Source organism: Astatotilapia calliptera, chromosome 4 (genome assembly GCF_964374335.1).
Source record: "Astatotilapia calliptera chromosome 4, fAstCal68.1, whole genome shotgun sequence".
Lineage (NCBI taxonomy): Eukaryota > Metazoa > Chordata > Actinopteri > Cichliformes > Cichlidae > Astatotilapia > Astatotilapia calliptera.
Window position 1 is genome coordinate 23,168,804 of NC_137425.1, and position 72,089 is coordinate 23,240,892.

The following is a 72,089-nucleotide window of genomic DNA, read 5'->3' on the forward strand; positions in this document are numbered from 1 at the left end:
TTTAATTCCTCAGCCTTTAATAGAGTCAGAGAATCAGTCAGTGAGCTGTGGCACCTAAACACTTAAGTGGATGGATGGGCTCCAGAAAAGAAGCCACGTTTCCATTCCTTGGGTTTAGGCAGGCTACAGCAAGCTTTAAACCCCCCTCTGATTTCCATATGTACACATGTTACTCAGGTATACACCTATGATACTTGCACCCACGGTCACGCGCACTCCGGTGTGTTAAGTGAAGCATGAAGAGCAGACCGCCTCGTGTGGAATCCTCGCTGAAGTGGAGTCATTAAAAACGGTCCGTGGCTCTTTAAGTGGCGTCTGTGCTTCTCTCCCGAGCGCGATTCTCCATGCATCGCTTGCCAATCTCTCTCCCGCTCTCTCTTTTCTAACTAATCAGTGCGGCGCAGGAGCTACTGGCGCCGCGGCTAGCGGAGGAGAGAGGAGAAAACAGAAAAACAGAGAGGGGAGGAGGAGGAGGGGGATGACGCTGCGTTTCAAATGAGCACCAAGGACAGCGCCGCACTCAGCACCAGGGACAGCAAGCTACAAAACTACACGCAACCCTGCCTTTGAACACATGCAGTTCGTTTTATTGTGCTATCACAACTTATTCCCTTTTATTCTTCGTGTGTGTGTGTGTGTGTGTGTGTGTGTGTGTGTGTGTGTGTGTGTGTGTGTGTGTGTGTGTGTGTGTGTGTGTGTGTGTAGACAGCTCAATATCTACTCACAGTGAAACGTGGTCAAATCAAAGTCCAGCGTGCTCTGATCTGTCCTGATCACCGCTGTATGTGTGGCACTAATGACCTGCCATACATACCCTCTGTTAACTCTCTACTGCGGGGTCTATTCTGCTACCCAGCCGGGTCGCGCAGACGTGGGAATACTTTTCAACCAGTGTGTGTTTGTGTTTCAAGTGAAACTGGCTTGGCTTTATAGAGAAGGTGGTGGGCGGGACTTGCAGCAGTGAAGGCACACTATTAGCTCCCGAAGGGCTCTTTCACCGGGGAACCCAATCCCAGCCGACTGCCTCTGCCTCGGGCGGAGTTTGAGGAGACCCGCGGTTAATTTTAGTTTGTGTTGGTTGGACGGAGAGGAGGAGGAGGAGGAAGAAGAAGAGGACGACGAAGTGGAGGAGGCGACGGCTGTCTTCTTCTTGTTGTTGTTTTTATTTTTTATTATTTGTCGCCTACCAGCAGGCACGTTTCTTGGGAGCAAACGCAAGCGGGTGTAACTGTCGTCGGCCGGTGTGTCCCGGTTGCGGTTCTACACTGACTTCTATGGAGGATAAATCTGATTAATCCTTTCTTGTTGTGCTTATTGGACCAATTTAACTTGTATAGAGCATTTCACCGGATACGGTTTGGACTAGTGTCTAAAGCCCGGACATTGGTCATCCAGGGAGATAAAACATGTCACTGTGTCAACAGCTGGAGCGGAAAACACGCGATGGATGTCGGTCAGTCTCCGCTTTGTAGATAACACATGGTCTTTATTCACCATTCTTGTATTCATTCATTCATTCACTGGACGGGGAGGTGAACAGACGCTGGCCTGCTGTCAGAGACACTGTGGGAAGAGGAGAACCGGTCACAGCGGTGAGTGATGCTTTAGTACAGATTCACGCTGCGGGGGTGACATCGCTACAGACAAAATGATCCCCTGTTTTGCTGTTTTAAAGATGGAGTCCCCCTACACAGACCCTGGCTGTTAATGCTTCACAGATTAATAAGTTAAGAAGGAAAGCAGGAGAGGCGAAGAAAAGAAGCTCTCCCCTAACCCCGGGACGAATAACACGGCAGGATGCGTTACCGCCGTTAACTTCCACTCTGAGTGAGTGTGGGCAGTGCCAGCAGTTGGGGACGACCGTTGGCCGTTAATCCTACGCTGTGTGGGTGCGTGCACGCGCCTCTGTATGTGGATGGTGATGGTGAGAACCGGTTTTTGATGCGCGAGAAAGTGACGTGCCGCTCTCCTACCTTCCCGCCCTTTGCCACGAGCCTCAAGTCAACTCAGCGAACCAGGCAGCCGGGTCCAGCTTCATTTCTCTCTCCATAGCCTCCTCACAAACTCGCCACCTTTACCTACCTTCCCCGTGTTGTTGTTGTTATTGCTCTTATTATTTATTTGAGCGCGTGTCCCTCACTCTGACTCTCCAAGTCTCGCGGGATATAAAGGAAATAAAAGGGGTGAATCTAAAAGAGCGGAGGGGAAAAGGAAAGGAAACACACACACACACACGAAAACAGATTAAGACGAACAGGAGCCGCATATATGAAGATGCTGATGTGTGACCGCGGCGTCCAGATGCTCGTGACGACGGTGGGCGCGTTCGCCGCCTTCAGCCTCATGACCATCGCCGTCGGTACCGACTACTGGCTGTACTCGCGCGGGGTGTGCCGCGTGAAGAGCAGCGGCGACAACGACACGAGCCGCAAGAACGAGGAGGTGATGACGCACTCCGGCCTCTGGCGAACCTGCTGTCTGGAAGGTACGTGATCAGTCTGACTGGCTGCCTGTCTGTCTCTCCTCTCTCTGCTTCTGGCCGGCGCGTGTGTGTGTTTGTGTGTGTGAGTGCTCGTGCGTGTAGCTGTTTCCACACGCACACGCCCTGTCTCCCCTACTGTCTGCCTTTTAATACCAGAGGAGGTTTGTGTGTTTGCCTATGAGAGTGTGACAGCAGCCTATAATCCCTGTAACTCACTTCTTAAGCTGCTCTTCTCGACTTCACCCTCCACCGCAGAATAGATCGCAACTGAGTAGATGTGGCTGTCATCACGCTGCATAGCTCTGGGTAGAAATAAAGCACTAACAGGGCAAACAGAGCGTTATTAGCCAGGCATCTGCACCACTACCATGAACCAGGCATGTGCACCCTGGCACCACCACAGTAATGATGGGAAAGGTTTTTCCTTTGAAGGTGGATTGCACTGTTGTTCCAGGTTGGAGGAAAAAAAGAAGAAGCTTGTTTTGGCCTGAATGGCGCTGGAACTGGGTGTGAATTTCGCAAGCACCTGTTGATTATGGAACCAAAGGCAATGGTGGTTCACTGAATTCTTGCCAGAGAGTTTAGGCATAGGCTCTCAGTCATCCAGGTCATTCGGGAGTATTGAAAGAAAGTGATTGGATTTCTAAATTTCATGAAAATGTTTCACCTTTCAGTTCTGGTTCAGCCCAGAGCCCTTGAGTAAGTCAGAGTCCTATCAGCCGGGTGTTGTAGCATTGAAATAGTTTCTGCAAGTGCTTAGCTGGCAGTTGGACTGTGTGCTAATAACATACAGCATTGTTTTTAACTCCTCAAACTGTGCTTCTGTAACTCTGTGACGAAGCTAGCGTGGAGATGACGCCACTCTTCCATTCAATGGCTCTGGATCATTCCAAGTACAAGTTAAGTAACATGAAATATGCTGTGCAGTGGGGAGTGCTCAGATCTCTACACTGCAGAAACCAAAGAGCCACTCCATAAACTCACCACAAAACATAGAAGAGCCACCCTGACAGGACAAGACTCAGCTGTACATCTGCATCTAAAGGACAAAGGTCACTCTTTTGAGGATGCCAATATTCACATTATGGACAGAGAAGACAGATTGTTTAAAAGAGGAGTGAGACAGGCCATCTATGTCTACTGTGAACAACCATCCTTGAACAGAGGGGCACACCAAGCATTGAAGAGAAGTTGGTCTTTCCACTGAATCCAGACTTCTTGACTCTTATATGTAGAGCAGGGTGGTCCAACTCCAGTCCTCGAGAGCTACCGTCCTGCAGCTTTTAGACACATCCTTGTTCCGACACACCTGAATCAAATGAATGGCTTGTTATCAGGCCTTTGCCAAATTTGATGGCATGCTGAAGAGGTAATCCAACCATTTGATTCAGCTGTGTTGGAGTAGGGATGCATCAAAACTTCATGGCGGTGCAGTGAACTTTACAATTCACAAGCAATCTACATTTAGATAATGGGGAACTCCCAACACTCCAAAAGCCAGATAAACATATTTCCCATTCGACAAAACACAGGAGGAGTAATGTCAGTGACGATCAGCTACTACATCACTGAAACAGAAGTCAGATGACTCTTCTTTGTGTGACACTGACCAACATTTGACTGATGTAACAGTATCACACAAATTCATATTGAACATTTAGATATCAGCGGTTTAAATAGGCTGTTTTTTTTCCTTGTGCGAGTAAAGTGCACAGAATACGGGACGGCAAGCAAGGCTAACAGCTGTTGTGTTCACTGTAGCTGGTTTACATGAGTGCCAACATGGTAATGGTAATAAGTGCAGAGTGTTTGTTTGTGTGTGTTATCTTACATGTTTCCCTCACTTGTCCAAGGTAAATTTCCCCAGAGACAACAATGGCTAATCTAATCTAACATCTGATCTAACTTCGTTATCAGCTGGAAGAATTGACAATGTCTTGAAAAAGTTTTGGTTCCAAGAATGTGACTCAGACCTTGTTATTACCCAAAATCAGATGAAGTCAGCTAGGCCTTTAACATCTAGTCTATCATATTTGATGTATGGGTTTTTGAGACTTCTACATCAGTGTGACTGTTTTTTCTCACTGAAAAAAACATAATAAATTGTACAATACGTTTAAGGAAATTAATTGCCCAAAAAATGTAAAAAGCCAGATGTAGTAAATATGATTCAAATTAAAATTCATATACATCACCCCCGCTGCTTCTTACTTTTTCAAGTCCTTATTTGCAGCATTTCTCCCTTTAAAAACTGAGTGATTTTCTTGTTAATTTGGACTTTTTCTAGAAACTCTCAAGGCATTTGGCTGCACATCCATCGTATTTAGCACCACACAGAAGAGTGTGCCTTGATCACAGGGTTTGATTGGCTCTCTAAAGCCTTTTGGCTGTATGGATTGGCTCTTACATAGTTATTTTCTACTGAATTTGAGCACTCAAAGCTTTTTTTAATAAAGCCTCATTCACCCATTCATGCAAGTGCTTTTTCTATGCCTAAGCAGTTTTAACCTAACGTTCACATAGGCCAACAGTCTGATGGATGCATCAGAGGCAACTCGGGGTTCAGCATCTTGCCCAACGATACTTCTGACATGCAGGTTGGAGCAGCCTGGGATTGACCCACCAGTGTTCCAATTAATAGACAACTGAAGTGAACATAAAAAGGAAAAATCTAAAACTTGAACAAGATAGAGGACTTTGACACTGTCAACACGTCAAAGTGTGTGTGTGGGCGGGGGGGTGTTACAGCGCCAGATGGTGCAGGTATGCTGCTGTACGTTTATGCACACAGCAACACGCACATGTTATTGAATGAATAAACAGACAAATTCCAGGATATTCCCAATCCTCCACATAGGCACAGCTGTGGGAGCAGGATGCCAAGTTAACACAATGTCAGTGCATTCACACACACAGGCTCAGACAACGAAACATCATTTGCACATATACTCCTTCGTGCACGCCTTTAACAACTGCTTTACTTAAGTGAAGAAGCTCTCTTATCTCTTTTGTCATTCTGTCCATCTTATATCCACTTAGCACAGTGGTAACACACTGGTAGCCATGCTTTTATAATTCATAGCTGCCCCATAAGCTGACAGGAAGCGGATGTGTGTATTAGCAACCTGTACTGTGTCCGACAACAGGGAGGGTGTGAGTGACTTAGACAGTAACTACAGACAAGTAGTGAAGCCTCATATATGCAGTGTTCTTACAGTGGAGGTGAACACACAGAGCAGTTACACATGCATGATGTGCAGCATTTACAGTTTTATTTAGCAGTGAAAATGGGCACCAAGGCAAAAAGAGACCTTAATTGAAAGAAATATTTACTTTAAGGCAATAATTAGCATATAAGTAGTAGCGAGCAGGTGGTCTTATTCTAAAGTTTTCACTGATTTTTAAATACAACTAACTAGGCGTAAAAGCGCCTGCACATGCACGTATTCTCTGCTTCTAAATGGAACCTGTTTTGCTTTTATTTTGTGTCACATACATTATTACAGTGATGGATGCTCATTTTAAACCTGTCCAGTGGTTCAAATAATGAGGTCAGCATGTGTATAATTAATCCCCATCTTAAGCTGCCTGAAAAAAAGTTAAAAGACTAGGCCTTTTTCTGCATATAGCAAGAATTCTTGAATGGTATAGTTTTGTTTGCTTTGATTTCAGATGCACTGTATTTGTTAAAAATAATATCCCAGCTCTTCATTGCTAAATTATAAATTAAGATTCAGGACAGTGCTTCGGTAATGCGGCCTCAATGCAAGGCATCAGCAAACTGCAATTTTAGATAAGCAAACAACTAAAAGGAAAGCCCAAAAGAAAAGAGCAGGGAAATAGCATAATAAGCATTAACATTTAACAACAACAGAGTTCATAAAGTGAGTTCTAGAGGAATTTTTAATGGGCTGCTTGTAATTTAGCACACAGGAATGTAGAGTTCTTATAGAATTTAAATAACAGGGATGTTTTCCAGATTCTGGCATAAATACTAAGGCCTGTAATAGGATGAATATTTACGTGCACTTGCTAATACCAGATGTTAACAGGGACCAGCAGTGTGTGGTGACGTTGGGATTTCTCTAAAGAGGTGCTGCGATAGAATAAATGAGCACAAGAAAAACTCCTTTAGAGAACAGACAAAACATGAATGAAGAGAAACCACAGTGCACATGAATGAAGCGGGGGAGAGGGGTGGAGAAGAGCAGCAAGTGAAAAGTGATGGATGAGCTGCGCGTGCCCTCAGTTTCAGGTGAATCTCTCGGGAGTTTGTGGGACCACAACGTGGATTTAGATGATCACTCGGTTACAGAATGAAGGAATAGGGTTTTAAACAGAGACAGAGGTAGCAGTGATCGCTCAGGTGGCTGCAGGAAGGAGGAGAGAAGGTTTAAAGATGCAGGTGGGGGTTGAGAATTGAAGGACAGAGTGAAAAGGAGGTCACAGTATAGGGAGATAAGCATTAATTAAATATGTGGGGTGTTTGACCATGTCTAGGATAAAAGCAATCACCTGACTGAGAGGGACAGCGGTAAAGACAGAGGAGGTAAGAGGAATCGTTAAGGAGGGTAACACTGAGAGAAGGGGACAGGTATATAAAAGAGAAAGAAGCAAGATTTCTCTTGAGAGGACATGACCAAAAAAGACAAAGGAAAAGGGGAGGTGTATATTTTATGATTTATACTTTAATATCTATCCAGACATTTTTAGAGTTTGTATTTTTAAACCAAAAAAACCTTCATATGTGTCCTTTATAAGAAAAGTCAACTACTTTTGCATGTTCCCATTATTTGCTTACGTCCTGGAAGCTCCATTTACAGGGGGAGGGGAGTGGGTATGCAAGATCATCAGGCTCTTGTGCAGTGCTCTGCAGCTTAATGCAGATGGTTTTACATGTAAATTGGTGCTGCACAAGAACTTGAAATGTATTTTGGATTGAATAACTGGTTTGCATAGTTGTGGAGAAAGTATTTTTGTTCGTTACGAACAGTAATATATACTAATACTCGTACTAAACAGCAGTATTAGCATCAAAATATTAAATACAAAGAATAGCCCAACTGATCGGTCAACAGGACGATATTATTGCGAGAAATATAACTCTTTGCCCAAAAAATGCGCATCAAGAAAATAACTTTCATTTATCCTCCAATAAATGAAAATTTAAAAAGTATAGAAGAAAAGGGAGAACGACACTTAAGCCATGTTATGAATGTTGACATTGCATACTTTGTCCACTAGAGCGCACTGTGCAACCTCCCTGTTTGCAACATACATGTTACAACGAACGTCACAAACACAACAACCAGCTGATCAAGCAAAGTCGGGTGTATACACATAATCTATGACTTGCCACAATAGAAGATTCTTTTTAAACTGCACTCTTATGTTATCTTAGGAAGGACTCATAAATGCATGACAATTATTAGGGAAATCGTTTTTCTTCTTTTTTTATCTGCTCGAAAGAAAAAAATATCAGTCGATATATCAGATTTTTAAATGACCAAATATCTGTATGGTATTGGTCTTAGAAATCCAACTCTCGGGCTCTCCTTTAAAGTTTAATTCATGGTCTCACAAATGTTTCTGTCTGCCTACACATTTCAGTTTGGAGAGGGGTTTTCACCCACTGCAAATGTGCTCCCATGCAATCTGAAAAAATCCTAACTAATAAATTTAAATTGACAAAATAATAATTACCTTATGCTGACTGTTAGTAATTAAATGTAGAAGAGAAGTTGCTCAATATCTCAGGGGCTGATGTCACCATGTTCCCCCTTTTAGACACACCCCTGTGTATAGGAAAACTGTAGCGTGTGGTCAAAATTTTCTCCTTTTATTCACAATGTTGCTGTTAAAACTGCAGTCCTTGATCCATAAAGAGACCCACATGCAGGAGGAAATTTACAGTTTCCTCCTGCATGTGGGAATTTTAAAAGATGGTAGAAGAAAGAGCTGGAAAGAGAAGAAAGCCAGATGTGGCGATGTGCAGGATAAAAGCAACATCTTAGAGAGACAGACATCATCGGGAAACAGATATTTAATCACAGCTGTGATGGAATTAATAGCACAAAAGGAGAGTTTGTACACAGCTGAAAAGCTTGGAAGAGAATGTAAAATAAAGGCTCCAGGGCTTAAAAGGAAGGAGGGTTTCAGACAGACCCGCAGGACATTTTGCTGTGTTTCTAAAGAAGGTATCAAGGGAGGGGGATAATAAGGGTAGGTAGGCTAAAGGATGAAGGGAGGAGATTTAGTAGAAGATGAAAAGTTTTACTGCATCTGGAAAGTAAAAATGATAAATCAGAGAATGTCGGGAGAGATGGACTGAAGGAAGATAGCAATTGTGCCAGTAGCTACAGGGAAGGAGGTGTAATAGAGATGCAGTTAGAAGGGGAAAAAAAACAAAACAGATTTTTGCCAAATTCCCAAGGTCAGACCTTGCAATGCTTAAGAAAAGCAAAATCTGAGATTCTACAGACCTCAGTTAGTATGTTAAATTTCAAACCAAACACAGCATATCAGCACGAACGCCTACCACTAAATGTAAGCATGGTGGTGAAGACATGGTGATTCAAGCTTTTTTTGCAGCCACAGGACACTTCGAAGTCATCGATTGGACCATGAACTCTTCTGTATACCAAAGTATTTTAGAGTCAAATGTGAGGCGACCTGTCTGACAGCTAAAGCTTGGGCAAAACTGGGTCATGCAACAAGACAGTGAGCCAAAGCACGGCAACAAATCTGCAACAGAATGGCTGAAAAAGAGAAGAATCAAGGTGTTGCAGGAGGCCAGTCAAAGTCCGGACCTCAACCTATTTGAAATGCAATCGTGAGACTTTAAGAGAACTGTGCATAAACGAATGCCTGCAAATCTCACTGAACTGAAGCAACGCGATAAAACAGAGCGGGCCAAAAGTCTTCCACAGAGATGTGAGAGAATGATGAAGTCATACAGAAAATCCTTACGCTGAATAACTTACTTCTGCTAAAAGCTATTGAATTATAGAGTCTTAGTTTTTACACCCACTGCTTTTGTATTTTGCCGCATTTTTAGGAGTAGGAGCTTCAAATTGATACATTTGGTGTATCGACTATTTTGAATCTCAGTGACCTAAACCTTAAGGTCAAAGTTCAAGTTTTCTGAAAATCTTGCGAATGCAATAATTTGAGAACAAGGCGACATGGGATTTGTAAATTGTAAAATACTATAGGTGTGTCGACTTGGAAGCTGAGTGTTTTTCATTGAGTCACGATATGTAAATCCTTAGAATTGACAGGGGATGGGTCTTTTTTGGTCTTTAACCATGACTCTAAGTCTAGCATGCATATATTTTTCTTTCATTACATGTCATACGTATAGAAAAATCTTCTTTTTAATGTTTATACTTAACCAAGCCTTCTTATTTTCATATCAGAACTGATGTGTGTAATTGCATGACACTGTTTTAATAATAATAATAATAATGTATAATTTATTGATCCTTTATTGATTCCCCCGTGGGGAAATTCCTCTCTGCATTTAACCCATTCACTCTGTGAAGCAGTTGGCAGCCATTGGGCACCCGGGGAGCAGTTTTAGACCACACGGTCTCTCCAGCCTCATGGCAGCAGTTTGTTTCAGGGCAGCTGAACAACAACCTCTGAAAGGACTCAAGCCAGGCTCCAAAATCTCGAGGAAAGTCTTCACAGAAGAGCAGAAGCTGTTGTGGCAGCACATTAATGGTCCTGGATTTAAAATGAGACATAACAATAACATGTGAGTGTAATGTTTGCTAGCTGCGTGGAGGGAATCCTGAAACAGCCATGTATGAAAGCGATAACAGATAAGAGGGAAAACTGGAATGGGATGAATTAATGTTTTGTGAATGTGAGAGAAAACTAGGTAGAGTGAAGGAGGAGCGGTGAGAAGATTTGAAACATGAACAGAGAGATGTTTTCGGGGGGGGGGGGGGGGGGGGCTTTGCTGTTTGAGTAGGGACAGACTGAGAGAAGGGGGGAAGAAGAGAGAGATAGAGAAGAGGTGTGCAACCGAGCAGAACCTGCCTCGTTCTCTTTCATCAGCCATCACCGTGGAAACTAGCCTCCTCCTCCTCCTCTTTCCCTCCCAGCTTCTCTTTCCTTCGCCTGCAAAAAGGTAATCAGAGAGAGCGAGAGAGGCAGAGGCACAGAGAGAAGGAGGAAGAGAGAGAGAAAGAAAGCGGCACAGTCACCCAGACTGAGCTGTCAGAGGCGCTCCGAGGAAACAAGCAGTCCAATTTGCTCTGCTTTTCAACTTTCTTTCCTGTCCGTTGCTCACTCCCTCCTCCTCTGTTATCTAGTTGACAAAACCATTTAAATTGTGAGTGCGTGTGTTCGTGGACACGTGTGGCCAGGTTTACACAGACCACTTACATGCAGATTTTGGATCACATGCCAACTCATTGGGGTCAGCTTGCTTGGGACAAAGGCTGTCCTCCCCATAGAAACTACAAAAATGGTTATCTGTCAGATGTCTAACAAAAAAAAGACCTATGTTTGCATTTTAAAATGTTTTATGATCGTAGAGAATCAAAGGGATAAGAGCTTTCCTATTGTGAAATACAAATCTAGGTATGAGGTTAGCCAGTAGTCATTCACGTATTCTGTTCAAACTACTGTGACTTTCCTTCATGCTGAGCCGTGGAGCTGACATGTTTGGCAGAAAATTTACTCATTTTGTCGGTTGGATTGCCATGCTACTCTTGGGATGGACCGTAATCGCTTTGATGGTCCCCTGACTTTCCATCTAGTGCCAAAATCAGGTCACAGATTTTGTCCAAAAGTAGCATGCTAGCTCACTAAACTCCGACAGTAAGCATAATGAACAGTAACGTGGCTGTAGATACTATCCAAAAAGGATCATATGAATTACATTTTTTGTATCCCAAATAGTTTTAACTACACTGGCAATCTAAAAAAGCTAAATTATTTCAGTTATTTGACCATTTTTGGTTGGATTTGAGGAGTTCCAGTTAGCCACATTTGCACCATAATCAAAGTCATGTTACTGTATTGGGTCTTAAGCTTTTTTTTGTCTTGTTCGCATTTAGATACTGGAAAAATGAATGGCACCCTGTTTTTGTTTTAATTAATCACTTGTGCTTCAATCACACAGGCCTAGAGACCAATCATCAACCTCCTGGCAACCACTGGTTGCTAGGGGAAAACAATATATTCCTTTCCTGGTTGGTTGGTGGTTGCTGAAGGTTCCTGGCTGTGTCCTGTCTTGCATTTCTGCTGCAACCAGGCACTGCTTTTTGTTTGAGGGCAAACAGTCTGGTTTCCTTCACACTTTCCCGGTTGCCTATACCTCTTTGTTACCAGTTTCACCTAGAGACTGCCACCAACCTCCAGAACCACTTTTCAACCAGTCAGACACACCAGGAATATATATTTTTCCCTAGTGAGTGGTTGTTTTCAAGTTTCAAAGCGTGGGTGACAGGGGTCTTGACTGATGCCCCATTCCCACAGCAATCGTTGCTAACGATATATAACTGTAGCCATTAATCAAGCCATTGATATTGCTTAAAGTTTTAAGTCATAGCGTCAAAATGGCAAAATCTAGAATTCGTTATCTTGAGGCTGAATTTCAAAGGCTCTGAAGTTTGTTCAAATAGTGAACATCTAATCTAAATCAGCAACTTGTCTCACACGTGGTGCAGTGTCAGCAGTTTTTAAAACTAGACACCTTTCCAAAAGTTGAGCTACGCAATTGTTCTTTTGGTAGTAATATATGGTGTAACCTCACTAAATACATTAACACAAGGATGACACCTCTAGGAAATAAAATGTGCTAGACTGTAAGTGTATGTAATTTGCTCGTCATGGATGCAATAGCTACTTTTAATGCCAGCGTACATCCTTTACAAATTCTTTTCTAATTTTCTTCTGCTTTTGAAATAAGCCTGAAGTCCAGTATTATTCCAGACATTATGACTTTCTCCACCTGCCATTTGCTGTCTGAAGAGTCACCACAAATGCCCTTCCTTTCCACTCACCTGCATTCGCCTCATTAATGAGGCCCTGCAGTATTCATACTACCTCAGCTCACCATGTCTCACTTGCCTGTTTGTTAATCTGTGCCTTGTAGCATCCTGGCTTCCCATTTGGGTTTTTTTTTTTTACATTGTATTGTGTTTAAAAAATAATAATAACCTTGCCTGTGGTTTAGATTCACCGGATGCTTCCAAGTAAAGCTCACTTCTTGTTTTTAATCACCCATTTCACAAGTTCTGCTTTAGTTTGAACTGAAATGCAGACATATCCCCTGACCCTGACTACAAAATATTTTCCTTGCCTTGCTTTTCTTAAGAGTTCTTACAATAGACTGTGTATGAAACAGTAATGTATCTGCAGTTTGAAAGGGTAAGGGCAGTGCAGGTGTGCCTTAAGTGACCTTTCTGTGAATTGCAATGTATGCAGGTTAGGAAAATGACACTTTTAGGCCTCTGTAAGCACTTTCCTGATTATGTCAATCACATCTTAGTGAATGCAACAGGATGTTAATGGTCCCCATTAGAGTCAAAAATGACATATTTTAGATTGTATTTTAAGGCAGGCCTAGCTTGTTGCTGACACAATTTATCATTCACATTAAATTCAATTAGTTTTATTTGTATAGTGCAAATCACAACTACAGTCACCTCAAGGCGCCTTGTGGTACGGTGCTATTGGGTCTTTAAGATAAGATGTCAACACTGTTGCTGCAGCATTTTTGATCAACCAAAGGCTTTTCAGGGAATTTTAGGACAGTTTTTCACCAGCTTCGGCTTTTTTCTGCCTGTTAAAAAATTGTGTACAAATGTGCTTTTCTACTCAACACTTGTATGGATTGTGTTATTTAAGTTATCTGTGCTTTATTGTGGGGATCTCGTACACTGAGTTTTAGTCTTTTAGTGGGTGGCCAACTTCAGTGTTGGACTCTTCTGTGAATACAGGGTTTGTGCGTGGGTGAGAGTTGGATCAAGGACAAACATCCACCTTGTGGCTCATTTGTCACAGTCATGGGGTTACGCAGACTTGTTGTTTGTATGCGTCCCCTTTTTCAACCTTGTTTTGAGGCACAAAATTTTTATTTATTTAGGAGTGGATTATGTTCAATGTTCAGTATATTTTATTTCACAAGAACTAGACTGATACGGCATTGAATAGCTGTATTTTAATTAAAGCATTAAAATGTCCGATGCTTTGATTTGCAAATGAGATAATTTGACAATTTAACTCAGTAACTATTATAAATAATTCTCAGGTGTGTGTGTGTGTGTGTGTGTGTGTGTGTGTGTGTGTGTGTGTGTGTGTGTGTGTGTGTGTGTGTGTGTGTGTGTGTGTGTGTGTCCATCTTAACAGCTCTATCTGTAACATGCTGATATTCTCCAGAGTTTTTTTTAAGGTATCAATTATTTTTACAGTGTGTATTAAAGAATGCGTGGTATACAAGGGGGGGTGTGCAGGTTTGCGCTTATGTTCATATGTTTTATGCATAAGTGACAACAGTTGCATGCTGGGCCCTGTAGGAGAAACTCAACCACATGACTCAGATAAAACACACAAAGACGCACACACAGGCAGACAATCATGCATACTCTGAACTCTCATTCCTGTTTGTGTCCCATAATGCTTTGCTGTGGCTGTGCCTGCAGCTGCCCTCGAGCAACTGTGACCTTTGTGAGGGAAATGCCTCCTGATAGATGCTCCCACTACGCATGTGTGTGTCTCCATGTTCTCTTCTTTTTTGTTTGTGTGTGTCTGTGATCATTACCGTGCTGTTTATTAGACTGAAAAAACAATAACCAACAGCAAATTTGAAAACATGCAGTCTCCTCCATGCACTTACACTTGACTGCCCAAGCACACACGTGCACGACTTCACAGATTAGCTCGCGTGCCAGTGTCCCCGTGTTCAGATTGATGTCTGTAGCTGCTTATGATAAAAAAAAAAAGATTATCTGTGTGTGAAATTGATAAAATAGCCAACTGGACTGGGGCCAGTCTACTGAATTTTATCCCACTGTCCTCAGACCTCAAAACAACCCAACTCTCCTTCTTTACTATAATGAAATTAAGCTTTTGGAAGGCAACTATTGTAGGAACATAACACCTTGTACGTAGTAGCAAATAACACCGAGAAGACCTGGCACTCTTTTCTGCTTCCCCACATTAATATAACTGCTGGAGATACAATATAACACTTGCATGAGCAATAATTGATCCAGTGTACCATCGTCAGTGCACGTACGAACTTTTCAAGCATACTAAGTAGTCCCATTATTTTAGGAGCCCCATCTAATAAAGAAAAGTAATATCCAGCTGGCAAAGGATATAATTTCACTTGTGGTATGCAGGGAAAGGATAAATGAAACTGCTCTTTAGGAATGAGGGAAATGGTTGCCTGCTGGAGTCCCAGAAAGGTGGCCTCAGCTGTGGTTTCGTCCTGAAAAGAGATATTTATTAAAAGGCTGTCATCCAAACGCCTTCGTGGAAAGATTTGGATGTGTGCCGGCTTGAGTAAAATCTCATGAATAGGAAAACACTTAAAGAAATGAGATGTATGTCACATTAAAAAAAATAAAAAATAATAGCGCACTCTCCTTACATAGTGAGACAAATGTGTGGCTCTATTTTAATGATCTTATTAATCTTCTGTAACTGAGACGGAAAGATTTTCTTTCTTCTAAGCCAATTTGTTAAGCCTGAACTGAGGGGCTTTAATTTAAGCAGCCACCTGAGAGCCTCACATTGGATTTTTCTTTAAACGCCACACACCTTTGTTCATTTCCACTGTTTGTTTTATGATTTTTTTTAAATGTTTTACAAATGTGTCATGGTGCAGATTTGAATGTTTTGTTTTTTGGCCACAGTGAATAGCTTATTAGCTTATTAACTTTTTTTGCTTCTGCTTGGCGATACTCAAACAGACCACTTCAACAGTATTAACCGTGCAGGTTAAACTTTAGGACTACAGCAGTAGTGAGTCTAAATTACCATTTGTAGTCATTCAAATAATGTGCAGACAAGGAAAGACACATAGAATATAATAGAATAATCCTTTAATTGTCCCACAAGGGGAAATTTGGTTGTAACAGCAGCCAAAAAGACAAATATACAAACAAACAGGACACAGGACACGGAACAGAAACATACACAATTTTTCTTACATATTTACATTAAGGACAATGGTTACTATAAACAGAGAGAACTGTACAGTTATTGAATAAAATAAAAATAATTACAGGTAAGAGGCAAACCAGGTTGTAGTGCAAATTGGTTAATTAACTAACTTATTGCAGTTACAGCGCAGATGTAAACATCTATGTTTGTTGGGAGCAGTTCAGATTGTACAGTCTGACAGCTGCAGGGAGGAAGGACCTGCGGAAACGCTCCTTCATGCATCGAGGATGCAGCAGTCTGTCACTGAAGGAGCTCTGCAGTTCAGCACCATCTACATGCATGGGGTGGGAGACTCTGTCCATCAGAGATGTTATTTTGGCCAGAGTCCTTCTGTCTCCCAGCACCTGTACTGGGTCCAGGGTGCATCCCAGAACAGAGCTGGCCTTCCTGATGAGTTTATCCAACCTCTTCCTCTCAGCTGCCGATAAACTGCTGCTCCAACATACCACACTGTAAAAAATGACAGATGCCACCACAGAGTCATAGAAGGTCTTTAAAAGTGCTCCCTGCACTCCAAATGACCTCAGCCGCCTCAGCAGGTAGAGTCTGCTCTGACCCTTCCTGTAAAGAGCATCAGTGTTGTGGCTCCAGTCCAGTTTATTATTCAGGTGAACACCCAGGTACCTATAAGAGTCCACTATCTCAATGTCCACTCCCTGGATGTTCACCGGTGTCAGTGTGGTGGGTCTGCGTCTCCGGAAGTCCACCACCAACTCCTTCGTTTTCGTTTTTGCATACTAGCTCCCCATGTCATTAGGCACACCTTCCAATACCAGGGATACCCTTTTGTCTTGAGAACTGACTCAAATGAACAAGGTGCTGGAAACATTCCTCGGGGATTTTGGTCCATAACATGATGGCGTCACACGGTTGCTGTGGATTTGCTGCTGCACATGCATGATGTTAATCCCCACCGTCTAAATATTTCAGCATAAATCGACTCTTCGGACTGAGCAACATTTTTCCAGTGCCCTGGTATCTACACAGGCAGACAGTGAAATTATAAATGGCTCATGTACCCCTAATTTTGATGAGCATGTGGACTGTAGCCTCAGTTTTCTGTTCTTAGCTGCTCCTCACTGGATATGGTCTCTTTTTGGACCGTAACCGTAGTGATGACTGTGCAGTAAAATCTCTGAATTTGGATTGTTGGTGCTGTCTGCCACATTCAGTTACTTTAATCAACTTTCCTCCCCATTCATAGTCTTGCTTTGAATGTCAAAGTTCAAAGGTGGTCTTCACTATTTCTGCATGCCTAAACGCACCGAGTGTGTGTGTGTGAGTGTGAGTGTGAGAGAGAGAGAGAGAGAGAGAGAGAGAGAGAGAGAGAGAGTGAGTGTGTGTGGGATCATAGGCTGGTTTTGACACTTGACATAAGTGTTTGTGACAACTGACTCACTTACTGATACAGCATTTGGAGGTACATCACTGAAACATCACTGTAGGCTAAAAATATGTGACTCATATAGCCCCATGTGCGCGCACACACACACACACACGCACACACACACACACGTTTTAGTTACAGTAACAGGGCCAGACAGCGCGTTTGACTGACAGAGATCCACATCGAGATTGTCTGACAGCTACCTGCTCCCCAGTTTGGATCCTTGTTTTAGTACTCTCCACTGCTATAAAATGTGTACAACACATACTTGTTTGCTTAGTGCTTGACAGGGTGACGTGGAAAGCGTGAAATATTAGACATGACAGCTTCAGTATTTGAGCGTCCGAGTCCTCATGTGCCAAAATTTTGGAATCACTCTGGAATCACCATGTGTTTTGATTATTTACTTTCCTGTTGGAGACTGGCTCAATGTCCTCCCCCTTCATTATTACTGCATCATTAAAAAAGCAGGTAGTGAAGTACACATTTAGAGACATACCAGCACTACTCATGCGCAGTACACGCAGTACTTAATTCTTCCTGTTATTCTAAAGTTTTGGAATAAAGTGTTCATCCCTTATTTTGAGCATGTTTGGAAATGACAACCTGAGAAGTCCTGGATCAGCTCCAAAAGCAATAAATCTGTATCCTCAGCTGTGAATTCATTCAGTCGAATAAAATCACTGAAAGACATTTTTTTTTAAATCTCAACGAGACAGATCTTTGGTGAAGATGAAGCATACGTCTTACTACAAGGATGACAGTGTTATATATTTTTGATAGATGCTACAAATCTCACAGAGAAATTCACAACATTCTGAGTGTGTGTTAATCCCGCTTGCTTGCATATTTTCAGTCAGAAGCTCACAGTCCATTTGTTTCTCCTGAAGGCATAAATCTTTAAAAACAGCAGTGCAACCAGACAGCAGACCGTTAGCACATTTTGACCCAAGCGGAAACCACCAAGCGATATCCCTTAAGAAGCAGTTTGTGTAATAGCTGCTGGATGATACCTCTAAAAATAGATCTCACACTTCAATACTGAATTTTAACAGCATGCTTTGAGAAATATGATCTGTAGTTTGTTTATTTATTTATTTTAGCTGCTTCGGCTGACTGATCGATCAGCTTGTTCCATAGAGTCTACAATTCAGAAGAATTGCTCCTCCTTCCACAGTATTGCACAGTACTTAATCAAACTCATTCATCCAGTGGGTCTTCATCCAAATTGTGCATAAGGTCATATTTGTAATATGAATTTATGCAGTAACCTGTGATTTTTAAAATATATGAACGATCTTATCTATACTTTTTTTAAATCTAGTTTTGTTAGGTTTTTTAACCTTTATTTATATTGGACAGTGTAAAGAGGATTTAAACCCAGGCCTCTGGAATCGCCTTATGGCATATGTGTTCTCCACTCCACCTGGCTTTGTACTATTGACAGTGTTGGGAAGGTTACTTTTAAAATGTATTCCATTACAGAATACAGAATACATGCCCCAAAATGTATTCTGTAACCTATTCCGTTACGTTACTCAATGACAGTAACGTATTCTGAATACTTTGGATTACTTAATATATTGTGGCGAGTTCAGACAAGGAGGAGACGGAGGTATCGTTTGGTCTTGCTTCCCGTGAGCTAGCCAGGGAGCACAGCCGTTTATTACATTTGCAGAAGAACACACTGCCACTATGGAACGCCAGGACTGCCATAATGAATTAATTAAATACACCATTAAATAATTAATTAAATGTGGCAATAATTAATTAAAATTGGAATTAATTAATTAAATAAATAGTTATGACACATGTAATTAATTAATTATTGACACATTTAATTAATTATTTATGTATTTCACATTTTAATTAATTATTGACACATTTAATTAATTAATTATTGACACATTTAATTAATTATTTAATGATATATTTATTTATTTCATTTTGGCAGTCCTGGCGCCTGGCTCTCATCATGAAATAATTTTATCTGTCAGCCTCACCCATCAAACTCAGGGGGCGGGGTTAACGCTGATCGAGTCAAAACCATTGCTTTGGCCTGGTGGCCATTGTTTCTAGCACACAACAACCGGCATGTGGAAGCTAACAGAACTGAACTTTGAAAAACCCTGTTTGTGTGTCACCAAATACCGTTTTAATATTTTTTTAGCCGAGAATGTAGTGGTTTAATCTTCATGTGTCTGGTCGGTTTGTCAAGATACAGCCTCTTTGCAAAAGTGTTTCGATGATTTCGGAGATGTCTGCCCAGTCTCACGGCAAAGCGTGGGATAGACCCGCTCGCCTCGCAAGCAATCCCACCGACAAAGCGCAGGCCCCGGTACACAGCTGTAGTAACCCCCGCTGACTTCTTTTACTGAGGTTATATTTATCGATGTTTTATTTCCTGATGTTCTTATGTGTCCTACGTGTTTCAGTCGCCAATTCTGAATTATAACTAACATTAAAAACATGTTTAAGGAGGAGAGAGAGCAAATAAATCTGTTTAACATCTGATCTTTGGGTTTTTGTTCAGTAATCAGCGTGACCTGTGTATAAACGCATAAAAGAGATAACGTTGGTGTTTCCGTCATGTAGTAACTGCTGGCTTTAACTGTACAAAGGTTGTTTGACACTATGAAACACATACAGACTTCATGATGTTCGGCTAATATTTTTATTGTGAATATTAATCATGCTGACCTCGCTCTGTACACCACGCAGCGAGGTCAGCATATCCACGATATCCTCAGCTCCATGAGTTAACACAAAGTTTCCCAGCTGACTATCTAACTGCCAACTATTCCAGAGACGTGAAAATATACAGCATAAAGAAAAGTGTAAGAGACTCAGCAGCAGATTAGAATAACAGTTATACATTTAATAAATCACCAAATGAATCCAAGAAACGAGCAAACCTGTTCCGACAGTTTGAGTTTGTATTCCCTCAGCTGCAGACTCGCTGCTGTTTAAATGTTTGAAAAGGAAGATTAGATATAAAAAACGTCAAACATAGACTCAGTCTGCCTTCACATTTGATATGAGGCCAGCACGTATAGTGGCCTCAGCAGGCTATTACTGAAATACACGTGCTATATCATAAACTATGATATAAATAGGGAGGTCCTATTAACATGTTTTAAAGGACACCTTCCTGCCTTTAGTCTCATTCATGAGCAGTATTAGTTTTCTTCTAACATCCAGAAGTCTGCACGATGTGTTTCATAGTTTGTAACAAGCCTTTGACAGGTAAACATAACATGACCGAAAAAGCAAAAAAAAAAAAAAAAAAAGGAGAGAGAGAGAGAGTATTGACGTAAGAAGAGAAAATGCTCTCAATTATGGAGACAGGCAAATGGTTCATTTATGTTTGATGTGTGTTTATTCCTCCCTAAATATCGTCGCTGAAGTTTGTCATGCACGTCAGATTTTCCCGCGCATTTTTATACCTCTGCCAACAGAGAGAGAGAAAAAATCACATTCTAACAGACAGCTGGTGCTTAGAATACAGTTGAATAACTATTAAAAAACAGATGATATTTAGATGATAGTTCAGTCTAACACATGTGCCAGTGAACCATTAAACGTCTGTGAAACTATGCAGTTATGAAACGTAACTTTAACCTCAGCCAAACCGATTTGCTCAGTTGTAAATAAAACAGGGAAGTAAACGTGACCCGACAGACAGAACCTGAGTGAATGAAGTCCAGCGTTTAACCACTGAGAGCTAAAACTCAGCTGAGGTTTCAAAGCTGTGTGCCGGTGATTGGACATCAGCCGCCGATGAAGCTGTTCGCCTATAAAGTGCTCTGTAAGGAAACAAGCTCCAGCAGCTCTGCGCTCGGGGAAAACACTATATTTACTTATCTTGTGCAGAAAAATGCGCTGACATTGCTTTATATTGAGCACCGGCTGCCCAGTTAAACTGTGACTATCACCAGGTAACGTAGGCGTGTTTCTTGAATTAGCAGCAGGTGTTAAACAGCTGACAGATGAGGAGGAGGATGCATGCAGGTAAACTGAGGGTCTGTTGAGCTGATCGCTGGTTTCGTGAGAAAAATGTCAGCTCGTTCTTTATGTTACAGAAGCACAGAGACACAAGACCAGGCGGAAAGAGACGATCGTTCGGTGAAAATGAGAATCTGCGAATGCAACATGTGGAACACGGAGAGTGGAATATGTAAACAAACCGGTTAACGTAACCCCCTCGGTGCACTCTGCATGCTAATTGTTAGCAGAGCTAGTGAAATCTCTGAAAACATCTGAGCACTTTTGCAAACATGTTCTATGTTGACAACCTGACCAGACATACGGCGCGACATTCGCGGCTAAAACACTGTTAAAAGTGTAGCTGGTGACAGAAAAACGGGGTATTTTAAAACTACACCACCACCATTGCTGCCTGTGATTTGATCTGCATTCTGGGATACCTGGCTGCCCCAAGTCTACACAAGCAATCGATTATCTAGGATCGACCTGTTTTGACTTACTTTGCACGGCAACCAATCAAATGTTAGAGAAGCTGCATGGGCAGCGTTAACCCCGCCTCCTGAGTTTGATGGGTGAGGCTGACAGATAAAATTATTTCATGATGAGAGCCAGGCGCCAGGACTGCCAAAATGAAATAAATAAATATATCATTAAATAATTAATTAAATGTGTCAATAATTAATTAAAATGTGAAATACATAAATAATTAATTAAATGTGTCAATAATTAATTAATTACATGTGTCATAACTATTTATTTAATTAATTAATTCCAATTTTAATTAATTATTGCCACATTTAATTAATTATTTAATGGTGTATTTAATTAATTCATTATGGCAGTCCTGGCGTTCCATAGCCACTAGCTAACTGCTCAGCGCGGCAACCACAACACACATAGGGCGCCCTCTGACCCCGGAAGGACACACCGTCGCAGCGAGAGGGCGTCACCCGTCACCATGGCAACATACACAAAACATAACTGTACAAGCAGAACCCCGAACAGCCCTGACCTGCTACAATATTATCATGCTTTTTACAACAACGTGAATGTACTATTGCTGTGTGATTTATTACTATTACTGAAGGTCCGCGACTCCGAACTGTAGTAAAGGGACCTCTGACTAATGCTGGGCTCACACTGTGCGATTTTTGGCCCATTTTGAGCCGATTTTTGAGTCGTGCGATCGTTTTGGCGATCGGCCCGATTTTGGCCTTCATCGTGCGTCGTGCATCGTGTAGTATACGTGGGGTAACGAGAAGCGATTGACACCTCACGACCAGCTCCCGATCATCAATCGCTTGGTCGTGAGGGTGTCACCGCAGTTTGCCACACTGCGTACGCGCAAACACAAATGTCAGCGAAAAAGACGGCGTAGCACGGCAGTGCAGCGTGTGATCTGGACACAAGCGATGGAGGCACAACCTGTAGAACCATCCGAGCCCTTTCGATGTGGCCTCACAAAATTATCACGACCACAACAACCGTGAAAATAGTTGGATCGACACTGCTGCTCAATCACAGCTGCCTGATCAATGTTTTTCATTAGCAATTTAGCAAAGTTGATGGTGGTGGTGTGTCTGTGTGAGTGAAAGACGGAGAGGGAGAGCGAGCGACAGAATTTCTGTTATAACCTTCATTTTTATGGACGCACAGTGTGAGCACTCAGGTCGCATCAGAGCATCGGGCCGTATAGTGTGAGACCCTGCATCGTGACCTATGAACTTCTAACCCCTGCGAGTCAATCGTACAGTTTGAGCAGGAGCTGAATCGCGCGACTGAAAAAAATCGCACAGTGTAAGCCCAGCATAATACGGCGGGGTCCCTGTCGGCTGGTAGCCGAAAAATAGTTCTACTTTGTTGTGTGGGTCAACTTTTCTTGCGACAGACAGAGAGAGGCGTTGAAAGGCTGCTCCAACGGAACTTGTTGTTTTCGGAGGAAAACACGAACACGGTGTACAGTCGAGTCTTAATAGCTTACTTACAACTGGGCTCGTCAGGCACTCTTCTTGGCTGCAGTGGTTATTATTATATTTACATGCTTCCAGCTCCCGTTTTTGCTCGATGACTGCTCGTACCTTTCCACTCCCCTTTTTCTCCCTCCTCGCGCTCACAGACACATAACGTGTATGGCAGTGCATTCTCCCAGCAGCACGGACTACACTGAACATGATGCTACATTCTTTAGAGCTATGCTTGTAGCATTCTGCCTGTTAGCTTAGCACAACAACAACAACAACGAAAAGGCGCTCTCTCACCCAGGAAACACACAGTCACAGAGAGAGAGAGCGTCGCCCTGTAACCATGGCAACCGTAACGCTGCCGCCTGGAACAACAGAACGTAGCTGTCAAACAAAACCCAAACAGTCCTGACCCGCGACAAAGTGAAACAGGAAAGTACCGCAGTGTAATCCATTTATTTCAACAAAGTAACTGTATTCTGAATACCACCTTTTTAAACGGTAACTGTAACGGAATACAGTTACTCATATTTTGTATTTTAAATACGTAACGGCGGTAAATGTATTCCGTTACTCCCCAACACTGACTATTGATGACAGGTCACAGTTTAAGGTAGCCACCACAGCAGTACCATAACATTATAAATGGTCCACTTATACAAATAGCACTACACCTCGTCCTGTCCTCTGTGGTGAAGTTTCATATCGATCACAGCTTAGCAAACATTCTTTATTAATCGCAGCATGTTGACATTTTGTGCATGGTGTCACGTTTTGAAGATATATTAGATATTTAGTGATGTGATGGCAACTTCAACTAACCTGAAGGTCCAGCACACGAGTCTTGAAGTTATTTTTAGCAGATGTCTTTGTTTTTTAAAATGGATAGTGTGACATCATGTACAAAAACAAAATGTGTGTGTGTGTGTGTATGTGCGCACATCTGCTTTTTAACTGTGTTTTCTCAGTTGTGATTTCGATTCTTTGTCCCAGAGAGAGATAAAAGCGGTCATCTATCTATGTTCCCTCCTCCCACATGTCCGTGAGCCGGGCTATTTTTGTTTTTGTTGTTATTTATTTCCGCTTTGCTTCAGAGAAAGAAAGAAATCTTTATTATAAGAGAATTAACCTAAATGTCTTCCAGCTCTTCATAGGGGTATATTTGAAAATCTACCCAGCACAAAATTGATTGCAGACAACATGTTATCAGCCTGTGTCATCTGGTAGCAGTGAATAAAGCCGATATCAGCCAATATATTGGTACATCCCCAATTTTATTGTGCCGCTCAGTGCCCTAATCATCATAATGGTTTGATGCAAATCTGTTCACTTAAAAAGGCTGGAGCTATAATGAATTTCCCAGCCGCCTGACACAAAGCAGCTCTGACTGATGACGCTTTACAGCATCAGCAGCCGATTTTCCGGTTACCTTCCACTCCACCTGTAACATCCGTGTAAACCATCCGCATTAATCATTTTTATTTCTCACTATCAACAAACTCATCCAGTGTGCCTAAATCCCAAAAAGGAAAATATCTTATTACTGCCATAAAAACATATGGCATAGAACAAATTGCTGAGTCACACCACTGGAGGACACAGTCTTTCCCAATTGCACCACTGATCTAAAGTACTAAAGATAGATGGCCATGTACTTCTACATGAGTAACTGTATTGTTAGGAAATTTGTTTTTTAAGTGGCATTTGGTGATATTATCAAAGTCCTTCCTGAAGCAAGTCTCACCATTTGGCAGCTATCTTTGCAATACACAGGCAGATAGTTTGGCCATTATCTAAGTGAATGGGGAGAAAGCTTTAATCCCAGTGCTCACTAGGACACGAAGAGTCACCGGTCCAAGCTGAAAAAAATGCTGCTGACATGATCAGTGGCTACTCCCACCAGACCACTGAGTAATATACTGCATCCATCACTTTATGGATACAGTAAACCAAGAAAACTCATATATACTCGCCTGCATCATTACTAGAGATGGCACGATACCACTTTTTTATGTCCGATACCGATATCATAAATTTGGATATCTGCCGATACCGATATGAATCCGATATAGTGTGTTTTAATCAACAAAACTGTTTTTTTAAATATCTTGCTGAATTTTGTATAGGTTCTCAAGTTTAAAACAACAACTACACTAAAGCTATTTTGTTATACCTGTATGCAAAAAAAAATATTTCATAGTTCAGTAATACTGATCAATCTAATAAACTTAAACCTACACCATCCTCCCTATTCTGGTATTTTAAAGAGTACTTAGCGTAAATATTAAGCAACCTAACTAATAGGGTTCCAACTCCCAGCAACAACAAAAATAAATAAAAAATAGGGAACCACCCCTCACGCTCCACCTCATGATGCTTAATCGACGTAATCAACCTTAATTTGATGCAGTGTGAAAAACAAATGCACAGAAATAAATTCTTTTTCAATATATTAAAATATTAAATAGATTCAACATCTTTCTTCAACAAAATTGCACACTGCACAGATGGTACCTTCCCAAAGGAAAAAGTACTATAGCTTACAAGGGTATATATATTAGACTTAATAGTCACTATATACAGTAATGGACTTCTATTCATTTTGCATCAAATTAAAACTTTGGGTGTCAGATAATTATTTATTAAAAGCTAGACATTTTAAATGAGAATAAGAAAGAAAAGTATGTCTTTGTGCCCCCTTTTCCCAGTTAATGCCCTATCGGCCCCCCTAGCTAAACTTTGCTAGATCCGCCCCTGCACAGTTACCAGCGTCAGCTACGTAGAAAAAGATCCTGGTGTAGAAATTAATATTAAATACATTCTAACAACAGCTGATCAAGCTTAAACGTGCTGCTGTTGTTTATCTGCTGGTTTCCTCTTTCTGGTGCAAAGTGGGCCAAAAACAAACAAGAGAGACGGACTCGCGACAGAAAAGCCGATCAGCTGATCGTTAAGCAGTTTCATGATTGAAGTAGCAGCAAGAAGAGGCAGTCGCTCCATATATCGTTTGTTAAGCTTAACGCAGGAAAGCTTTACAAACATTCAGAGATGGACTTACACACTTGCTTTACTTCTCTCGGGGATAACTTTGTCGGAGATGAAATGCGGGGTTGCTAGCGAAGCTCCAAATGCTATCCAGACCACCGACAGGTCCGGCATGCCACAGCGGCTCTATCACGTGATGCATACTGCTCCAACGTGCTAACGTTCTGAGGTGAGTTACGGCGTGTTGCAAGTTTTGTGAGGTGCTTTCCTGATATTTAATGGATCGGATTACATTTTTTATTTTTCTCTGATATCCGATCCAGTAATTTAGGTCAATATCGGACCTATACCGATACGTAATATCGGATCGGTCCATCTCTAATCATTACTACATTAATAATGGACACGGCTTCATTGGTTAGGCAGAAAAATGCAATTTAATAATCTTACAAATCAAAAAGTTAAACAGAATACAGTGTGTACTTTCTTGGTGGATTGAGGGCACCTTGAAAATGTCACAATAAATCATTGACAGCTCTGTGAATTCTTTATTACAGAAAAACAGTTCATTGCTTCCTGGTTCCAAAAAAACATGGTTCAGGTCAGCTGATTGACTCTTTATGGTTGGGACAGTCGCCATGTGTGGAGTTTTGGAATTCTCCCTTCGGTTTCAATTCGAGCATTTGAATATCTCAGTGATTACCTGGGTGGCAGTAAGCCTGTTGGTTATGCACATAATTCTGAATATCTTCTTGCTTGATTAATTAATACATGATTTGAATTATAAAATGTAAGCGATGCTTGTTTTGGTTATCAACGACTATACTGTATACTGCAACTCGGTGTACTGCGACTCGTTGATTAAAAATATAAGCATTCTATCTTAGCTGTTTAATGCGTAGGTGGCTATAAAAATCGTTTTTGATAAACAAGGCTTCAGTAACACAGGCCTAGAGGCCAGCTGGTGACCCCTGGCAACCTCTAGTTGCTAAGGAAAAATGTGTGTTCTCCAACAGGTTGGAGAGTGGATGCTCCAAATTCCTGGTTGCAAAGAAAGTGCTCCATCATTAACCTTCTTGTTACTGCTTTGTTTGCTGATGTTGCCTTCAAAGATTCATTAACTAGAAGCTGGGAAGTGGTGACACCTGGAAAAATATGCTTTAGGCAAGCAGGGTAACCTGCTATCAACCAAAGCAATTTGGTGTAGCATGGTACCTTTTTTCAACCAATTATAACTAGCAACTGCCAGGAACTCTCCAACTAGTCATGGAATACACATTTTTGTCCAGCGAGCAATGGTTGCTGGAGATTCACTAAAGAGTCTCCGGAATTCTGTGAGTGGAGCCTAAATTATAATCTTCAAATTGCCAGCTGTAGTATTTTCCCAGCAATGGGTTGTGTGATCTGGAAATACAAAAGCTTATTTTGCTCATACTCAACACTGTCAAACAGGATGGAGGCTGGTGAGGGGAGCAGAGAAAGGGCTCGGTGTATAGGAGAAAATTCAAACCACCAAATAGTTTCTGTTGAAGTATGTATTTGTGGACGTGTTGCATTTTGGATTAAGAGGGTGTGCTGAGGTGATATTATGCATACATTTGTGGTGGTATATTGCCTTAAGAATGATGCATAACAAAGTTTGATTCACATGTTTTTTGCAGATGATTATCTTAATAAATGGAGATATAAAAGACCATAAAAGTCAATCAGTTTCACAGTCAGATGTTAGTTTCCATCCCCTACTGCATGAGTTGGATGAATCAATTTATGAATGACTTTCTGAGTGTGGGTGCTGGAAAAAGCCTCTTCATGTGCAAAGAAGCAATTAGCTCGAGTCGTTTATTTTGTTCATTGCCAGCCTCTATCCTCCTATTTCTCTCTAATTCTCCCGTGCCGTTTTACCACCAAACCTCTTTCAGCCCGCACTTCCTCTCTCTTCATCCTTCTTCATCTCTCTTTCTCTGCTGCTCCCCTTCATCCCTCCTCAGTGCCGCTCTCTTTCATAGCCCCCGTGGTGTTGACCATGTGTGAATGGGACTGAATGATGGGTGGGAAGGAGGCTGCATGCAGTGTAGTTTCACGCGGGCGTGCACGTGCATGCACATAGAAACACGGTCCTACACGAGAGCGCACACACAGAGTTTACTGGTGGGTGTGTTTGTGTGTCTCTGTGAGTCGGTGTGTTGAGGAGGATGAGTCACTCTCTGCATGAAACGCACACACACTCTCAGTCACACATGGACGAACCAGCATGCACTCATATAAGCAATCTAAATACACGGAGCTTTTATTTGCATGCATGATTGATAGTGTTCATGTATCATTTTAATGAGCTCGGTGCGCGTGTGTGTTCATTTGATGTCTTTACTTTAGCCGTTGTGCATTTTTGTCTTTTACATTGAAACGGTGTGCGTTTGTGTGTGCTGGGTGTGATAAGGCTTTTCATTAGTGTTTCCCATACACAGCCTGAAGGCTACAGCTCTGCCCTGCATCATCTATCATCTCTCTCTCTGCCTGTCGATATACTTTCACATCTGCTTACAGGAAGTGCACATGCTCCATCTCCCAAAATTTATATTGGATGTCAAGTCAGTCAAATAATGTGACCATTGGCAATGACATTTACGCTTTCAAGAAGAAGTGGCTAAAAATGATAGAAAGCAATTGTTGAAACCTTGTCCTAACCTTGTTCTGACCCTCACTGTATGCTCCTGCTATGCTGTTGATACCTGGTCAGCACAGGTACACCTGTGACTGATGGGAATGTGCATCAAATAGTGTGTGTGTGGATAGAATAAAGGGTCCTATTAATGTGTGTGAGAATATACAGCAAAAGATGCTTGGGATAATTTAGGTCTGACTCCTTGTAAGCCTGTAAGACTCTCAGTAGTAGGATGTGTATGAGCTGAGCAGATGGTGATGTAGAGCTAAGCAGCATCTTCAGGGTAAGCTGCTAAGTAGTTTGTGAAATACATTTGCTGGAACACTACTAAACAGTGACATCACTCTTTTCTCTTCTAACTATACCTCTGACAACATGTCAAATAGTCAAGAGGTAACCTGATTTAGATGTAGTTCAAGGAGTTTTTAACATGAGCATCACATTAACTGAGCCATTTTTAAACACAGTCCCACATTTTTAAGAGGCTCAAAAGTAATTGAACAACTGGCTGACTAGAATCGTGTCCAGGTGAGGCCTGTTCTCTCATTATGCCATGACAAATGAGGCTTATAAAAGATCTGATCTTAAAAGAAAAGATCCTACCACCCTTTTTACAGAGAAACGGCAAACATTTAGAAGTGGTCAAATAAACAATCTGGTACATCCTTAAAAAGGAGCACTGAGCAGCTCAGCAACACCAAAAGACTAAAAAAAAATACGACTAAAAACCATGTTGACAGAATTATTTCCATGGTTAAAAAACAACATCTGACCAAGTCAAGAACACTTGAGGAGGTGTGTACAATCAATCAAAACTCTATAATGCCTTAATGAATCAAAAATACAGAGGGTGTACAATAAGGTGCAAGCCACTAGTTACACTTGGACTTTCACAGAAAATGTCTTTAACTTGTACTAGTAAGATTAGAAAAGTGTGGAGAAGAAGAAAAAGGGAGAAACCGCATGATCTGAACAATATCGGGGCATCTGTGGCGAATGATACACGTGGCAGGATGAATTGTATAGTGTGCAGGGCTATACTCTCTGCTTACATTCAGAAAAATGCTGCGGAACTGATCGGACAGTACCACAGAGTTGTCCGTGTATACAATGAGATACATCCGAAAATTAGTATTTATCAAACAAAACAACTTTTCATGTCTGTGTTGTTCAAAATAAACTACTACTATACTATCTAAACTGATGTGTGTTTCTTCTCCAGGAACCTTCAGAGGTGTGTGTAAGAAAATTGATCACTTCCCAGAAGATGCTGACTATGAAGCAGACGCAGCTGAATACCTCCTACGTGAGTCTGATATGAGCACACACTGCACTGTGCATTCACAACTAGGCTTTTACTGGCCAGTGTTACCATATTTAGAGTAGAACTGTCTGACTAATCACTAAACTTGTTTTTTTGTTATCTCAACCCATCGTATGTTCCCAAGCGATGTAAAGCCAATTCCATTGTTAGGTGTGTGACAACAATGTTTCATATCGGCTTGAAAAGAGAATTATTTTGTAAAGTCTGCGTTAGAAACAGCACACAGGCATGATGTGGGTGTGAGGCAATCATGAACATTACTGTGCCCCCTCTCTAGCCCCATCTGCAGGACAAACTACAGGGGTAGTATGGTTAAGGATCACAAAGTTAGTTCCATCCACTATTTTGTAGTAGCGACTTAAGACTAATGTAGAGGAAAGAGTACAGAACAATGGATTATTTTTTTTTTAATTAAATGTAACCAATTGAAAATCACAAAACACTGACAGTTAATCTTTCTTCTAGGAGTGGGATATTCCCACTAACCTTTTTTCTCTGAGGAAGAGAAAGCAGTAGTCAGTAAGCAGCTGAACACTGGAGGTGTTACAAATACAGTTAAAATAACACCAGTTACTTATTTTGTCATTTCTTGTATGGAGCACTGTTTAGGCGTTTAACAGCTCACCTTATGTGCACAGTACTTATGCATACTGTTTTGATTACAGTTAAAAGGCATGTGATTGAACCCCTGAAGTTTTTCCTTTGATGGTGGCCTGCTACTTTGCCTCGCCGCACAAACTTGCACTGAAATATTCCAGCTATCACATTATTGTTAGGCAATAAACCTCTAATCCTGCCTTAACCATTAAATAGGTCTCTTGAGATTACAAATCTGCTTGGCAAGACAAGGCCAAGGGCAGCATTCACCTTGCATGCTTTTTTGACTGCAGGAGAAACCTGAGTGTGAGCATGGAGAAAACAATCAAACTCCATGGAGCATGTCCCTTTACAGGTTTGAAACCAGTGCTCTCTTGCTGTGAGGCAAAAGTTAGCTAACAGCTGAGCCACCATGCTAGCATCAAGGTAATCCCACACTGTTTCAGTATTGTTGAGGCCTGGGCTCTGGGGAGGCCATTCCATGATTGATATGTTTTATTGTGTTTTTATCTATCCTGGTATGCTTGTACTGTCTTGGCACTGTGATTGTGATCGTGCTGGAAATTGAATCTGTTGCCAGTCTAGCAATTTACAGATGGTATTGCATGGTGGTTCAAAAGTTGACAATTCTTTCACTTTGACAAACAATAACAGGATCCACTGAAAGGCCACATCTCTGTCTCAGGTCCTGTGTCAAGTGTGGATATTTTCCATTTCTTAAGAATATGACTTTCAGATACTGTTTATTCAATTCCATTCAATTTTATTTATATAGCGCCAAATCACAACAAAAGTCGCCTCAAGGTGCTTCATAGATACAGAGAAAAACCCAACAATCATATGACCCCCTATGAGCAAGCACTTTGGCAACAGTGGTGTAAGGAAGAGGACTCCCTTACTGCATTTATTTATATTGTATTGTCTGTATAGCACTTTAGAGCACACCTTTCACTTTATTAAAAGCACCTTATCAAGCACTTTATGTAGCATTGCACTTTAAGCATGGATTTGCACACAAGAAGTTTAAATATTTATTGACTATTTATTGGGAATTTTAAAATCAGTTGGTGGCCTTGTTTCAGATCCTGCACAGCTGCTCCTCATCAAGGAATGTGGTGGTTGTCTGTCAGGAGAGAAGAATGGTGATTGAGATTGTGATTAAGGTTTACCAATAAGGAAAACTAAGGCAAATGTGTGTGTGAAATCTAGGGATAAAAGTGGTGCAAATAAGTGTTTGTAAGTTAATGATTACTCACCTTTCTTGCCTGTGTCCTCTTCAAGGTGTTTGGGCAAATCTTTCCCCGGGGGTCCAGACACCATTTAAAGGTTCCGGGAGAGACCATTGGTAAAGAGAGTGTGGTGAATCTTTTTGTGCTTGGATTTCTGGGTTTTTATAATATTGGGTTTGGTGTAACATTAAAGTGTGAAGTATTTATTAATATGTAAATGTGAAAATGTATTTATGTATTTATTTATTCTTATTGATATATTGTATACTGTGGTGGAAGGTTGGGATTTAAGAATTTACCTGAGAGTGGAATAATGGTTAAGTCTGTGACAGCTGAACATATTTAAGGCTGCCAGTTGTCATTAGAGGATGGATTTTTGTGCTGTGAAGAAGCTCGACAAGTTAATTGTTTTAAGGAGAGCCATATAGCAAATAAATACTTTGTTCCACTACACTTGCCTTGGTCTGTCTCACTGTGTTTCCAGCCGCTAAGGGCTGCCCTGTTACAAGTGGGAAGGAAAAACTCCCTTTTAACAGGAAGAAACCTCCGGCAGAACCAGGCTCAGGGAGGGGCGGGGCCATCTGCTGCGACCGGTTGGGGTGAGAGAAGGAAGACAGGATGAAAGACATGCTGTGGAAGAGAGACAGAGATTAATAACAGATATGATTCAATGCAGAGAGGTCTGTTAACACATAGTGAGTCAGAAAGGTGACTGGAAAGGAAAAACTCAATGCATCATGGGAATCCCCCAGCAGCCTTCGTCTATTGCAGCATAACTAAGGGAGGATTCAGGGTCACCTGGTCCAGCCCTAACTATATGCTTTAGCAAAAAGGAAAGTTTTAAGCCTAATCTTGAAAGTAGAGATAGTGTCTGTCTCCTGAATCCAAACTGGAAGCTGGTTCCACAGAAGAGGGGCCTGAAAACTGAAGGCTCTGCCTCCCATTCTACTTTTAAATACTCTAGGAACAACAAGTAGGCCTGCCGAGCGAGAGCGACGTGCTCTAATAGGGTGATTATATCTGGTGTAGATATTTTTGGGGGGCCTCCCACTTCTTCATTTGTCATCCACTTGTCCATTTACCTCAGATTTCAGGCCGATCTCCACACCATGCTGAAATGTGTCAGCTAATAACACTTTGGGGATCACCTTGTTGGTGCAAAAATAGTATTGTATGCCTATAAAAAAATGTAATTTGGCTTTTTTATGTTTGAATGTTTCATAGGTCACTGTCACAAGTCACAAGCAAAACATAAGGAAATATAAAGAAGACTTTCACTCAGTACTCTTTATCACTCTTCTCATCCAAAGGATAATGGGAAATGGGTAGTTTCTTAAAAATATATATATATATATTATTGTGACTGGCATTTCTATGCCAGCTGGTATAATTATGTACCCAGAACAGTGTTTATAAACAGCAGCTGGCAATATTACAATGTCTAATAGCAGGAACAACAAAACAAATTATGACCTTAATGGCGTTCCATAACACTACATAATGAAGAAACACAAACTAATGGCAAGTAGTTAAGAAACTGAACCTAAAAAAGCCTTCATAAGGTTAAAAAGGATTATAAGAAAAAAAGAGGATAAAAAGATAAAGAGAGAGTATTTAGTAGAAAACACAGAGAAGTGAGCTCTCTGTTTATTGTAGGAGTAAAGGTGGAAAACAACAACAGAAAAGAAGGGGAAGGGATTCAGCCTGTGCCTCTTTTTCATTGCTCCACTGAACACAGAGCAACATCCCCAGAGGGAGCCAATTAGATCACAGTCCTTAGAGCTGATAAGCCAATAAGGAGCAGAGACCTAGTGACCAGCATTTCATGCAGCCCAGGGTTGTGGGCCATAGGGGCGGAGTCTGTACGAGCAATATCTGCAGCTCTCGGTCACGGCGGGAATGTTTTGCCACGCAAGAAACAACAAACATAAAGAAAACAGATGGAGAAAAAAGCGACAATGATCTGCTTCGTTTACTTTTAGTCTTTTTGTGAAGACACAACCGTATATGATAAAACTCTGATGCATGGGCTCTCCTCATATATTCGGTGTCTCAAAATAGCCCGAATCTCAGTTCTGCGCAACAAGCTGTTTGCAAATATTCCTCAATATGTTATCGCATCCTGCACACATATGACAAATATTTCACTCCCACTGAAGCCTCACTTTCACATTCATTATTTTGCCTCGCATATGTCAGCGTGACTCTCCATCTGTCTTGGGTCTTGTCCATTTTTTTCCCCTTCTCCGTCCGTCTCTCGGTCTCTCTCCCTTGCTCTCTCTAGCAAATCCTCTGAATGCTTTAACATGTTCAGAATTCAGGTTCAGTCGAGCATTTAGCAGCCCGCTGCCTCGTGTGTGTAAAGTGGAACCTTTTTTTCTTTCTTTTTTTCTTCCCCTTGCATCTCCATCCTCCATCCAGCACAGAAGTGATGCGCACCAGTGATTTTGATGACGTAATGGTGGAGCTACTGTTCTTCCAGCACAAATGATCCTTCATCAGTTTCTGATGGATCTGAAAGGCGACGTCTTTACACGGCAAAATAAAAAGTTTGCACCTGTTATGAACGCGTTTCCACTCTTTGTGTGTATGTGCAGGTGCTGTGCGTGCCTCCAGTCTTTTCCCCATCATGAGTGTGGGTCTGCTGTTTCTGGGTGGGCTCTGCGTGGCTGCCAGTGAGTTTTACCGAAGCCGACACAACGTCATCCTCAGCGCAGGAATCTTCTTCGTCTCAGCAGGTTAGTCATCACTGCGAGTGTCTCTGCGTGTCCATGTGTGTCCTCTTTCCTCTTAGGAATTTAGCTACAGTGATCGTCAGTCATCAGAACAGCGTACATGAAACCACACTTACTAATTCACAAATTCAGCACCTCATACCACATTTTTTTTCATTTAAATACAGTACCAGCCAAATGCCTTACATTCTCTGACCTGGTGAAAGGAGCTTGAGATAACAACAAGGCGGCTGTCTGTGTGAGCCACATGTGTCTGAGTGTGTGCAGCTGTGTCACTGTGGGCCGACTCTAAACGGAGGAGGCACAGCATTCAGATATTTGTTGAGGAGCCCATTGAGCATCTAAAGCACACAGAAGAGCCCATGAGAGGCACCAAAGTGTGGATATGGGACACAGTAGCTGATTAATCAATCAACAAGAATGCCATGATGCCACTGTGATGCACTGTGAGGGTGTGAGAGTGCAAACACACACACCTATAGAGTCTTTCATTGGGACGCAGCAAAGCATCTTTGCACACACCCTTGTACTTACGTATCCGTACTGTAATGATCCTGGTGATGTTCCCGGGGTCTCCTGGGGTCTCGCAAGGTGATTATTATTGGTTGGTTTTGTAATCGGAATTATTAAAAACACTCATTAACCTTTACTGATGCATTTATTGAACCCTTGTCTTTTTTAACAATGGATTTCCTTAAACGTTGAATAGGAGTTTAAAAAAATCAATTTAAAGCAAATTAAAGTAAAGGCACTGCTGTAAACAACATTGGTTGAATTTATTATGTAGCGCAATATAAAACGGGGGCATTGTTGCAAAACAGAACGCAGATAATCGTCTTATCTCGATTGTCTCGCCGGTAGCCAGAATTGTAATTAAAGACCTGAGATGCGCGGAAAAAAAACAAAACCGCTAAATCTTTACAACATTATTAGTTTTAACTAAGCATTTTTTTATCTGACTCACATGTTAAGGTTTAGTAAGTTCACTTTAATTGCACTGAAAAGGTTATTAGTCACAGAAAAATTGTATTTTCATTAGTTTTTAACAAATGCGACTGTCTTTTGCAGAAAAATGCACCATGTCCACCAGACAGGACTAAAGATGCAGCTGGAAACATTACAAATGAAATCGCTGAACAAACTGGTCAGCAATAACACAGTACAGGCTCATGCAGTGGCACAAAATGACAACACAATAGCCAACAAAAACATTACAAATAAGAGATATCCCACAGTAGCTTCACCACACACCTTGCTTTAATAAATGAAGGTTAACAGACAAAAATCACTATTAAAAAAAAGGGTGTGGTGTTGTAAGTTAGGATACTAAATTGCTCATGTTGTTTACAACGTTCATGCACTAACAGATAAATGGAACTGGACCTGTTTGAGTGTCTACATGATCTGATTCGTTTCCTCTGATTGGCGGTGCTGTAAAGGATAAAGGGAAGGGACATTTTAGAGTTGGGGTTTTTTAAGCCAACAAACCGTGTTTTAGAAGAGCCTCAGTTACTGAGGTTTTGAAATTAAAGTATTCAATTACTGCACACTGCTCACTAGAGCCTGACCAATCGATGGGCTGAAACTATCGGCGTATCAGCTATTTGTTATTCTAGCGGTATCGGTTATTTACACTGGCTGATGTGGCACAGTTTGTCCACCCGAGGGCAACTTCCCTTTTGACCACATGTGTTGGAACGCCACCAACACAAAAAAGCTTATCTGAGCAGAGGGTAAACAAGTAAATAAATAACTATACATATCAAAATAGTGAAATCTGATTATGTTGTGTGCCTGAAAGAAAAAAAATACATTAGATGATATATCAGGCGGCAGGTAGGTTTTGAACCCAATATTTCTAGAACTCATAGGATCAAAATACCAAAACACAAAACTCAGGAAAGGCAAAAGCCAGGGACTTACAAACTAGGAACTATAGAAGAAACACAGGACACACAACACAAGGGAGGACACAATAAAGAAGCAAGCAAACTGAGGGTTTAAGAGGAGACGAGGGCAGATTGGGGAAAAACACACAGCTGAACTGAATCTAACCAATTAGACAAGTGGAAGGAAAACTGAATTTAACACACACAGGACAAGAGTCTGTCAAAATAAAACGAATAGGAACAGAAATGCAGAGTTTACACAACGAGAGAAAAGTGAACAAACACGGAGAAAGGACAGACTTCACAAAGGAAACGCTGAGACGAGGACAGGCTGGACAGGAAAGGGAACCAACCTCATCAACCAAGAAAGCAAGAACTAGAAACAAAGACAAAATCTAATAATATATTCAAATGACTAAATAAGTTAACATAAATCAGGTCACAAACCCAGAAATAATCATGAATGCTCTAAACCTTGGGTCCAATACACAGGTACCATGACCGTCTCTTAGTATACTGTAGTTGTGTTATTTTTGTTAGTTTGTGGCTCTCACAGTTTCTCTTTCTTTATGTCTGTCCAGGCCTCAGTAACATCATTGGAATTATTGTCTATATCTCAGCCAACTCTGGCGACCCAGGCCAGAGTGACAGCAAGAAGTCCTACTCCTATGGCTGGTCTTTTTACTTCGGGGCCCTCTCCTTCATTATGGCAGAAATGGTGGGTGTGCTGGCTGTGCACATGTTCATTGAGAAGCACCGCAAGCTCCGGGCCAAGTCCCGCACTGAGCTCATCAAGAAGTCCGCCTTTAGCCGCATCCCCTCCTATCGCTACCGTTTCCGGCGCCGCTCCAGCGTTCGCTCTTCAGAGGCTCCCAGCCGCGATGCCTCGCCACTGGGGAAAGGTGGCTACACAGGGCCCGCCGCCTCCGAGATGCCCATGTACACGCTGAACCCACGAGAGGCCGGCAATGCCGGCAGCAAACCTGTTGGCGGCTTAGGCGGGCTGCTTAACTCGGAGAGGGATTTCCTCCAGAGCAGCACGCTCACTAAAGACTACAGCAAGGACCCCAACCGCAGAACCACACCTGTCTGAGAGGTGCTGGCTACAGATATCGCCCCAATCAGAGTATCAAAGAGGAGGAGGATGAGAAATGTGGGGGGGGGGGAGTGCAAGCAAAAGCAGGGGACACACAGGGTTATGGGGTGGGAAGGGGGGGGGGGTTGCTAAACTTTGACTGTGAACTGTGAACTTTTAGCCTTCGAACTGTGAATCCTGAGCCCTGTGAGAGTGTGTGCAGCAGGGTTGGTTTTAATAGAGAAGTTGTTCCCAGCCCCAGCACATATCACTGTAGTAATACTTGTAACTCCTTATATATCAAGGCACATTCGGTTTATGTTCATGAGTTTTATGTTCATAAATTGATTTTCAGGCTTTTTCCTCACAGGAGAAATGGGAATTAGTGGAAATGTAAAATATATTAAGTGTTTTTTCTGTTTGGGGCAACTTCTCTTTAAAAAAAAACAACAAAAAAAAACAAAAGCGCCACAAAAAAAACTACAATGTGAATTTGAGGAGAAGGGGTGACAGACTTTGTGTGAACCTCTGTCCTCCTGACCTTTTGGATAGCAGCAGAGTCGGGTCAGGGAAGGGGACCGGCCTTAGAGCTCCCAGCTGACCCTCTGATTACAGTAAACGTGAAGACGTCAGCACCTTGTCGTGGGCTCTGATTCCTTTTCAGTTCAGCTAGATTCAAATTATAAACTGAAGATCGGTTTGCCCATTTAAACCAGTGCATTTGTGGAAGCAGTTATCATTTTCTATACATTTTGTATATAAACTTTCATACTGATCGATCGGAAAGCTCGCTTCACGACTGAACTGAAAATGAATTGAGCTCTTCCCTGGTCACATTTTCCCCTCATCGCTCTGATTCCAGGTCAGTGGTTAAACCTACCTGGCGGTTTCAATGAGTAAAGAAGAAACCGTGGATTAGCTGTTGCAGGCTGGGTAGAAAAGGTCTGACTCAACAACCTAAAGAATCTCTTATAGATGGTAACGTAAGATCCATTGGTGCTTCCTTCTGTTTTTTCTGCCACCTCTTGATTTATTTATTTTTTCACCTAAAACCTAAAAAGAGGTGGTCTGTCTGCCAAGCTGTCTGTCTGCGTCCATGTGTCACCTCTCACCTTTTTCTGTGTAGCCACACCTCCACACCTCCTCTCACCCTTCCCATCCTCTCCATTAGATTTAGCTCCTGTCTTCCATTGGTGGCGTTTTTGGAGACTAGTTAGGTTTTCTGGAGGTTGTTGGTTCAGGGTACTGTGGAGGGGAGACCACTGAGCTGTGAATAGGCTTTAAGGCAGCACCGTTTGTTTGCCCACTACCTCTTGGTGAACACATTTCTGATTTAATATTAAAACCTGTCAGATTTACAGTCGCAGGAGTAAACACAAGCTAAAGTAGACGTCTCCAATAGGAGGAAACTGTTCGTATGTAGCACACAAATTAAGCAGCGGGAGATGGAATTGGAGGATAGTCCAATTGCATTATTTATTTAAGTCACTCACAGCCTCCTCATTGCTCTTCATCTCCACTGCTCACACACTGGCTGACAAACTAGTTACTTACTCCACTGCCACCTCTCCAGCCTTAAGAGGACCAGTGTCAAATACTGCTGCGATCCACGCATCGAGGCACCGGAGAACACTGTGTGCATCTGACTGAGCAGCAGTGTTTGGACGCCTTTCAGACTAATGGCCTTTACACACCGGACATGTAAAATTTGCACCAATATTTTGTTTGTTAAAAATACTCGCCTATTCTCAATGCAGGCGTTCACAGCTACCGCATAATTTTGCAAGACGAATTTGGATTTCATTTATGGAATCAAGCACAGTTTTTTCAGATTTTTTTGCATTCGAATTAACAGATCTGACCAATCAGACCACTGCGTGTGGCTACAAGTGCGCTTGTAGCTCAAAACGCACTTACTGAACATACTGAAACGCAACAGTACTGTTTCTTTTCAGACATACAGCTAGATGGTGCTCCAGGTCAGTCAACTCTGAAATAATTTCCCTGCCTCCTCAGATGTGGGAAGAGCTCAGACTGCCCTGCTGACATCCTGAAATATGTACGACAGCAGTCGTGATAAAGATTCAACTCCTGGATCAAACCATGAAATTTTCCCTGCTGCTGCCTTCTCGTGAGAATTGAATGAACCCAGAATCTCTGCTTCTTTCCTTTTGTTGTTTAGAAACATCAGGACCAGTTCATTGTGGCTTGATGCGTCTTTTTTGAGGACGTTTTTTGCAAAAATGCGGCATATACCTAACACGACAAATTCGCATCTGAAAGATCTAGAATTTCATTTTGGGGTTTTTGCCACATGCTCGGTGTGTAATGGCCTTACTTTTCTGCAGGAAAAGCAGCACAAAAAACTACTGTGATAAAGCCCCTGATCTACTACTATATGCCTAATATTTACACAGTCAGTCCACTGGGTTTCCCAACAATCTAATGCTGCATCTGTGCATTTGTAAGCAGTGGCAACTAGTGTAATTCTGAAGTATTCCAGCCTTTTAGTAAAAGGAGGCATATTCTAAAACATTAAGAAAACAAGCTGAATTATTCACTTTACTCAGTAATCTTCTATCTCACGACACGAGGCGACAGAATTTGACACTGTGAGAAAAAAGGCAACACAGCCATAAAATCTACAGAGAGGAGACAGGGAGGGTTGTGAAACCTGAGCATGAGTATCTAGTCACACCATTTTTCTCAACCTGTTTCTGGGACTGTGAGTAACAAGTAAGTGTGAAACTCAAAAGAGGAAAAAAAATGCTTTTTTTATTTTTTCAGTTATTGTTCTTTTACCTTCCCATAAACAGCCATTGCACTGTTTTGTATAAAGTCGACATGAAACAACACCAACCCGACACTGTCAAGCTACTACTCTGACAGTCATTACTCTGATAATAAAATATGTTTTAAACCTCGCACACACTGTTTAATTTATGATGCTGCTGTTTTATCTCCTGTCTCCGACGCCATAAAGGGAGCTTAAAGGGACAAACGTGCATTGCTACTGTCCTCTACATGTAAATATTAATTTTGCAACTGCAACTAGGGGCATCAGCTTTTGTCATGGGCTGTGAAAGGGGAAAAAAAACCCTACTTTTCTCCAAGCAAGGGCTTTTAATTTTTAAAGGACAGGAGCACACAAGGGCTTTTTATGCTCAGCACTGCAGCAATTTCATTTTAAGGGTGTAACGTGGGAGGGAGGGGGAGAAAAAGCAAAGTACATTTGCACAGAAACAATCGTTGTTGAACAAGCTAACCGCTAATACAGCACGCTTTGTGTAAAAGAGTAGCTGAAGTAGAGGAAAATCAGACTACGCTTTTCTACTCTGCTACTTTTTTTTGACTTAACTTTAGGTTAGATGAGTAATTTTGTGACGTAATTAGAGATGAAGACTATTGCCTTAAGCAAAGGTAGCATATTTAAGAGTTATTTCAGTTGCTTAAGATTCAAACATAAATTAGCAAAATATGCCTGGTGCCAAATATTACTCCAGATGTTTTCTATGTATCACGACCTCCAGGTTAGCTTTAGGTTTGCAGTTGTAAGTACTCTAATCCGCGTAGGATTTACTGACTCAACAGTAGCGGTAGCTTCGTAGCTCTCATCGGCTCAGACCTCGAGGGGTCTGCTTAGGGTCGAAGTTCAGAACTGCCATCCATGAGCCATGTCAGCGTTGACCATTCAAACCATGCATGCCATATCCATTTGCTTCCAGTGCTTACATTTGCTTTAGTCTCAAATGGCACCCTAATCTCTATACTCTGTAGGGATACTCGACTGCTACACAAAAGACGCCTTACAAGGGCACGCGGGCCCATTAGCCCGCGCTGTAATGATGTTTACTTCAGTAGAGCACAGGGTGCTTTTTGAGACTAGGCCACTGTCTATCTCTTCTTCATAAAGCTTTGATACTCTGATATATTATTAGTAAAAAAAAATTATTCTATTCTATTCTAAAGGTGCCACTGTGCAGAGGATGATAAACTCTGTCACATATTATAGTAATCTATTCATTGGGGCGGGGGCTGGGGAGGGTTGATCGCAGGGGGGCGGAGTTGGGAAGCAGGGGTTGTAGTCTTTCTAATATTCTATTATTCTAGTTTCATTTTCTACTTTGATGTGATTGTGAGGTTGTGTTGTTTTAATCACATCTGAAGTTTCTGACAGGAGGGACATTAGGAGTGGAGCACTCGGACGATCGCTCATGGACATAAACCTCACCTCACCGGTGCCAGAGGTCACTTTACAATTTGCCAGCAGGACACTCAGCACTGCAGCGCACACACACGCACACACACCACACGGACACATGCATTCCAAGTAGCTATACATACAAATTCCTCTACTTTTGAGGACTTTTACCCAAAGCTTCAATGCTAGTTTTTGTTGTTTGCACTTGCACAGGAGAAGACTGCCTCAGATAGCAGGCTACAAGCATCAGTAAACCCTCCAGTTTCACGAGTTTGGAAGACGTAATGACTGTTAATTAAAGAATAAAAACAGGGTTAAGAACTGTCCGATGCATTATTTAAAACCTGAAACAATGATGCATCGACTTCCAGGAAAAATATGGTCGGAAAACCCCCCAGAATGATTGTTATCCAATCGTAGAACTCACGGCTATGTTAATAGCAAAAGTAAGGGTATTTAAACACGCACAAGAGAACTAAACAGCTGTGAAAAGCATGTATTAGTGAGGCTAGTTAGTGAATAAAAGGTTTCAGTTTGCTCAGAAGCATATAGATCAGACTCTGGAGGAATGGAAAAAGGTCATGTGGTCTGATGAGTCCAGATTTACCGTGTTACAGAGTGATTTATGCATCAGGGTAAGATAGATCCAGCCTTTACTTTACATCTGGGGTTTCTTCAGTTGGTCTGATCTAGGTTCAGCAACCTTATGTGCCCCTCCAAGAAATGGGGGTCAGTTGATGACGTGATTAAAATGAATGACCAACAATGATTCCTTTCTTTTCTCACAGCACAAGCATGATGATCCAAGATAATTGACAATCTTTAGGATGTGCTGCAGAATCAAAAACAAAACTGGACAGAAATAAACATCCGCATCATGTAAGCTCATCAAAATAATGCCATCATCATCAAAGGTAATCAGCTGATATCAGTTGTGACCGAACAGCGTAATCAAACTTTTGCACACTTAAACTTTAACTTGAAATAGAATTCGAAGCTTTGGGATTATTGGTCCTCATGAGTATAGGAGCACAAGAACACAGCACACAACGATGTAGTCTCGTTAATGATCACACACACACACACACACACATACATGCTCACAGCTTCAGCTTTGCCCGGTGTGGCGCAGAGAGAAATGTTCTGTTCTGGGTTAAAAAAAACAAAAACAACTATCACTGTGTCATGTTTGGTGTTTCTTTGGAAGAAAATGACAAACTGTTACCACTGCGTCGCTGTTGTGTCGCTCCTTGATGGGACTTCAGTACACTGAGCCAGCTAATCAACCACGGAGGACCAGAAAAAAACTGTTTTGAAGGAATAGTTCAGAGACAAACACTTGCTATAAGCACTCTACACTTTGAACTCGCAACACACACACCAAGACACACTAACGCATTTAAGGTCACTGTGTGAGGAGGGCTTACAGGTGGAGTTATGTGCCTGCATGTTTGTGTGTGTTAATATTTACATTGTGCGTGTTTGTGTGCGTGTGTGCAGTTAGCCTCTCCTCACCCATGCACCCAGTGCCTGCCTGTCCTGCCTTCAGACAGCTCCAAGATCAGCCATGGGGCGTCCAGTATAACCTCCTCTGCATCCTCGCGACCTTTAATGGTTGGACCGGGATCAGTTTTAGAGCTAACTGCCCCGATCATTCCTCAGCAGACGCAGCCATACAAGCTAATAGGACTGTTCTGGATTCAGTCGGCTCTGGCGGAAACATTTTTTATTATACTTTTTAATTTGGATCTTGTTTTTCTTACATTGCCGTCTCTGTCTGTGCAGCTGGTTTAGGATCAGCAGAGGGGGCTTGGGGATAGACTATGATCTATTGAGTCCCTAGTGACACCTGGTCCTGAATCAGCACAAGCTGATTTTGCCTGCTGTTCCTCGTGTTCCCAAATGTCCCATAAATTTGGGAAAACAAACTGTGCTTGCTCTGAAAGACTTACTTGTAAAATTGTTAGGCTTTTTAAAATGTGTCCTTTAGGAAGTTTCACTCACCAGATTCCCTCCCCCAAATGATTTCACTTTAACTTCAAGCATTGTTGACGGCGGTGGCAGTTTATGGATGGTAGTTGTTGTTTTAAGTTTTCTAAACATAATCTATTGATAGATAAAGAATAGCAACCATTATTACAAGAATTATTCCAGTCTTGGTGGCTATTGGGCCTGTTTCCCTGTTTTATTTTTTTTGGGGGGGGGGGGGGTTGTGCCAACCTTTAGCCTTTTAGGAAGAGAGATTTTGTACCTGTCCTATATTTCACATGAATTATTTTGACAGGGAATACAGAGCGATTAAAATGTGCTTTTAACGGTTTTGCCTCAAGCCCTGCATTCAGACAGTGCTGTTTACGTAGTTTACAGAATATATTTGTGGCTGGCACGGTTGACTGACCAAGGATGAAAGGCCCAAAACGGTATCGTGTTTTACCAAGCTTGGAGAGTTTCGCTCTGCATCAGGAATATTCAGGCTCCTTCTTGCTTAAATTTCTTTTGAAAGTAGCAACAAAACATGTTTTTTCTCTTCCTGAACAAGTGAAATCAGACTGTGCCCTTAAACGAAAAGATCGTGACTGTTTTTACTGAGATTTACAGAAGACTCGCAGGGAAATATCTACAACACTTAATGTGACATACTTGTATTGGATTACTACACAGGTTTCTCTATGAGAAAGCCACGCACCATAGAGTCTAAATTGCCCTTGAGTTTTTACTGAGCCATGTTGTAATGGGTAGAGTCAGGCTACTCAGTGTATGAAACCAGTGTGACAGTGCACTGGCTGTGGGCTTTTTGCCACGTTTGCTGCATAACTCTGTGATTGGCAAAGCTAGTTAGCACTACTTTATTTCAGACTGTAAAAAACATTAAATCAACAGTTGCTATGATATTTGCTTCATCTTTCAAGATTAAGTAAGTTATTTGTTACACAAGTAAAATACCCAGCAAACCATATACAGGACGTAAAATAGAGGTGAAGTAAAAATAGTATTTCAATGCACATGTCTTCTCCTTGTCCACAGACTAGTATAACCGTAACCTTTTAAAAAGCCATTTGTACATCTAAAATCTGCCTCCTTTGCTGCACCCTGGACTTAATGCGTCAGGTTGTTACAGCCATCACCTCTCTGTCCCTCTCTGTCCCTGTCATTACCCAGAGATCAGACCACTTCAGTGTCACATGAAAGTCTTACAAGAATGTAAAGAAATACTCAAGCAGACATAGTTAGCATCTCCAAGATGTCAACAAAAACCCCGCAGAAAGTGGCTAGCATAGCCGTAAACTGTTGCGCTGTGCCTCAAATTACATATTTCTGTACACCTACAGTTTAAATTAAGCAAAACATTTTTGTGGAAACGTGTCCAGTAGCGGTCGTGATGCTGGTTAGCCTGCTTCACACAAAGACCCATAATTCTTTTAAGCTAATGTGAGAAAGCTATGTCCTGTGTACTTAGCACACACACCAGTATTAATTAACAGATATTGCACTTGTTGTGGCATGTTTTAGTGTTTTGTTAACTTCTTGAATTCTGTAGAAGAATCTGAAGAATTTATTATTACAGAAAGACAGAGACTAAAAAAGCAGCAGCTAGCGATCCAGTATTTTTGATACAACTCTAAAAAGAAGAAGTTACTTTCAGCTGCTCTTTTATTCACAGGGGTCGCCCACAGTGGGTAGATTTTTATTTTTATGCCAGCTCCCTTTCCTAATCAAACCCCATAAGGGACATGTGTCTCCTCCCGGAATCAAACCAGGGATTAAACCACTAGCAACACTAGCATCCTCACATTACGCTGGTAAGCAGATGGAAGTGTCTGAACTGAGATACACCGACAGTTTTTGGTGGTAAATAAATGTAACCTGACTTTATCCATTTCAAACTGACCCGAGGACTGTTAGAAAAAAATGCCAGAGCACAAACTCAGGATTAGAGTCTGATATTTTATTTTATTTCTTATGGATTTGTCAGTTAGTTTATTAATTTCTGAACAGAGCAACAAAATTTGCCACAAAGACAGAGCAAACAATCCAGAAATATTGTCTGTTCATATGTATATTGTGAGTACAGCGGTGGCCAGCATAAAGTTGTTTTCAGGGAGTGTATCTTAGAGGCATTGTAGCATTTTGCTTCAAGATGAAGCAGTTGATAACTATAAGGAGGACTAGTAACAATCAGCTGTTACTCTGTGTGTCTTTAGGGTTAACACTGGAGATTTTGGGTGTTTTCTTGCAGCAGTCATGAAAGTATAAAGTCAAATGTACAGCTGAAACTTCAAGTAGCATAAAAAGTAACACTAAAAGCATGATGGTAATAGGTTTAAGTGTTAAAGATTGTGTAAATCAGTGTCAGCGGGCAGCTTTTTATCTTGCTCCATACCTCTGAGCCCTATCATGAGATAATTAGTCCTCTACAAACAAATATACACACACACATGCATGCAGAAACATGCTGGCACTCACATTTGTCTTTCTATACACAGGAACACTGACTGCATCATTCTCACACACACACACACACACACACACACACATGACAACAAACACACACACATACACACAGATGCCAGCCATTTTCACTGTATACTTTATAATGTAAACCTCCAACTAACAGCAGTCTGACACGGACACATGCTGTGATTAAAAGCACACTTTTACTTACGTGGTATAAATATGATTACCTATATGAAGGATATTATATACATCATAATATTAGAAAATAAAGAGTCACCTTTTCAAAGTGCCTGTGGTGAGTTCATTTTGTTTTCGACTGTGTACCATGTGACTGTGATTTGCTGCTACATCCTGTTCTTTCTCCCCCACACGGACACTAATGTGGTTTTTACAGAAAGGAAGCCGATAATGTTTAAAACACCAACAAAACAAATTGGATCAGCTTCAAAAACACTGTTTCATGCTGCTTGTCTTTTATTGTGTTATATATGCTGACAGCGTCCTGCATCTTGCAGTCAGCATAGACGTCTTTACGTCTCTCCACTACACCCTGGATAAGGAATTGTGAAACGTTATTACTTTTAGAAACTTGCAGATGTTTAAGGATATACTCTGTTTAATCCACAGTGATTTTAAAAGTCAGATGTTTATAGGCTGGCTATCCTGTGTCATAAACCTTCTACACCCCCACCCAAACAAATAGCTTTTCTATGAGCTCAGAACAACCCAGCTACACCATTTGGTTAGCTAGTTTCTGATACACGCTAATGTGGAGATACTGGTAGAGTCTGCAAACCGCCCATTTTATCAAACACAGAATCATAGGAGTTATGTCCTCAGTCCATCACCTGAATCTCTTTTTAGTCAAATTAGTTACGTTTTTATGAATAATAAGCTCTGACTCGTCTTGGCTAACACGTGTTGCCCAAAGCACGTGATATCAAACTAGTCTCATGTCCAAGGCAACAGGCTTATCCACAATGCTTGAACCGAGCCACTCAGCTTGGCAAGATCCAACCTGTGTCCATGGGTCACACCCACTAAAATGACAGAAGCTATGTATTCCGGTGGCTCCAAGTTAAGCTAGCTTCTACTGACAGAAGCTAATTGCAGTCACAAGATGGCAGTAATTTACTGAATGGATGTAAACTGGCAATTCAATTTTCTCATGTGCTACAGTCACTGGTTGCTTGAGAAACAAGTACTGCCCAGGTGGCTGGCAGTAGTTTGTGTAGGTTGCTGGCTCTCACTGGATGAAGAAAGAGCTGTAATTGCTTTGATTGCTAGCACACTGCCATGGTTGCCAGTCATTTTTCATGTTAGTCTGCAAATATCCTCTACATACTAGCCGTAGTACAACTTGATAAAGTGTTACACAAACTGAAACTGGAGGAGATTCACCTACAAAGGTTTTGAAGGAAAACAGTCTCACACTTTACACTGTTTCACTAAAGCTCAGAGAGTAACTGGACGCTGTTGTAGACAAGTCTGTCAGTTCCATTCAAACTAGGACCGCAGCAGTATGCTAGTAATCATAAGAAGGTTTTTGCCTATCAGTTGGGGAATACAGATTTTTCCCTAACAACAGGTATTTGACTGGGGGCCTTATTCACTTATTCTACACTGTCCCCGTGTTTGTCACATGTCCAAAATGACTGACTAGTTAATGCCATGTGGTTAGTGGTCACATGTCTACAAAGGCTCAATAAGAAAACGTTTACTGGGCTGGTATTTTTTAATTGTTGTCTCTTTTTATATTTCAAACTGCCTTAATTGTTAATGTAAGCCAGTTTGATCAGTTCTGTAACACACTCCCCTCTGAACGCGCACACATACACACACAGGACACATGAGATGTGTATCAGATGTGCTGTGTCAACCATTCTGAATTGGCTTTCTGACAGATAAAGTCTCTGCTTATCTCTACAGCCACCCCCACAGATGCCTGAATGATGGTGAGAAAGAGGAAGGGTGGGAGGAAGATGAGAGTTGAGAGGGGAAATGGGAGAGAGAAAGTTAATTAGGTGACTGGAGGATTTTTAGAGTTTGGGGTGACTGAAGGTGAAAAAGAGAGAAATTCCTCTAGGACTGCATGAATACATGTGTGTGTATATCTATGGGAGGATAATAGCCAAGCAAGACCTGAAGGTCCTTGCTGACAGTCCAGTGAGGAAACTGGCTGAGATCCTGGAACCTGAACATCTTGGCAAATCATTTTCTACCTCCAAGTTGAGGAGTGCTCAGTGTGAGGAGATCATCTCCTCACACTGAGCACTGGAAATGCAGTCAGTGTCTTTAGTTAACTGATTGTAGTTTTCTAATTTCACTTATTTTTTAAATGGCTAAAGTTTCAAGAGAAAAGTTTGTCCGTTAGTCCTGTGTGATACTGCAAATTTTAGTATAAATCCAACACCTAGTAAATATGCACTGCACTTGAATGGTTTAGATCTTATTTAACTGACAGAAGTGTTTCTGCCAGGTTTGGTGGCTCTTCATCCACATCCACCCCGCTTGCATGTCCCTCAAGGATCTATCCTTGGCCCAGTACTTTTTTTCCCTTTACATGCTCCCATTAGGTTCTGTTTTCAGAAAATATGGAATCTCATTTCACTGTTATGTCGATGATTCTCAAATCTACTTTCCTCTTAAAAATAATTCTATAGGCTCTTTAAAAGTTTTGCTAGACCGCCTCTATGACATTATTAAATCATGGTTAGCATTAAATTTCTTGTACCTTAATGCTAAACAGAGATTGTACTATATAGACCTTCTGACCCTCGTTTTTCTCTTAAGGGTGATCTGGAATCTGGAAAAGTCCAGAACTCCCTTTGCCAAAAATGATGGCACTTTTTCATTTGAGAATTAAGAACATTTAATCATCCGTTGACTTCGAGGAAGTGATTCATCCATTTATTTCATCCAGGCTTGATTACTGTAATAGTCTTTATTTTGGTATCAGCCAGGCTCCGCTCCTTGTTCAGAATGCTGCAGCCCAACTCTTGACAGGTGACCATCACCCTATTTCCCCATTCTTGGCTCGTTTACACTGGCTTCCAGTACGCTCTAGAATTGATTTTAAGATTTTATTGCTTGTTTTTAAGTCTCTGAATGGATTAGCTCCTTCGTACCTCTCTGATCTTTTAACAAAAAGTACTCCAAGTAGAACTCTTCAGTCAGCTGATAAGTTGCTTCTGATTGTTCCTAGAGGCAGACGAAAACACAGAGGAGACCAGATCTTAAACTAAACTTTAATACAGTCTGCCTCTTCAAACTAGGATCTCTCCAACACTCGACATTTTTAAATCTCGTCTGAAAACACATCTTTACTCCCTAGCTTTTAATTGTGACTGAGTGTTTGTTTTGTTCTCTTTGTCATGGCTGTGTACCGGCAGGCAAGGAGGAAGGACCCAAAATGCAGGATTCAGTGAGGCGAAGTTGAACTCAAAGTAAACAGCTTTATTTGCAGGTTGCAGATGAACAGCAGAGGAGAAATCACTGGGAGAAATCACAGCTGACGATACGGGAAACGTAACCGGAACACACTGACACCAGACACGAACCTCCAAAGTAAAACAGGAAACAAGAAACAATTTACAAGGAGGCAGACAGACACTGAACTTAATCTAGAATAATAATCAATACTGTAGAAATATACCAAAATATAAAAAACTGAAAGAACTGGGTCAAAATGATCCAGAACCGTGACAGTGTTTGTTTTATTTTTTACTTTGTACAGCACTTTGGTCAACCTGTGTCGTTTTTAAATGTGCTTATAAATGACCTATAAAAACCTATGTAGGGTAATTTGCCAAACCCTCAACACATTTTAAAAAATACTGATTTCTACTCTATGGTAAAAACTCATCTTTGGGCTTTTCATGTATTTTGAAACTGGGTTTTATGAGTACTCGGGACATGAATGTGCCCGTGTTTAAAGCACTTTGGGTTATCTTATGTTGTTTAACTGTGCTATAGGCTATAAAAAACAGACGTGACAGTCAACACAAAAAGGTTAAGACATTTGTTTATTGTGCATGTTAAAAGTATGCTTTTTCATTACCCAAAAATGATTATTATTATTATTTATTTAACACTATTCAATGAGCTACATCAGGGGTAGGAAACTCCAGGCCTCAAGGGCCGGGTGTCCTGCAGGTTTTAGATGCGTCCTTGATCCAACACAGTTGATTCAAATGGCTAAATGTCCTCTCTATAGTCCATACTTTTCCTAACCATGTACCTTGTGGGGTCACTGGAGGCCAGGAGCCTCAGCACAAGCAAGACATTAAGAATTAACATTAAGAAGTTCTTATTTACATTGATCGGCTGGTATTTGCGAGTTATTTTGAAGTCAAGTTATACAAAGTGTATTTCTTATAAAATTAAGTAGAGCTCGCTTTTATAGCACTGCACGTTGAAGGGGGCCAGGTTTTTGGTAATTTGTCTGTCATATTTTCTGGTCAAACTCTCAGATTAATAAGTTCAGTGTTTGTGCAAGTAAAAGTGAAAATGCTACTCTGTTTATACCCTCTCCTCCTCTGTGGCACTAGCTAGATTGCGAACTACCACAACCACAACTTTACCTCTGCACCATGAACGTATTACACGGAAGAGAAGGAAAGAGGGGAATGCTGAAAGTGGGATCTCATTATCGTCTTATTTTTACTAAGCAAGTGCTTCCTTTTTGTACCACACAAAAAAATAACCTCATTTAGTAATGAAATTCATTACCCTCCCTATCAGATTAATAACTCATTAACTGAGCACACACAAGAGCACAGTTCCAGATATTTCCATCCCTCTTTAACCCTGAATATACCTAAAATAGTTGTCTCAGGCACATTTGCTGAGAACACAGAAGTCCCACCCATCTTCTGTTTAGACCTTCTGTTTGTGAAGAGCAGTCAATCAGAAGATAGCTAGCTTAAACAAAGAAGAGCTAAAACAAAGATTACATAAAGATCATATATGAATTCTGGAAAATGGATTCTACTGTAAAAGAATTCAATTATGGAGCTGGAAATTAACATAAAAGCTCCCTTTTAAGTTTATGTGGCTTATGCTTGTTTCTTCCTTGTGTCTTCAATGTGACTGACAACTGTGAAACGATATAGTGCTTTACTTACAGCGCATGCTGTGTATTTACCCTAGTTTCTGATAGATGTCATATTATATAGCATCTAAATATAACTTGAAAGGAGGGCAGTAAGTATGTATATAATACGTGGAGGAAGGCTTTAGCACAGAGTTTGGATTCACCACATAAATATTCATGACTCTGACGTCAAGAGATGGCGCTGCACGTCTTGGTTTTATCGATTCAAATGGATGACGGGATTACGAGAGTCTCCGTGCCACACTACGATTGAATGCCACTCTGCTTTTGTTCCTCCAAACTGCCTCCATATGAGCCTTTTTGTCAGCCTGTCACGCTGCTCATCTCCTCTGTTTCAAAGAGATTTTATGACCGTCACCTATGTTTCATTATTGCATTTTCTTTTTTCCTGTTTTCATCTTGGCACAGTGTTTTTTTCCTCCTTCGTGATCCTCTCAGCTATTTTACCCCACTGCCACATTGTTCCGTTTTAAAACCCCACCCTCCCACTGAGCACAATGCTACTATCGTAATTGCTTTCTTCAGCTCCAGTAGCCCAATAACAGAAAATGCCCCCGTTATGCTAATAGCCCATAAAGACACTGAGCATTTGCCAGCAGGAGCCCCACATCAGATTATTTCATAGCGCAGTGGCAGTCAGTAGTGTCTTTCCTCCTAAAAATAAAACAGAAATTTGTGACAAATATATATTTTTGTCTGAACACTGAAGGTTTCTGTACCAAGTTTTTGTTTTGTAATGTTCCAGGCAAGTGCCGAACATCACACACAAGTACGAGTGTTTGTGAGTGAATGTTTGTGTCCCACTTGGGCACCCCTATAACAGCTGTTTGTGACTGAATGAGGCTCTGAGGGAGAATAGCTGCCAGCTTTGATGTCCTAATTATTTATCTCTCTGTCTGTCTGGTTGCCTGTTTGTCTGTCTCGATACATGTATCCAGTGACAGAGTGAGTGTTAATTCACTCATGGACGAGTATTTAACTAACCTAACCCACACTGTTAAACTTGTTATTTGAGCTCATATTTTCTATCCTGTGTTTTATACAGCACACCGGGAGCAACACCGGGCCACTTGAGTACAGTGAACTCATTGTCATGTTCAAGAAACCAATTTGAGATGATTTGAGTTTTGTGACATGGTGTGTTATCCTATTGACAACCAACATCATAAATTGGGTACACTGGTTATAAAGGGATGGACATGCTCAGTTGGTACTAAGGGCCCAAACTGTGAAGAAGAAACAAAGACACAACCATGTCACATTCAAAGTCACTTAAATCACCTTTCTTCCACATTCTGATGGTTGCTTTGAACGTCAGCAGGTCGCCCTGGCTGACATGCCTGGATACACTGAGTTCCTGCCATGTAATTGGCTGATTAGATATTTGTGCTAACAAGCAGTTGGACAGGTGTAGGTATAGTAATGTGTTCCATGTTCCAAATGTTACTCTGGAACTCAAAAATATCAATTATATGCCCATAATAAGAGTCGGCAAGCAGCTTTGTAGAGGATTTACCTATGACATTATCTTTGTATTTAAAGATTAGCTTTGCAAACACTTGATTTGAAATCAAAAATATTGATTAAATTGACATTTTGACAGTGATTAAGTCAAAAGATTATCTTGAAAGGTTGTTTTACAGTATTTCCCAAATGAAATTACAAGTTTCAGCCTGGTGGCTCGAGGAAATATGTCAGGGGATCATCACAAAGATGCATGCCTGCAACAAAGGTTGTTGTAACTCCTCCAGTAAATGCTGAGATAGTTCAGTTTGGTGTAAAGCATCAGAGTCCTGACACTAGCATCCCAAGAGCCATGTGGCTATAATGGCTACCAATCCACTGAAATGCTTTTCTCAGTCATGTAATGTCAGTCCAGTGTTCGTAGACTGGCATCCAGCTTTAACTCGCACTCAGCTGCAGACTGAGTGGGTAAATGTTGAGTTCGAGAGAGAGACGATTCAGCTTTCAGAGAAGGTCAAGCTGTGAGTGAGGAGCACTCAGAGTCATTGTCACTGACAAAGAGTGCAGCCTCATATGTTCACGTGTGTGTGTGTGTGTGTGTGTGTGTGTGTGTGTGTGTGTGTGTGTGTGTGCTGCTTGAGTGTAGTAACACTATGGCCATCTGAAGCGTGAAAAAAGGCTCAGAGCTGTGAGTTCTGCTCAAGCAGAAAGACAAGAGGGCGAGAGGAGGAGGGGAGGAGGGGAGGAACGCATCAACGGTTGAAGATATCGGTGGAGGGACGATTAGGAGAATCAATGATACCAAGGAACGAAAGAGGATGGCAAAAAAAGAAGAAACTGGTGCTTTTTTTGCACTTTGGTCCAAAGAGTATGCTTTCTCTCCATTTGCAATAAGGCACAAAGCATGGGCCTCTTTTATAGTGAGGATACAGAAAACAGATGAGTAACAAGGGATTCACTCCATGGAAACAATCAGAAATTCACCAATGCAAATAATTGCTGCTTTTTTCCTGATTTAGTAAAGAGAATTAGAAATCTTTAGGTTCTGGACTGTTCACCAGCTAAAGCTGAACAATTTAGAGACTCCTCATTGGGCTTATCCCCCGAAATAAAAAATTACAGATAGCTTAGAAAGACTCATACCTTCCTATGTAAACAAGTAATTTGCAGTTTTTCATCACATCCATTAATTTTAACAATGCAGTGTTTTTGTCATGAAACCCGAGCTTAGTTTAGACTTGTGCGTTGCGTTTATTAGCCCAGGTGAGTGGCCAACTCCATGCAACAGTCGTTGTTGGGTTGAGGTAAAGGCATTTCCAGTTTCAAGACAACTTATACTATCAAAAAAGGATTCTTCATCCTCAGACCCTTTTATTTTATTAAACTCATCAAACCCTCTACACCAATAAACATGGAGCATTAGTTTGAATACAATCCAACTGCAATATATAAGATAAAAGGTTTATTTATTCAAATAATTAACCAATGAGGAAAATACGCTTGGTATAAACTGAATGTGTACTATAAATATACGAATTTCATTTGACCACATTTTATTAAATGTAACATTTTACATTGTACTTTTGCAGCAAAATGACATGGACAGTTTACATGTAATTACATTTATTTGGACTGTAGACAAAAGAGGCAAGTTGGGCATCACAAAAACCAGTGTTATTCATTTTAATACATTTGAACCAAAGAAAATCTAGCCTTCGCTTGGCTTTGATTAGTATCAACAAGGCATTTGATACCCCTACCTGAGGTATCTCCTGTATTTATTGTTTAAGGGGTTTCAGCCAGATATCTCTTTTGGAAATCTACCACAGTTTTCCATAAAGGAAAAGCTGGAAGCAACAACAAACAGCTTTCCTGGCTCAAACCAGTGGGATCTTCTAAGGCAGGGATGTCAAACTCATTTTACATCAGGGGCCACACAGAGCTCACATTGATCTTACGTTGGATGGACCAGTGAAACTTCATTACTTTAGTGTAGTATGGGGGGAAATCATTATTGATAGGAAAAGCTGTAAAGCTTATGAAAGGTTAAAATCTATATGCGCTCATTCACATTTTCCAAAGCTGTCTGGTGGGTCTTTGCAGGGCCGATTCTGACCTTGTGTTTGACACCACTGCTCTAAGGCTTTAACTTAAACAACCAGGCCAGAAAGGAATAATCTGAAATAATACAATGAGATGACGGTACTTTTCAAATTCGCAGAAGTGGTGTTTAAACTGTCAACAAGGGCTGGTGGCACACTCAGTCTCATTAGTGCTCACTTATCCACCAATCAGCTTTTCATCTCAGCCTATAAACAGACCGGCCATATGGTTACTATAGACCAGACGCATAATTATACATGTGACAAGAACCTATATAATGTATGTCAGACAGAAAAATTAGAACCTGCTGGCGTTCCAGCAACAATAAAAGTACTGATTGTGATACTTTGATGATTCACTGTATCTAACTATAATTTTGTGTCGTGGCGCAGATGATTGCATCTAATGCTTCCTTTTCTTCTAGTTGAAATAGATTTCCGTACACAGACACTATAAACAAATTCATATTTAAATAAAACATATGCCTACAATTTAAATATGCATAATCACACACGAACATAAAGCAGAGGATATAATTGTTTCCAAGCAGCTCTTTGATGGCTGAGTCACTGAACATATCCTGTATTATATCACGATAAGAAGAACATCAGTTTAAAGGCAGCAGCTGTTTCCCTTTCATCCTCTCCCCCTCTTTTTTCTTTCTGCATCTCTCCATCCTCCCACTGCTTTCACAATGGTATGCTAAGCCAGGGAAGATAGGGCAAATCCCTCCTCTGAGCAGAGCAGGCTGGAGAGAAAGGAACAGAGCGAGAGGCTGAAGGAAGAAAGAGGACCGAGTGCAGAAGCACTCCTCTCTCATCTCTCCTTTCTCTGCCTTCATTTATCTGAGTCCAACCAATCAGCTTGCAGTCCAGCACTGTGTGTCGGTGCACGGCTGTCCCCTGCCACCAACCTGTGGCGATGATGTCACAGGCCCTGCTTCCTAAGCCATACTTGTTTCCTCAGTTCTTGGTTCCTCACCTCCTTCCTATTTACATCATTGCTGTTAGTGCTGCAGAACTAGTTTCGATTTTTCTTTAAAGATTAGCTGAACTCTAAACATGAAACTGCAGTCACCAGCCAGTGAGCCTGTACATCCACACATTTTCTTAACAGCTTTTCCAATTCGGGAAAAACTGTCACAGGCCCAGAGTCAGGAAACACCCTGCTCACCGGTATATCACAGAGCTAATACAGGGAATCCTGGCGAACCCAGGACCATGCAAACACAGGGAAAGGAGGGGAAGGACAGGGCAATGGACTTTTTCACCAGAATGGAATTTCTAAGACAATCCTGGGCATTTAGAGGATGTCTGAGGAATGAAGGTATACTGGTACTCATATTCAAAAAGAAGGGTGACGTGCAGAGTTGTACAGAGGGCTAAAGCTAATGAGCTTCATGGGAAAGAGTTTTTGAAACTAGATTTAGATGATGGGTCACGATCAATGAACAGAAATGTGGCTTCAGGCTGAAAAAGAGCACTACAGATGTGATGCTTTCTGTAACAGTGTTGATAGAGAAGAAGGAGCTCCACTATGGGAGACAGAGGGACATCGCAGGGTGAGCGGTTTGGAGTTAAAGAGTGCAAAGAGGATAGTGGATGCACTGAAGAAAGGATATTGAATATGGAGCTGTCAGGCCAAAAACACCTTAAAATTTACATCTACTAACCATCTACTAAGAACAGCCGGAAACCCAAAAGTCACTAATTACAGAAATTAGACTAACTGAAATAGGAGACTTATACAAATAAAACGGGGCAAAAAAAGAAGCATGTTTTACTTTGACTGTTGCTCCAAATGAGTCAAAATCTGAACCTTTTAGACTGACTTCATACTGCACCATACTAAAATTCAGCCAACAGGAAAGCATCATAAATGGTGCTTTGAGTCCCTCTAGTGGATTATTACTGTACACTAACCCAATGGTGCCTGATGTGTAGTCTTACTTGATATAAATAATGTGATTTTATTCCATCCTCTGTGTTACTTCCTTGTTGTTGTTTTTTGCTGTTTGTTTATTTCTTTGTTTTTCTTTAATGGAGATATTGGTTATGTTGAAAGGGGACCTAGTTTACAGAAAAGAAGAAGAAGACGGAAGAAAGGAAAAAGAACTAAAAAGAAGGAAGGAAAAAAAGAATTGGACAAGTGATCGTGCAATTTTCAAAGGAATTCGAGTCTGCCTTTGACACTCCCTTAGGCCAAAAACAGGTGAACTACTGTAAGGAAGCAAATGCTGCCTTCAAGTGACAAGGCAAAAACAGCCCTTCAACGCTAAGAAACAACAAGAACACGGACTCACCCTTTAATGTATGGACGCTTGTTCCTGCCACAATTTTATCTCAAATTTCAGAAAAAATAACTAGAAATTAAGAAAATAACTCGAGATTTTAAGTTATCAAATCAAATATTTTGGATGGCAAAACTAGTTGAGAAAGACACGACAGACCCAAATGAATGACAAGTGCTCATAGGAGCGGTTTTTTTTTTAAAGTTTTTTTTTTTAAAAAGACAAATCTTAAATTCTAACCTCAAGACACTGTCTCACTTAGCCTACTATTATTTTATTAAATTACAACGTTATGGTATAACCAATCTTCATCAGCTACAAAACATAGTTATGATTAGACATGATGTAGCAGGCTTAAATTCTCGCTGTCCTCACTAAGAATTGTGCCAGGATATCTCACGGCAAAGATTTTACAGATAATATTATAATTAAAGAAATGTTTAATTATTTAACAACAAAACATGGCATTGGTGAAATTACATATGCACTGGTTAGAATAACTACATTCGGCAAAGAGTGATTTGATGGTTTTTTTTTCGTTTTTTTTTTTTTAAAAAATGCCTTTCTTAACGATTTAACGGACGAAACGAAGAGTTTGCTGCACTATTCCTCCCCTCGTTGCTATCTGCGCAATACTCACTTTGGTATTGCGCAATTAGAAGCGTTTTATTTGGATGCGTTGAAAGCGTTAGGAACATGTGCGATTTGTTAGCTCTATAATCACCACGCACGGCTGAGTGAGCTGGCGTAAAGTTGGAGGCTCGGAAGTTGCGGGGTGTCACGTGAACGCGCCATCAGCTGGAGCGTGCCCTGTGCTGACGAGCCGTTGCTGGTGGAAACAGCTGGTGGTTTCTGTCAGCGAACTCCTCGAGATCGAGAGCAACGTTATTGCGAATAAAAGTTCAAAATAGACTCGAAACCGACTGAAGGCGCTTTTATTTGAATTTCTGTGGCTGTCGGAGCAGACGTCGGGTCATGTCATCACGTAAAAGCCACTTTTCGTGAGGCACTTGTTAATTGACGCTTCAGCCTGTTAGCACTGAACCGCTATCGCTCGGTGCACCGGCTGCTAACGTCAGCTAGCTAACTTTGTAGTCCCATAGCAACTGGCACAGTGCAGGTTTCCTGGCATCGCAGAAAAGCTGTCAGCTGTCGGATTTTAGTCAACTTTGGACTGAGGGAGGTTTTTTTCTCATCATGGCTCACATTCATTATAAATTCTCCTCCAGACTCAGCTACGACACGGTGGTTTTTGATGGCGTGCACATCACGCTGAATGAGCTGAAGAGGCAGATCATGGGCAGAGAGAAGCTCCGAGCCGGGGACTGCGACCTGCAGATCACAAACGCGCAGACCAAAGAAGGTAATAAAACATGTGTGCACTGATAACGAGCTTGTTTAAACTGAAGTCAACGTCTTCAACTTTGTCGGAAAGCGCGTGGTCCTGCTATCACAGCTGTTTGGAGACAGAGGTAAGCGTTGCGTCACCTCTTTCAGGTTAAACAGTGCAGGGAGGGGGGGTCCAGAAAAGTCAAGCTAGGACAAAAGGGCCTAATGAATGGGCTACATTCCTGCCGCTTTTACGCCTCGTGCTTTTAATCGTGAGGCCTGATGGTGGTGGTGGGTGAGCCCTGTCAGTGCATGTGCAAGTCTCAGGGGAAGCCTGAGTTAAAAATAGCAAAGGTGGAACAGGAGCACCTCTTTATTCATTACCATATGCTTAAGAGCTCCCAGATGCACATGCACATGAATGAGCTATTAGAGTATTTGCTGTCATATACTGTGGCATGAACAAAAAAGTAAACATGGCCAAAAAATAGATTAAATATGTAATGAACTTTGTAAGAGGATGGGGGTGGATCAAATAAGTGTAATGGAGCAGGTTTGTTGTGAATATTGCACATGAGGGTGATACAAGTTCATTGGGATGTTTGGCTATTGTGGGGCGGCTGTGGCTCAGGTAACAGAGCATGTCATCAAGCAATCAGAAGCTTTTCATGAAGTTATGAGGGCTCAATGCTGGAAAAGAACAGAAAATTAAAATGTGTTTAATAAATTATTTTTAATTTATATCAACGTCTTGGGTGGACTTTGTCTTTGTCACAACACCTCAAGCCAGTTTGTATGGGATACTGACCCAGGACCGTATTCTCCAGTTCACCTGCTCCTGGTGGGTGGAGGCGTTTGGAATTATGGGTAGTTTGTTTAGTTTTGTTTGTCTTTGTTTTTTTTTTTAAAGGGTATCTTTTGTGGTAGTGTGGTGGTAGTATGATAAATGAAAATCTTTGGATTATGGTGTTTTGGTCAGACAAAATGTCACCTGGGGAAGCTGACTGCTGTGACAGACATTTTTCACAAATGGATAAGTCTATCTTTGTTGCAATCCCAGCACTTTACATTAGACTTTACATTATTACCTATTGGGCTTGTCAGTCAAGTTGAGACCTAATCTTATGCTCTTTATCTTCTTTCGTTTTGTAAGATTCCAGTTAAGATTCTTTCTGGTGAGCTAATCATTACCCTTAAAGCCTCGCTATCTTCATCTCTCCCTCTCAGAGTACACTGACAGTGACAGTCTGATCCCCAAAGGTTCATCTGTCATCGTCAGACGGATCCCCAGCTCGAGCAGCAAGACCCACAACAAGTGAGTCTATATTTTTGGAGTTGCCATCTGATTTCCTGCACTGTTATTAGTCCCTGCCATAGCAAAGGCTCCACCCTGCCTCAGCAAGCTACAACCTGGAATCCAAAGCTTTACCTACAGTTTTGAGATTTCACTGCAAGAGGACTTATCAAGAGCCAGGGGTAGCAGTGGATACTAGCTAAAGATTCAGTTAAGCTAATAAGAGTCTACCTTGACCCCAAAAAACATAATTTTAATAAGAAAAATTATCTTAATTTGCTGTATTTTGTCATTGACTGTAAAGCTTTTGCTGTGGTTCATGAAAAGCACTGGTTTGCTGGTAGAGGCCATTTCAGTTTTGAGGATTTTGCATGACATGACCATGAGAAAATACTCTGAGGAAACTACATGGTGACAAACTCAGTGGTTACCCAAATCACTGGTCAGGCTTACGCAGTAGAACCAGCAGTGTTGTGGGTTTTATGCTTGGAAAGCAGGACCTCGCTGGAACAGACTGGCGGTCATGTGACTAGCCGTGTCAGCACCCTACAGACTGGTGAGAGGAATTAGGGCTAATTGGTGGCGTAACACTGCCAACAAGATTAAAAGCAGAAAATGAGCTCTCCACCTGCATGAGGGGACTTGTTTATCCTCAAAGCAGTAACACACGAACAAAAAACAACAATAAATCACAATCATTCTTAACTATGTTTCTAAAAAGAGCTTGGACACTTTTTAAAATGTAAATAAAAACAGACTGCAGTGATCATTCATACCTTGTTTTTATTCAACATTGTCCAAACAAATATCAAGTGTATCTAATTTAGAAAATATTCTGTAATGAAAGGCGTGCTATGCTTTGGCCAATAGTGTTCTCAACAGTATTTCTCAACATAAGATGTACAAAAAAATTTAGGATTTTGTCACCTTCTGTAATTAATGTAATTAAAAGATTTTTGTAATCTAGCAAAATCTCTAGACGAGGGAGTGGAACTGACTGCATGTGCTCAAGAAAACTATTGTTGAGCATGTGGTTCATTGCTGCGTGTACAAATGCAGGTTAATAGTTCCCAGAGACTTAAAAAATGTCCCAGTTCTAACTTTGTGTAAACATTTTGTTGTTAATTCAATATGAGGATATTTTCAAACGAAATAATTGTCAATGTTGACATCTTTCAATTAAATTTCAATTTGATTTTATTTATATAGCGCCATATCACAACAGTTGCCTCAAGACGCTTATTCATTTCATATAACACTTTCCCAAATCTTGTCATTTCTGTATATTTTACTTCCCAGGAGCCAGACTTTTATTTATTTATTTAATTTAAAGTGGTGTTCAGCAATAATTCAAGGCTTTCTGAAAGTCTTTCACTGCTTTTCCTTGGACATTGGCTGCTTTTTTTTACTCATTTTCAGTCCAGTCCTCATCCTTGATCATTCTTAGAGGCATGGTTTTGCTTTGGTAAGCCCCTTAATGCTGACCTATGAATCATTCAAGCTCTGACTTGATTCACTGTTTTCTGTTCCATCAGATCTAAACAACACAGGAACTGAACTTCAGCCTCTATGTACCTTTGTATTAACTCTTCTGATGCACTCTTCTGAGTGTGTTAACGCTCCCAATGTGTCTCTCAGAGACAGAAAATATTCAGCCTTTTCAGTTTTGCTAGTTGTTCACAGGTGCCCATGTGCTTTGCTGGCATTTCAGAAATTGCCCTTTGCGTTGAGTGGACATCAAGAACTGCCTTCCTGGGGTATTTCCAATGTAATCACAGGGGACAAACTCTGCATTCCTGTTCTGTTTGTTTTTAGGCCAATGTGGAGCTTCAGCAGTGTGAGTAGGCAAATCAAGTAGGCAGCTTTCAGGATTGTTGTTCTTGATATATAAAATTATGTCTGTGTGCTACTGTCCCTGCTGTGCACCTCGGCAGGTAATGCTCTGTATGGAAAAACACAGAAATCTTATTTTAAGGTCACTGCAGGAAGATATCTTCTTGATTTGTTTAATGCACACTGCTGTAACCTGATTTGCCTGCTTTGTCTGCACTTTTCTGAACAAAAGAAAGCACTCCGTTGTAGATTTCATTATCCATCACTTTCACTGAAGCAGCTTTTAAAAGTGCTCTTTAATTCACATCAAAGACTGTTTGGATATGGACAACTGACTTCTGTCAGGGGAAAAAAAATCTGTGCCTCACACCGTCGTAGAGGAGGTTTAAAAATGTTTTTTTGTTGTTTTTCAGTGAGCGATCAGAGGTCCAGCTTCACCACGCCTTTGGAGCCAGCAGAGCAGTATGTAGCCAAACCACATCCCACAGCACTTTGCCTTCAGCTCCACAAAACACGCACTTTTTTTTTTAAGGCTGTGTCTTTTAAAAATGGCATGCTGCATTTTATAACAAAGAATAATAATACATAGAATACATGTGACATGCATCGTTTTCTTTAATTAAGCAGACTAAATGGATCAAAGCTGATGGGAATCATGTATTTTACAATCGCAGTATAACAATTTAAGTGCTTGAAGATAACTGACTAAAAAAAGTTTTTTAAAAAAAACATTTAAAAAGAAAAAAGTTTACAATTAAACAGGTCGTATGTGCTCACTTTTATTAAATAAATATTCTCAACTGTTATGTTATCAAGCTGCTGTGTCACCAGTCAGCGTCTATTGTTGAAGATTGTTCAGTATCTGTCTGTGGGAGGTGGAGCTGCGCGGGTGGGTCAAACATTATCATGCAGGCCAGCTATTCACAGCTGATAAACCCAACTGTTTAATGATGCTGGCACTGCCCAGTTGTGCCTCATCCAGAAGCCACTTTTGCACTTTTTATGGTCTAAATTCTATCAATTCTGGGCAAATACTGCATAACTTTAATTTATCAGGCTGCTGTAAAGTTTCAAATTCTTACTGAGTATTTATAATGTGATTCATTTAGAACCACCATAATTGAAATCACTCCCTTGGTGTAATGGACAGCGTTATTAGAAGACACCCTTTAAGTGAAGAAATATGCAGATTTAGAGTTGTACAGCCATGTCATGTTACACGCCTTTAAGTAATAAATGCCATCGACTGCTAAAGCAACAGCTAAAAAGGCTTAGTCTCTGATCTATAACAAGAACAAAAGAAGCTCATTCCTCAGGGACCAAGCTGTGCATTGTAAGTATTTCATTCTAAAACACTATAGTGCGGTCTTGTGTGTAATTCAGTTAAAGATGGTAAAGTCAAGCTTTCACTTGCTGCAGTCTTAACTGGTGTGCACTGACCTGATTTCTCTCTTTGGTTTCTCAGTAGGAGAAGTGTCTGCCACTCTTCTTAGTCTTTTGAGTCTGTTGGACTGACTTGGACAGACTTTTTAATTTTGTGTTGTTGTTTTTTTTTTTTGTTTTTTTTTTTCTACCAATAAAGTTATTTATATCAAGCTGTGTTATGTACTGAGTATGTGTTTCTTCACTGTGAAGAGTGACGCTAATACACACTTCTACACAGAGAAAAGACAATGGAATCACTGGCCGTTTAACAAGCTTATAGGGCCACTCCACCCATTTTATACTGGATTCCTCGTGCTGGGCGGCTTGCACAATACTGGTATTGGGAATCAAAGCTGTAGAGACAGAGAGCTGCAGACCAAAAAGACATCACCTGAAATTCACATTAACAATATCATGTAGTTCAGTCAGGAGGTGTTTCTTTTTAACTTGCATGCTGCATTTTAAATGTGTCATTAACTTTAAGGTTTAAGTGGCGGCTTTAGCTATAAATTACATTGTAAGTGGTGTAAGTGTGAATTTGGACTTTTTAGATGTTTACAAAAATGTGTTACATTAACAAAGAATTGTAGCCACAACACTTCTTAATGTGTATGTGTTAGTCCCCATAGGGAAATAGTTCCTCTGCATTTAACCCATTCACCCAGTGAAGCAGTGGGCAGCCAACAATGCAGCGCCCAGGGAGCAGTGTGTAGGGACGGTACCTTGCTCAGGGGTACCTCAGGGTAGCCGTTCAGTTGAGTCGAACCCCCGACCTTCCGATCATGGGGCCACCACTCTACCTACTGAGCTACCCCCCCTTCACATCAGCAGCTCCTGTATAACATAACTTGGGTATAAATTATTACAGCTGACGTGCTTAAATGATGATATCAGAGCGAAACGGATGTTTCAGAGTACCATCTTTTGACCTTCATAATGTTGAACATTGAGTCATATGTGTACTGTATGTGCCTTTTTTTGGGGGGGGGGGGAAATGTTGCATATCTTTTTGAAGTAATGAGTATACTCCCATGCTGGTGTATTTAATTTCTCTTTATAGTAGGAGCTTCAGCTAAAGGCTCACTTCAGGGATGTTTTATCTTTATCTTAGTTTAATATACCTATTTGGCATGCTTTCTGGCCTATCAGCCAAATATTTGTACAAATCAAACTACTGATCTACATGAGGCTAAAGATTCATTAAAGCAGTTACAGCTCTGAAAGCTGCAAAAAAACTTTCACAACAGTCCAACAGAGACATTCTGGTCTTAGCAAAAAGTCTCCGTTTCAAGCTGGTAAAGCTCACAGGATTAATCCTCTTGGGGCCATGCGCGTTTCTGCATGCGCGTTTCTACAGTGTTTCCATTTAAAGGCTACTAAACCAGAACCTGTTAAACAGGTTTTTCCTGTCCAACAATTCACGGCCTCTATCACACACACAGTTTGGATTTCTTTCTTTGCTCCTCTGTTCCAGCACAGTAGAGGAGGATAACATAAATAGATGCTTAGACAGAAAAACGCTGGCTGGACAAGTGTACATTCCCAGGATGCTTTGTAAAGTTTTCTTTACATTTTAAATTCAAGAGTTTGGAGAAATGCAGTGTGAGCTGTGTGGACAGTGATCAGTCACACTGAAAATCACAGATGGATGCTGATGCAAATTTTATGTTCATTTAAATGACACTTGTGATTTCGTAAAACAAACTGAAAGTAACAACTAAAACTTTGAATTGTGGTTTAGCCCAGTTTGGGGTAAAGGTTTGTAGCTCAAATGTCTTGTTTTGTGTATGCTTGTATGTCAAACCTCAAACTTTATTTTCAGACATTTTTGGATAAACAATTTTAATCTTTTTCCACAAGCTGGGTAACCGGGGGCGGCCGTCATGATTACTTTTATGAAACTTTTTTGTGTTTAATTCTAACAGATGGATGATCACAGTTCGACAAGAGCCCTGTCCTTTTTCTCCAAGGTAATGCTATTTTCTATTTCTGTTATGCAAGTTTATCTTGGTTTACATGCTTCAGTCCAAGCTGAACACTGATCCTCAAATGACGTCTTTGTGTATGCTGCACATCATGCATTTAGATGCAGATGGCTAACCTGGTTGATGTGGATGCATCAGAGGAGGATAAGATCAAAGTTATGATAAATCAGTCCATCTATGACCCCATGAAGTGAGTCATGTATCCTCACACTGTCGAGTTTCCATCTCTTAAACTCCTCTCATGTTCTCATATCTCTCTTTACGTCTTCCTTCTTTATTGGTTGATGTCCTTTTTTACATTACACATTCTCACTCGGCTCTTCCTATTATTCTCCAGTTTAAACACAAAACCCAGCAATGTCCTTTCTGCGAATTACACCTGTTATCGCTGTGGAAATCCAGGACACCACATCAGGAACTGTCCTTCCAGCGGGGTAAGGCCATAATGTATCTGTTAAGTGACTTAGCTACTTGTACAAATCGTGAATTGAAAAATAAACCTGGGTGAGTAAACAATGTAGAAATGTATAATTTCTTTGAGTGCTGATAGTGTTTGCGTATTCACGTGTACTTCAGATATCTGTAATGCTTTTCCTGGATTTCTGTTATATTTATTATTTAGCCAACATATTAAAAACGGCCAAGGTTCCAGATAATGAGATAAGCACATGTGCAGTTTCTTTTTCTATTGGCTCCATATTACGTCAGCGAGTTATCCTAATATGGTCATCTCACTGAGATACCTCTGGCTGTGAGCACAAAAGCTTCACCCATCTGCTTTTCAAACCTTCAGTTTGCAAGGATGAGGCAATCAGAGTATCTTGTTTCAGCTAGAGGATTCATGGCTGAGGATTTATTTAACATATCAATCATGCAAAGATGGTCTACCAGACAAGAAATTATTATTTTTAAATATAAAGCTGGAATGTGTGCCTTTAAATGTAGATGTTTCTGTCTTTGACAGCAGGATAAAAACTCTGAGGCACCTGTGAGGATAAAGAAGAGCACAGGCATCCCACGTTCCTTCATGGTCGAAGTGGATGATCCCAACATTAAAGGCGCCAAGCTGACCAACTGTGGGCGCTATGCAATCCCTGCCATAGATGCGTGAGTGTTAATTAAAGTGTTACTGTGTGTGTTTATTAATGTTTCTTTTGTTTGACCGTTAGGAAATACATTTATTTACACTTTTCTTAGAGTTTGCCTTCAGAAATGCATTTATTATCCGTGGCATAGATTGAACCAGGTACTGGAAACATTCCTCAGAGATTTGTCCACGTTGACATGACAGCATCACATTAGGTTGCAGATCAGTCGACTGCACTTCCATGATGTGAATCTGCTGTTTGACCACATGCCAGAGGTGTTTTACTGGATTGTGTGAGCTCATTGTCATGGCTAAGAAAACTGTTTAAGCTCATTTGAGCTTTGTGGCAAGGTGGATTATCCTACTGGAAGAAGCCATCAAAAAATGGGTTCACTGTGGTCATGACAGACATGGTCAGCAATAATATGGAACAAAGCAACTATACTTAAACAAAGCTCACTTAATACTAAGTGGCCCAAAGTGTGCCAAGAAAATATCCCCCACAGCATTACACCACCACCCTGAACTGTTTATACAAGGCAGCTTTCAAGCTGTTAAGTTTAAGGTCTGACCCTGTCATTCAAATATTGCTGCAGAAATCAAGACTCATCAGAACAGGGAACATTTTTCCAGCCTTCCATTTTATTTACAACTGAGGAGTGCAAGAAGGTCCTACTTCTCTGACATCATCACTAAAAACAGCCATAATGCTCGGGTCTTATTTTCTACAGTTGACAGGCTAACAAACCCTTCATTCAACCATGGCCTGCAATGACTTTGCCAAATTCTTCACAGACAAAATCCAAAAGATTAGACAAGCAGTTGGTACATCAACAGCAGATCCAGGATATGTACTGTGTCCACCGAAAAACTGTTTAAACACCATCAAACAGTTTCACCCTATTAACAGCAAAGACCTGGAGGACATCTTAGGTCAACTGAACTCCTCCTCCTGCTGTTTAGATGTCCTGCCAACAAGTTTTTTCAAAAAGGTCTCAAAGACTTTAGAGTCAGACCTGTTACAGATCGTCAACTTTTCTTTATTATCAGGTGTGTTTCCAGAACCACTAAAAACTGCTGTAATCAAACCTATACTGAAAAAGGACAATCTTGACAAGACACAAATGAAAAACTACAGGCCGATCTCAAATCTCCCATTTTTAAGTAAGATCATTGAAAAAGCAGTTTCTCAACAGCTCAATTACTTCTTAAAACAGAATAACTGCTATGATGCCTTCCAGTCAGGTTTTAGACAGAACCACAGCACTGAAACCGCTCTGACAAAAGTGTTTAATGACATATGTCTGAATACAGACAGTGGAAAAATGTCAGTCCTAGTTTTACTGGATCTCAGTGCAGCATTTGATACAGTTGACCACAACATATTACTCAAACGACTGGAGAACTGGGCAGGACTTTCAGGAACTGTACTAAACTGGTTCAAAACATACTTAGAAAACAGGAAATACTTTGTATCAATAGGTAACTTCACATCTGAGCAGACAAGTATCACATGTGGAGTTCCCCAAGGTTCCATCTTGGGACCCCCTCTGTTTAACATTTACATGCTCCCACTGGCACAGATTATAAAGAACAACAAAATAAACTACCACAGCTATGCAGATGACACACAAATATATATCACAATGTCACCAGGAGACCGAGGCCCTGTACAGGCTCTTGGTAAATGCATTGAGGAAATTAATGACTGGTTGTGCCACAATTTTCTCCAACTAAACAAAAACAAAACTGAAGTAATAGTCTTTGGCGCCAAAGAAAAACGATTACAGGTCACCAGAGAACTTCAATCTATACACCCAAAAACCACAAACCAGGCGAGAAATTTGGGTGTAGTGATGGATGCAGACCTAAACTTAGAAAAACACATTAAGAACATTTTTCCAGCCTTCCATTTTATAATTTGGGTTAGCTTGTGTGAACTTTGGTCTCAGTTTCATGTTCTCAGCTGACAGGAGTGGCAGGTAGGTTGGATATGTTGTGCATTCAGAGATGCTCTTCTGCATACCACTGTTGTAACGAGTCGTTATTTGAAAGAGAGCTGTATTTTATATAGATAGATAGATAGATAGATATCCTCCTTTTCAGTCCATGCTCTATACTTTTGGCTTATTAGTAGCCATTTTTTAAGTCAAATGTCAAATTAACAGCCTTCTCTTAAAGGTACCCAGTTGAAGTAAATCTAGTTAAAAGCATCCTGTTAATAAATAAAAGTCAAGAGGCTTTATTGTCATTTCAACCATGTGCAGCGGTACAGTACACATTGAAGCGAGACAACATTCCTCCAAGACAATGGTGCTACATATAAAAGACAATCAACACAGGACTACATAAAGTGCAAGTGTGAAAAAAAATTGCAGGAATTGCAAAAAAACCCAAAACAAAGACAATGCAACACCAGACAGAACAGAACGATACAAACATAAGACAGCGCAACAGAAAAGTGCAATAATGACAGTGGGTTGGACACAAAAGTAAATGTGCATGTACTTTTTTCTGTCCATAGAGAGGCATATGCTATTGGCAAGAAGGAGAAACCTCCCTTCCTTGCACAGGAGCCCGAGTCTGAAGACCAGGATGATCCCATACCTGGCGAGCTCCTCTGTCTGCTCTGTAATGAACTGCTGGCTGATGCCGTGGTCATACCCTGCTGTGGAAACAGCTACTGTGATGAATGTGAGTGTCTGCTACACACACATAAGATAAATTAATAGTTTAAACATCTAATCACCTGAACCTAATATATCTATATATCCAGTTCTTACTAACTCAAAAATTTAATTACACAAAGTACAAAATTGTAGAAATGTTTAAGTGTATCACAGATTCAGCAAAAATGTGCAAATTTTGCCTACCAAAAGCAGCAGAAACACAAGTGCATGTACAGTCTGTACTCTCGACAGTGAAAGCACGGCACTGCTTCAAACTGTAGGACTGTGTCACATTATTGTACAAATAAACAGTGCTCTGGTTGCTCTTTAATCTCCTTTTCTCTCACTCAGGTATTCGCACTGCCTTGTTGGAATCAGAGTACCATATCTGTCCCACCTGCGAACAATTAGAAGTCTCTCCTGACACCTTGATAGCCAATAAATTTCTCAGACAGGTGAATTGACAGAGTGATAATAATTATATATTATAGATTAAATGTTTGTAATAATGCTTTCTTTTTCAAGGTACAGTTAATGTTGTATTGTTGATCTGTAACGTCACACCAGAAGATTCAGTATTCAGCATTCACTTTGCTCTCCATCCATTTTTCTCCCACCACAGGCTGTCAACAGTTTTAAGAAAGAACAAGGACAAGACAAAAGCTTGAAAAGAAAACCAGCCACATCCCAGTCTCAAAATCTAACTCCAGCCCCCTCTGTCCCTACCCCGCCCCCTCTGCCCATGCAGAGCCAGCCACAGAAACCTCAGCAGTCATCCCAAAGCCAGCAGGTGAGCCTTTTAATAATATGTTTCATCTGGCAGGCAGGAAAAATAAAGAACCTGCAAATAATATAATTACTGTTTTCTTTTCAGGGTAAGACCTTTGGTAGGTCTCTGCAACATTCTGTATTTGCCCAAAGAAGAAACATGCATGTACACATGTCTCATATCCTGATATAAGTCATCTGTTATCCTGATAATGATATAAATCACAGTATAGTGCATTTTCTGTAAATTCAGTGAATATTTTATATAATAACCAAATCAAAAGTACTTTTTAAACATATCAATATCAGCCTTATGTTAACCTGTAGCAACACACACTAAATGACCCCACGCAGTCATATAAGAGCTTCTATATATTTTCTATATATTTACAAATATAAGTTGTAATGGTCACTGTTCTTCTTCTGAGATTTATTTTGAGCACCTGATGGCTCTAGCCCCTCGTTTAGGAATGAGAACCCGGATGTTTTTTGGCTGGTCCTTCCTGTGGTGCCGGGGTGACTATTGCAAAGCGTCATCTAAAGGAACAATAGACATTTTAATATCATCACTTGATATATTTTGCCATGTCGCACAGTCCTAATGTACTATATTCCTCTATTGTAAATTATTGGTTTCGTTTATTGGCTTTGATGAAATGTTTGCAGTGATCCAACTTTCTCAGGCCTGATGTTGATACAGACACCTCAGCTTTGGGTATCTACTGAAAAGAAGTTCCAGTACTATTATTAAATTAATAACCTTTCTCACTGTAAAGAAGAGGCAACATTAGACTTGATTTAACATCATCCCTTAACTTTATTTTTTTTTAAAGGGACAAATGAAAAGAATATGAAATGCTAAATTCATATTTATGACTAAAATCATTTTTAAAACTCTTGCAGTTTCCTTTAATTTGCAGTCATGATAGTTTCTTCTTACCCGGTTTCTAGTTTTGTGTGTGCACTGTATCGTATAAGGAGTGTAGCACACAAGAAGAAATTGTTGAGAAAACAATGGTAATAAAGTTCACAACAGCATATTAAGTTTTATTGCACTTATGTTAACAAGCAATAAAAAGCTGTCCAAAAGGTATTTAACCTGAGAGACAAAATACAAAGAGAGCGACAGAGCTGATGAGGACTCGATTCAATTAAGATCTATTTGTGGTAAACTTAGAAAGTTACTAAAAACTAAGAAAACTTTGTTTTCTACTGCTGTTGCAAGAGTAAAATACCTCTGTTTTTTCACCATTTGCTGTTAATTTGCTCTATAAGTTAACTCGTCTTATGTGTGGCACAGCAATCGTAAAAAAAAACATCTAATTTAATTTAATTCTGTAGATCAGCCCAGTAAATTAGCCATCATTACGAATAATCATTTAAGCTTTGGGATTCTGTTTTACAAAGATCTTCCTTAGCATTCATGCTCCCTTGTTTGTTCCACTGGATTTTGATCTCTGCAATGTTTTCTTGGTATACCCCTTGTTCAGGACTCTCTTCTGGATCATCTAAAGACTGCAAATATACCACCACAGTCTCAAGTCTCTGAGGTTCAACCTGCAACTACAGACCCAGCCTCTGAGAATGACACAGCAGGCACATCCCTCCAGCCTCTAGAAAACCAGCTAGAAATATCTGAGAAGTATGTATAATATTACACTGATTTTTACATGGGTATTTCTACATCCACATTGCGGACGATCTTCATAATATTTGAGGATGTTGAAGATGTCCCACTCCAGCCAGACAGCAGTGAAAACACACTTAAAGCTGTTTGGGAGCTCCTAGTGTTGCCTGACAATGAAGTAACGCTCCGTTGTCTAACGATAAACTGTGAATTTAACTACTGTATTTCCAACTTAAAATCAAAGGGTTTTAAAATAGCTGGCGCTGCCATTTATAAAAAAGGAGTAATTTCACTGTAGCTACAGCTTTGCAGTGCTGCTAAAGAGGTAAGAATGAGGAGAATTTAAATGATTGCGATCATGTTGTGCTGACTGTGATGTATTTACTCAGTGAGATTGAAGGAAAGATGTGCAGTGACTCAGCAGGTGCTGCCCTGTCTGGAAAGGTTTCAAACAAAGATCCGACTGATCCACCGTCACAGCCCATAACACCGGTGAGGTCATTCATACAGGAACAGTCATTCTCACTCAATAATAACGTTTTTTTGTTTGTGTTTTTTAATGAAATCTTGTGGCATTTGTGTCTGTTTAGGATGATGACACTCCAGCAGCAGAGCAGCCTCTGACAGGTAGCGTCAGTCAAGAGAATCAACACTCCTGCTCAGGTGAGTGACTAATAAACAGTATCAGTGTGTGATAATCTATTCCCTACTGTTAACCTTGTGTTTAGACACATGCCAGTAATGTCACTAAAATCAGGAAATAATGAGGGAAAAAAACACTTTTTCTTTGAATCAACAGGTGCAACCCCAGTATACCCTGAATCCTCAGTCAGCTTGGAGAGGTCGGTAGTGTGTGTTTCTGAGTTAGGGGTTTGTATTTTCCTTTTTCCACTCTTTAAACACTGACATCTTTTACCTTTCATGTACCTTCCTTATAGCTCT

General features: G+C 40.8%; 2 protein-coding genes and 1 long non-coding RNA gene across 4 annotated transcripts in view; 2 read left to right on the plus strand and 1 right to left on the minus strand.

Moving 5' to 3' along the window:
• Window positions 1-2,129: 2,129 nt before the first annotated feature.
• cacng3b (calcium channel, voltage-dependent, gamma subunit 3b) lies at window positions 2,130-37,790 on the plus strand. Its single transcript, XM_026165485.2, has 4 exons — window positions 2,130-2,485; window positions 29,875-29,958; window positions 34,400-34,540; window positions 37,008-37,790. Exons 1-4 carry the CDS (start codon window positions 2,269-2,271, stop codon window positions 37,517-37,519), a joined length of 954 nt encoding a protein of 317 aa, XP_026021270.1. The 5' UTR covers window positions 2,130-2,268; the 3' UTR covers window positions 37,520-37,790.
• On the minus strand, window positions 31,316-31,968 carry LOC145428313 (uncharacterized). The gene is made up of 2 exons (XR_013908595.1): window positions 31,830-31,968; window positions 31,316-31,696 (listed from the first exon to the last, which is right to left on the minus strand). It is a non-coding gene; the product is annotated as an uncharacterized LOC145428313 (long non-coding RNA).
• Window positions 37,791-57,821: 20,031 nt separating the features above from the next.
• The window catches only part of LOC113021065 (uncharacterized), a 21,135-nt gene continuing 6,867 nt past the window's right edge, over window positions 57,822-72,089 (plus strand). Inside the window, exons 1-15 of one of the 2 annotated variants that reach the window (XM_026165487.2) lie at window positions 57,822-58,493; window positions 59,687-59,774; window positions 62,000-62,048; window positions 64,937-64,981; window positions 65,098-65,186; window positions 65,334-65,430; window positions 65,961-66,103; window positions 68,608-68,777; window positions 69,104-69,207; window positions 69,375-69,542; window positions 71,011-71,162; window positions 71,537-71,639; window positions 71,738-71,810; window positions 71,947-71,989; window positions 72,086-72,089. The exon at window positions 72,086-72,089 is cut by the window's right edge and continues 326 nt beyond it. In XM_026165487.2, coding sequence (XP_026021272.2) covers window positions 58,328-58,493; window positions 59,687-59,774; window positions 62,000-62,048; window positions 64,937-64,981; window positions 65,098-65,186; window positions 65,334-65,430; window positions 65,961-66,103; window positions 68,608-68,777; window positions 69,104-69,207; window positions 69,375-69,542; window positions 71,011-71,162; window positions 71,537-71,639; window positions 71,738-71,810; window positions 71,947-71,989; window positions 72,086-72,089 — 1,494 coding nt within the window. In that variant the 5' untranslated portion in view covers window positions 57,822-58,327. The remainder of the gene's footprint in view (window positions 58,494-59,686; window positions 59,775-61,999; window positions 62,049-64,936; window positions 64,982-65,097; window positions 65,187-65,333; window positions 65,431-65,960; window positions 66,104-68,607; window positions 68,778-69,103; window positions 69,208-69,374; window positions 69,543-71,010; window positions 71,163-71,536; window positions 71,640-71,737; window positions 71,811-71,946; window positions 71,990-72,085) is intronic. The other variant, XM_026165488.2, reaches the window with a different exon arrangement.

Excerpts from the sequence above, each read along its gene's own strand:
- cacng3b (XM_026165485.2), top strand. The coding sequence starts at position 2,269 with ATGAAGATGCTGATGTGTGACCGCGGCGTCCAGATGCTCGTGACGACG. Across the intron at positions 2,486-29,874 it reads GCGAACCTGCTGTCTGGAAG|GAACCTTCAGAGGTGTGTGT; the intron begins GTACGTGATCAG and ends TTTCTTCTCCAG. Across the intron at positions 29,959-34,399 it reads CGCAGCTGAATACCTCCTAC|GTGCTGTGCGTGCCTCCAGT; the intron begins GTGAGTCTGATA and ends GTGTATGTGCAG.